The sequence below is a fragment of the Protopterus annectens genome, chromosome 1.part1 (assembly GCF_019279795.1).
Source record: "Protopterus annectens isolate FY-2018-M chromosome 1.part1, PAN1.0, whole genome shotgun sequence".
NCBI classification, from domain to species: Eukaryota; Metazoa; Chordata; order Ceratodontiformes; family Protopteridae; genus Protopterus; species Protopterus annectens.
Genome location: NC_056726.1, coordinates 895,678,440 through 895,750,528, shown reverse-complemented (window position 1 = coordinate 895,750,528; position 72,089 = coordinate 895,678,440).

The following is a 72,089-nucleotide window of genomic DNA, read 5'->3' as shown; positions in this document are numbered from 1 at the left end:
ACTTCTGAATCGTCTCTTTGCTCTTATTTAGTAAGATTACTTCCAGGTAGAGATTCCTGCTCTCTTGAGCATGATGCTGCACGTTTAAATTTGTGCTACCTCATATGCGTGAGTAGACTTATAATTACATCATCCTCCAGGTTGCTCTAAACTGCGAGTTGTTCTGATGCTATATAGATTAAAATGCTTGAGCCAGGAAGATTTCTTTTTCTTCTCAATTTTAGACCTAATGTTCTTTTTTTCTACTTTGTGAAAGACAGATGTAAATCTGCATGAGAATACTTACCAATGTTTGTTCGTGTGTGTGTGTGTGTGTGTGTGTGTTTGTGCGTGTGTGTTTTGTGTGTGTGTATGCATGCATGTGCGTGTGTGTTACACACAAACAGAAAATAATGGATTTGCATCGCCACATAATTTCATATACTGTAGGTATTAGTTTAGGAATTAACTCCAGTACAGTCATACAGTCCTTAGAAACAAAAGAGTTAATTTGTGTAGGCCACAAAGTATTTAATAATATAACTGTATAAGATGACCAATTGAGTTAGCCATGACACTCTAATCAGAGTGGAGATGAGGTGGAGGTTAAAGTAGCAAATGAATGATCAGCACACAGGTTACTGAGAAATGCACTGTTAGATTAATTCTGTATACATTTCTAATTAAACCCCTTATATTGTTAAATTTGTCAAGCATCAAGTTGTCAACAATTGCCATGAAGTATTTCAAGTGCATCCATAAGTAAAAGTAAATATGTGTTGTTTAATTCTAATTGAACTGGAAGGATATCATAACTTCCTTACAATTGCTATATTGTTCTGTACAGCTTGTCCCTTTGAATGGAAGCTAAAAGTGCATTGCTAAGATCAAATTCAAATAAGATTACATAAAACTGCAAGTAGAGAATGTAAGACATAGTGGAACTCAGAAATTGCAAATAAATAGTATAAAAAGACTGAATAAAGTACGCATCCCCAAATAGGCTGTAAGGATTCATAAAAGTGTAACAACTGGAATGAAGTCATGCAGTTCTTCTAGTTTAAATTGCATTGAAGGAAAATACTGATTAGCACAGATAAATTAGTTACAATAAAGTATAAAATTCTGAGTTTTGCTGTTTTCCTGCTTAATAACTGAAAGCATATAGCAAAACTCAATAGAAATTTGTACAGAAGTAGGCACACATCTGTGGCTTGCTAAATAGCAAACAGAAACATGTCAGAAATATTGTAAAGCACATATCTGAAATAGTCAGCCATACTCAGTGAGTTCTCTTTCCAGCAGAACAGGAGATTACCAATAATCAATCACTGAGGGACAAGTGTCTGAAGAGACTTACCAAGGGTTCTTGTGAGTTTGCAAAAAATATTTGCATTTAAAAAAAGTAATAAATATTTTTTTTTTCATTTTTTATTATTTATTCAGTAAGTGCAAATGCAGAAGTAATTCATACACAAAGATAGTACAAGCAGAGTGCTTTTACTACACGACTGCCATACAACCCATATCAGCGAGAAATTTCAAATGTATTATCATTTCTTATGTTACACCAGCATATGTCATTAGTATGAGTAGACTGCACATGTGAAAATTATCACCACTTCAAAGAAATTTACAAATTGTTCCTATGTTTCCAGGACCATTTCACACAATTTTCTTTTATTTGAATAATGTTTTAATAAAAAAAAAAATGTTAATAAGGATTGCAGTGATTTTTGATGTTTTTAATTTCTCCAAGTCTTTTGGGTTTCTAATACCATGATGGGAAAGGACCCTATTCCTAAGTCAAAGTACAATTAAAGTTCATGAAATTAATATTGTTTCACTCTTTGATATCAGCCAAAAGTGCTCCTCGCAGCACCCGCAATGTGCCCAGTAATGACTCCTTCTGCAATTCGTATAGTGTTACATGAATTGGTAACATATCTAAATATGATTGTAAATTCTTTTTTATAAGACCCATTGCTCCTGCTACTATTGGGACTGTCTGGGTATCTTTCTTCCACATGACGTTTGATTCTGCCTGCAGATCCTGATATTTTATGACTTTGTGTTTCTCTGTACGCAAGACACTGTAGTCACTGGGTGTAGACATTTCAATGATCAGTGCTACTTTTGTCTTCTTTTCTTGCACCACTGTATCTGGTTTTCTAGCATCTATCTTTTGAACTGTTGGTAATGGGAGATCCCATGTGATATAAACTTTATGAGTGAATTGATTGTCTTCATTTCATGTTTGCTTATTTTCCTCCCTCTCTCTCTATTTCTTTATTTTAGTTATGTATTCCTTTGTCCTTCTTTATTTTCTTTCTCTCAAATTTCTGTTAATTTTTCCATAGGTCTGGAATCCTTAGGAGCAGCCCAATCATGTTCCTCCCAGGTCAAGAAGCATTCAACCTCTGCCTATCCCCACAGGGTCAGGGAGGTGGCACCAGTCCTGTAGGCACCCTAGCACATGGCAGCCTGGCAGGCCTCATAGACTATGGGCTTCAGGACATGGTTGAGGATGTGATGGAGCAGGTGAGGAGGGATGCCTACAGCCAATCTAGGATGCTGTTCAGTAGGTTGAAGACTCAGTGCGCTGGTCAGTGCTGACCACCATGCTACCACAAGCTCCTGCCCTCTAAACATCAAGGTTCTCCATTACAACACCTTCAGCGATGGAAACATTTGAGGTCCTGTGGACTGCATTCATTCCCAATGACCAAAAACATATGAAATAATAAAAGCACTTGTTTTTATGTAGTACTTTACACATAGTTAAGGATTAACTTCAGCTAATTTCCACTTTTAACACAAACGGATGTTTTTTAACTGCCTTCATAACTACTTATTCAGCATAAATAATTTGCAATTAAATTATTGAATTAGCATACAAGTATACTGTTTCCTTTTTAATGACCACTATGCAAGTACAAAGCATGACATTGTGAACCTCACCCTATGTTTTTGACTATTTTGTTGAATGATATACAAGCTGAGCTGGTTCTCCTTAGTTTTCAAGGCTTCATGATTATTTAATAAAGGCTGTTTATTTGATGGACAAAATAGCAAAAAAGCACTGAAAGTCACTTTTAGCAAACACAGACTAAAGCATTTTTTGTAGTAGGCCAAGCTGCTCTGCACCTGCTGTGTGGTGGAGAGTCCTATCCCCCATAGCTTATACCAACCCTGCGGTCTCACAATACTGGTGACAGTGCAACTTCATATGTTTGCTGAAAGTAGCTTTCAGTAAAAATGTCCTCACTCTATTGTCAATCAGACAAACAGTGATCAAGGAAAACATATTTCCATTTTCTGTCCATTGTACTGCAATGCTTATATATTTATTCATCATCCATTCTCACAGCATTTCAATGCAATGTTTTAGACAAAGTCATAATATGCTGTGATTTACACAAACAAAAAGAAAAACTGTGAGAGACTATTAAATTAGTGTTTTCTAGTGTCTGTTCAGTAAAGTTAATGCACATCATTTAAAAATGCCAAAGTTTTACCAGTATGATGTTGAATTTTTGATATTTTATATTTCATTTTATTAAAGTTTTAAAGGTATGTCATGTCCCCAGTAACTCCCTCTACAAGATTGCAGAGATTTATTTGAAATACTTTTATAAACTCTTTAACCCAAATTGCTCTAAAAGTCTCCATTCTGGTTTAATTTCGCCAAGCCTTTTGGGTTTCTAATACCATGACTTGAATGGACCCCATTCCAAAGCCAAAGTATGATTAATGTTCATGAAATTAATATTTTTTCAATATTTGATGTTAGCAAAAAGTGGTCTTCGCAGCACACACATTGTGCCCAGAACTAACTTATTCTGCACTTCTGCAATTCATGTGGAGTTACATGTATTGGTAGTATATCTAAATATGACTATAAATTATTTTTTATGAGACCCATTGCTCCTACTACTGTTGGAACTGCCTGGGTATCCTTCCAAATTGCCCTCATTTCTCCTTGCAAATCCTGGTGTTTTATGACTTTATGTCTCTGTACATAAGACACTTTAATCACTGGGTATGGCAGTTTCAGCGATCAATGCTACTTGTGTCTTCTTTTCATGGACTACTATATCTGCTTTTCTTACATCTATTTTTTGAGCTGTTGGTAATGCTGATCCCATGTAATATAAGCTTCATTATTTGGCTCATGTTTCCAATGTTTCTTGGCTACTTCAGTATTGTAATGTCTGCATAATCTTCAATGCAACAGTCTTGCCACATTATAATGCCTTTCAGTATATAGGATCTGTGCCATTAGTGTCTCACACCTTGTAACAAGATGTGCTACTGTTCCCAATTCTGTTTTACAAAACCTACATTTATCTGTTTCTCCAACATGTTCAATGGACTTTGTAAACCATCATGTACATAGTCCACTATCCTGGGCTGCCAATATTAACCTTTCATCTTTTGGTTTAACTTCATCCACTCATTCCTTAACCATTCCTGCCTCAGATCCTGATTGATATGAGGTTCTTCCAGGAGTTTTCTGTATTTGGAACTATATTTTTGCTTTTCTGTATTTCTTGCCTTCTCATCTGATCCTTCACTTTATATTATTTCTTTTGTTTATTGGCACATTCAGTTGCTGCCTGATTATTGTTTACTTCTGGTTTGATTTCCCTTCCCGCTTGATGATACATTTCTGCTAAACTAAACAGGGAAGTCATCTTAGACTTGTTCTCCTCATGTTTTAAAACTTTCACTATGTTTGGATCTTGTGAGGTCAGTGGATATGTTTGCAGCCCTATGATTGCGATCTATATGTGTAATTCATTTTAAGGAGGCACATACCTCCTTCATAATGAGGAATGCATACTCTTGGTATACATTGATTTTCATGAATCATTTGATAAGCATGAAGCATTTTTCTTGTTTTCCTGTCCAGCTAATCCAGTAGCTTTTGGGGCCAGTCAATAACCCCAAAAATGTAAGTTAGAACAGGAAGAATAAATTGGTTTATAGACTGGGCATTATTCCTAGATGTCATGGCTGTTTTCAGTATTACTTTTAATCTTCTAAAATATTCCTTACTATGTTTTATTCACATTTATATTTGTTTTATCATCAATCTTTCATCAATTCCAAAATATTTATACACTCCTTCCTGTTCAAGTTCCTTTATATCACATTCCTGTCCTGGACTGATACTTTTTTGGTGCTGCAGCATCCCTGCTTTAAAGGTCTTTAAAGGTTGCTTTTGCACATTAATCAAGACCAAATGACATTCTTATATCATCTCAGAAAGCTTTGACCACTTTCAGTAGTGCTTTCAGTTCCTCATCTATACAGTTTTAAATCATCCACAAAAGGAAGATGAGAAGTCTTTACACATTTTTTTTTTTTTTTTTTTTTTTTTTTTTTTTGGGGGGGGGTGTTGTAACCATGACCTAATCTGTAAAGTAGACAGCTTACTGGGTTAGGGTCAGGACAAAAGGGCAGCAGTGACAAAGAGTCACCCTGGAATATCCCCCTTTGAATTTTTATCCCTGAGATAATAATTTGCTCTTAATCATGCCTTAGCTGCAGAGGGGTTTGCCACTATTTCACTGTAATATAATCACTGTATGGTGTATCTAATACATCTGTAAGCACTCTTTTATCCATGTATGTGGGATACTGTCAAATGCTGTTTTGTTGTCTATCCATGACACACTTAGACTATTCCCCTTTTTACAATTCTCCATTATGACTATTAAACAACAATTGCTCCTTTGTTCCATATGTCTTTCTTTTATGACCCTTTTGTTCTATTGCCATGATTCAGTTTTGTTCTAAATGACTATAAACTCTATTGGCTTTAATTCCAGTATATAATTTATACATAATTTGAAGGGAAATTATAGGTATATAGGTTCATAGGTTCATGGGCAGCCATGGTGGTGCAGCGGTTAGCGTTGCGGCCTCACAGCAAGAGGTTTTCCGGTTCGAGTTTTGGCTGGGATGCCTTCTGTGCAGAGTCTGCATGTCCTCCCTGTGGTCATGTGGGTTTCCTCTGGGTGATCCAGTTTCCTCCCACATCCCAAAGATATGCTGTAGGTGGATTGGACACTCTAAATTGGCCCTAGGTGTGAGTGTGTGCATGTGTGTGCCTTCTGTGGAAGGTTGGGCGCTGGGCTGGAAACTCAACACCGTAAAATTCCACTGCTGATCATGAGCGGACAGGTGATCCACTGTGGTCATCCCTAACCGGGAAAAGCTGAAAGAAGAAGAAGAAGGCTCATAGGTTCATAGGTTGGTACTAGGCTACCGGCCCTAGGGCCTTACAAGCCTAGCCATAACAACTCCCTCTTGTAGGTTCACTCTTAAGTAAGAGAATCATTTTTCTTGTTACTAACCAGGTTGGAGTCTGTTCAGGATATGCATATAAATAGTTTTTACTCAGGACTAAGTCTTCATGTAATGATGCTACTACTTTTATCCAGAAGTTAGGTATTGCATCTGGGCCTGGGGTTTTCCAATTAGGAGCTTTTCTTAATTGTGTTTCAATTTCTTTGGCCGTTACTTCATCCCATTTCATATCCTACACATTTGAAGTTCTTACTGTTTCTTTTACTTCTTTTATCCATTCAGCACCTTTGTTGTACTCCATGGGGTTTTTATAGATACTTCTCCAAAATGTGTCTATTTCTTTTTTTCTTTTTTTGGTGGTACTTCTATTCCTTTTGCTTTGTTTCCATTTTTTCTATAAAACTTTTTTGGTCATTAGTAAATTACTTATTTTGCTCTTTTCCATTATATTTATCTGCATATTTTCTAAGTTATTCTGTCCATGCTAACATCTTTAGTTTGTTATTTACAATAATGCACAATGGATCCTGGTCTTTTCTGATACTGCAGGTTGCTTTTATCACATCTATCTTTCTAAGTGTTTTTGTTGATCTGTTCCCTCACCTGTACTCTTCTAACAGTTAGACTTCTTGTATTAATTGTTTTATAGTTTTCTCTGTTTGATACTTTCATTATAGCATTTGATTTCTTCCTTTCTTTTCCCTTATTGCCCTGTGGTTTTTGTAGTAAGACTTTATCTGTTATTAATATAGATGCACAATAATATATTGTATTTACTTCTGTTATATCACATGAATTTCTGTGAACAGTCTTGATTACTGTGTTCATTTGTTTTATCAAACCCAACATTTGGGGTCTTATTGACTTTTTGTCATTTATTTCCTTAATTGATCTTAATATGTGTATCTTTTTCTATTAAATCAAGCAACTCTTCCCTTAGATCATTTTCTTCTAAACTAAGGGCACATTCTTTGTTGTCCATTTAGTGTAGGCATTCTACAAAAAGTTCCAGAACATCTTCCTGTGACATATTCTATTCAACTTCATCCTGTACCATCCATTGCTCGTTCATATAGGAATTCACTGTCTTATCACTTCACAACATTGAATGCTTTAGAGTTGCCACCATTTCCTACTCCTTGCCTTGTTGTGCAACTCCAACTGAAATTTCAAACTAGTTTCCTACTGAAGGCTCCAAAGTATCTGCACATGCCAACTTATCAGACATTTCCCATTCCACCAGCTTTTCCTTAATTCGGAGACTAATTGTTCCATCATGCTGTGATGTTACAAGAGTTGGATTTTCTACATGAAATCCTTCACTTCACAGGTAATCTACAACTTCAGTTTTTATTTCTTTAACTTATCCATTCATAAGTTCATAGATTAGTATTAAATCTATTTTTCTTTCCCACGTCCATATTTCTTCTTCATATGTCTCCCACTCCTCCTGTTTCTCCATTCTTTGGGGACTCATTGTTCTATCATGGTTTGACATAGCATGTGTTAGACTTTCTTCACTAAATCTTTCACATCACATGTATTCCATAACTTCCGCTTCTATATGCTTAAATTCTAGTTTATTTATGTTCTATGTTGCCCTTTGTGATCTTACTTTTTGTACTGTGAAACTTTCTATATCTGGGTGACTTTGCCTGTATTTATCTTAAAATATCTTCGGAGCTGCTTTTTTATATTGATTAGATTGGCATCAGATCTTTATTTCCCACGTCCATGTTTTTTCTTTTTCATACATTTTAAAAATCTCTAGATTTCATTCTTTATACTTTCTCACTTCCTGATTCACTCCTTTTTCCAAATGGCCAAATGTTTCTTGGTCTATATAATGTTTCTCACAAATCTGTTGTATTAATGATTCAAATTTGCATTTGAAACTTTTAACAGTTTTTCTTCTTCAAGTATTTTTCTTTCCACTAATATCTCTTTTAATCTTTTTGTATATTTTCTATCTGGAATTTCTGGGCTTCTTAAATAATAGCCACAATGTATAATTTCTTTCCTATCCTTAATAATTCACCATATCATCTGTATGGCTCTTTCTTGGCCTGTCAGTTTTTGTGGTTTTTATGGACTACTGCTTCCTTCTACAACATCCACCCACTGAACTTGGCCTAACCTCACTGTAGGAATGTTTCCATGTCTTGAGGATTCTACACTGTCATTTTTTTCCATTTCTGTTACCAGTGTGCCTACCAGCAATGGGCACTTATTATCCTGGGACTTGTGCACCTAGGTGTCTTTTTTATTTTTTACTCTACTTCTGTCCACGACATATGTTATATAAAGTACAGTCTTTATATCAGTGTCGTCATGGTGAGATTTTGTAAAAACAGGGTCTACCCCATGAAGGTACTCACCAAGACTTGTGGATGAATTCATTTCCAGCAATACTACTCTACTTTGAGTACTACTCTACTTTGAGTGACCAAGCCATTTATTCTTTAGGTTCTGCATTAAAGAGGTCCTTAATTTGGAACTTAAGTATTTCTCAGAATGAATGAATGAATGCAATTTGAGGAGAAGATTCTAAGACTGACTTTTGTGAATCTCCTCCTTATTCATTAGACATGTTTTTTTTACTTAAAATTTCATAAGCCTCTATTTCTTACTGAAAGACCATTTGACATAATTGTTAAAGTCTTTGCCTCCAATGCATAAAGGTCTATAGAGGGTTCTTCCCACCTCAAAAAATAATGTTGAGTGTTTCTGTCTCAATCTCACAAAAAAGTAGAGCTTTCGACAGCATCACTGATTCTACCTGGTGCCATATAGGGAAAACATTTGAATAAACTAACCACTTTGGGCATCTACTGTGGTGCGTAATACCCTCATGACAAGCGAACACGTATCACAAACTGCAAACTGTGGAAGTGTTAGCCACTTGACAGTGTACAACATGGCTCTAGGTGATTCAGTTGTGTTGAATAATGTTGCCAAAGGGCATGGGTATTTGCTGGTGATAAGTGGGTTGAGGACTCGGCCTACTCCTATGCCAGCTAAAAGTGGGAGGGGTGTTTATGCCCCTATTGGCCAATGTGTGGCTGCAATAAAGCACAGACCTGAGTCAATAAGTTTTATACTTTTTGTACCACTATTCTCTCTCTATCCCCACTACTAACTTACCTTACCTTCCCTTCCTCTACACATACTCCCATGAGGTTACACTCATACATTTTCCACATCTATTCCTACTATCTCCTCTATCACACCTTATCCTTCTCTACTAATGCTATCCTATGCCTTAACCAATATAATCTGTTACCATATTTCATGACGTCTAGAATTTTAATAATTGTTATGAAGAATACCAAAAGAGCAAAAAAATTAAGATGTACAAAACAGTTGTTCGTCCAGTACTACTGTATGGTCCACCAACCTGGGCAGTAAAGACAGACCAGATGAGAAAGTTAGAGGTATTGGAGATGTGTTGCCTGAGACAGGTGGTAGAATGCACACTGTGGGACAGATGAAGAAATGAGGACATAAGAGCAGAAACCAAAGTAGCTCCAATTGCAGAAAAGGTCAAAGAGAACAGATTATGGCGGCTTGGGAACATGTGTTGAAAAGGAGAAGACAATCTGGTGAAAAAGATTTGAGACAAACAGGAAGAAGGCTAGAGGAAATTAGGGCTTCCAGCTAAGAAGTGGGTGGATTGTGTGAAAGAAGACCTGAGACAGACAGGTGAAGAAAGCAGGTGAGAGGTACTGAATAGAGAGAGATGGTGACAATTGACACCACACCCTGATCCCATGCAGGAAAATAAAAAAAACAGGCGGCTGGTGATGATTATGTTTCTTACTGCATCTTCTCTACCATGCCTCTGTATTTACCTTTACCTGTCTCCTCACTCCTTGATTACCACTAGCTTTCTCCTCATACATTGTTCTTCCTATCTTCTTTCTGCTTTAACCCCCATTCATATTAGACAAACAGTTTTTTGGGGGCTGCCCCGAAAATTTTATTTTGTTTTATCTTTTATATTTTATATTAAGCAATTCCTTTTTAAATGAATCTAATCATTTATGGCTCATAATCTTAGTTTCATTTATAAAGATAAACATGCATTGATTTGAATAGTTCTTTGCTTTGATATTTTCAATGTAAGACTCTCTGTGCTGTAGCTGAAACAGTCTTCCTTGTCAGCAAACTTGAACAGTTAATGATGAAAGATAATGTTCCAATTAAAGATAATGTTCTACTAGTACTAATAATAATGAAAATAAATAAAAGTACTGATGACATGGCTGCCTATAGCATAATGTTGTTCCGCTATGAAACTCTGACTTTTTAAAGATGATGACCCAAAATGCTGAAAATAATGTCTGAAATACAGAAGAGCGAAAACATTTATTTTCATTTTTTTTTTTTTGCAGGGGGAGGGGGGTAGCTCCCTCCCCCAACAAAACTTACACATATCAACTCCATGGTCACTCCAACACAAAAAAGTGAAAAATCTCCCAAACACAAGTGAATCATTGCTGGCACACAATGAGAAATTGCACCAGCATCATGCCTTTAATTTTTTTTCTACGTGCTATTAATGCTCGAGCAATTTTACTTTGGGTAACTGTAGAGAAGCCCAGTAAAGGTTCATAAATGTTCATGTTATAAAAGTTTCATGCTATGTAAAAGTTATACATATATCCCCAGTTAACACTACTTTTACCATATGTAACATCCCCAGTGACACTACTTTTACCATTTGTAACATCAAATGTGTTGCATTATTGTACCTTGTACATATTAGAAGATACATGTGTTTACAGGGTAAACCGAGGAGTACATGTCTTTTGGTCAAGTAAAAAGTCATTAAGCAAATAATATAAAAAAATCAAAAACATTATTCAGTGAAAACACAGTTCATCTGACCTAAAATTCAACAAAGAAAAAATTTCATACACTGACACACTCATGAGCAATCAAATCTACAAACAACTAAACACTACTTTCAAAATCACCCATATATTATGGATAATATTAAAGTATATAATTAAAATAATTAAAGAAATGTTTCCTGTGTTTTTGATTATTCATCTTATATTAAACTGTCAAAAAAGAAATACATTTCCAAAGACATGCATCTGGAGCATTTCTCCCCGGGCCTCCGCTGAAAACAGGCTCTGTGGAACCTAGTCGGACTTTCCCAATCAACAAATAATAAATAAAAAAAAAAAAAAATCTTCCCTTCTATCGTAAAGTTCAGCTGCTAACAAACACCTTCTTATTTTTCTGATGAACCAAATTACAATCTCAGATAGCTAACAGAAGAATCAAAAGTAAATACTTAAATCAATGAAAGACTGCAGCACTTCCATTACTTATATATAATAACTCCATGGTCACACCCACTAACAAAGTCAAATACTCATTTTTGCATTCTTCAGTAAACAAAACTCAGTTACTAAACACATTGACATAATACTGAATAAATGAAAATAACACTTGAAATAAGTTTTCATGAAAGCAAAACTTGGAAAACAACAAGGATGCCATTAGCTATATCCATGGTAAATCCTTAGTTACTTATTTGCAAATATGCAACCCAGTATTAATAAATGTCATGCATTTTGCATCATGGTAAATGACTTGTCCAGCAAAATTATTATTCAAAATAGATGTAAAAAAATCTTAGGCTTGTCATACAACAGTATATTGTTTGTGTCATGCCAATGTGTTGTAACACTCACACTAACAAAATGTATTATGTTAGTTACTAGCTGCTGCATTATAGGGATGGGAAGTGAAGGCTGAGGCAGGCAAACTTGTGTAATTTTATTAAATAAAATGAATTAAAAGCTATGCAGTAGAAAAAGAAACACAAGAAACCAACTGTGAAGCCAAGCCCTCTGGGACATATTTAATAATGTATAATATCTCCAAGAAATAAAATGTATTGAACTGCAGTAGACACCTGATACTCTGTATGTTCTGACCACACATTTCCATTAACAGATACTAACAGGAAGTTTGCTGTTTCTGCCAGAAGCTCCTTAAAACTCACAGATGTGTCATCTACCAAAGTTACAGTTGCGTTGTGGCATGTATTAAAACAGCTGTTTAATTAACTGAAATATTATTCCTCATCCAAAATTATCTAATTAGAATAAAATATTCTTGATTTTGTTCTTTAGACTTATAACGTTTTCTTTAGTATTATCAGGCCTTATATATATTTCAATACAAAGTCATAAGAAGTGGCACATAAATGCTGTATGCTTAATCAGAAAACATTTCCTGAGTAATTGCTTGAGATTCAAGAGAAAGAAAACCTGTGCAGCATGCATGTGCCTTGCAGTGCAGATAAGCATTAAACTGTGCAAAATGTTACACTTCTTTAAAAATAAGCAAACAAATAAGTGCTATTAAATCTAAAGGAGAAAACATTTTATTTTTGAATTACATTATTCATTTTCCTGGAAAATGGGTGATCATTCTCTAGCATTACCTAACACTACAGGATACTGATAAAAGAAACGTGGACGACAGCAGACATTATTCCTATAACACTTTATTACACTGTCAAGAATTCCACAACTGCTTAACAGTGTACAGAAAGAAATCCATGACAGTAGGAGTTTTGTAGTATATATTCTGCTCCAAGCTGTATTATTAAATAATAAAAAATAAGAATATCAGATACGCTTTAAAATAACTTTTATGAACATGATTATCTATAAATTATTATTAGAAATCACTGTTTTTTTGCACATATGATCTATGCCTCTATGTTTTGTACCCATGCATGTCAGGGGAGGATCAATCCCCATACTCCTTATCACTAAATAGAATAGCATAGAGGTTTTGGTACTTTGTAATTACTGGAATTCATAGTTTTGCTGTTGAATTATTTTTTTCTTTAAATTTTAGGTAGCATTATCTATTAGTATACTTAGAAAGCAATGGATAGGATACAACTCTTTTTATTTAGGGGTTAGAGCACAATACCCTGCAAAAAAATGTATATGATACAATATTTAAGGTTTTGTTCAGATAGTGTAATCTTTATATTTCATTTTTTTTATAATTTTCATTTTATTGACTTTACAGTAATAGGCAAAGACAGCTATGCTGTCATCTCTTAAGTATCCTACACAAGCATATTTTTCATACATGTTCAAGTAAGTGCATAAAACAAATTTGAAACTACTAATTTTGTTTTCAGGATTCAAGTTTCTGAATATATCTGCACTTTCTGCATTCATTTTAAACTATAAATGCATCTTGCATTTTTGTTTGCATTCCTGTATAAATAAAGTTAATTACCAACAGATTGCTCACTAGAGTAGTATTACAACAATAAAGCATTGTTCTTTTATCAGCAAGCTCCACCTGTAAAAAGCATAGATGTACAGCAGCAGCATAACCTAGCTGTCTGCTATTATGTATCCAGTGTGACAGGACAGTAGCACACTAATGGATATACTACTGATAATTATTGTTTCTTTGTAGCGATCAGCAAACATAACCATGTATTGGAATCCAGCATACAGGGGTATGTATCAGTCATTGTGGAATACCAAAACACCAAGAAATGGAAGCACTCCTATAAGAAGTTCAGCATTTACTTTTAATCACTAAACGTACATCAAACGTCCTAGTGTAAAAAATACACTAAAATGAAAACACCAAACCAGTTTTGGCCCAATGGCCTTCCTCCGTTTATTATAGAACTAACATAACTTCAGCACAATATATATTCATTAAGAAAGAATAGCTCCACCCTTTTCTTTAATTGATTCAAATGTTTCTTAAAGGTGCTCATTCATTCCAGGGGACCCCCTCCCCCAATTTAATGATCCAAGTTCTTTCTTCTTTGTTTCAAATATCATGCCAACCAGCTTTCAAATTTCTATTACCTAGAACTTTGTCAATAATTAAAAACTTGAAACATGCTGTGGGATGTTTAGTGCTGTGCTTATATAAAGCATTTGACTGACATTTGTTTCTTATGCTACTTAAATGTTCTGATATACATAGTCTGAATGGTCGTGATGTCTGACCTATATAGAAAGCTGAGCATGTACATTTAACTAGATACACAACCAAATCCACACTACAGTTAGCAAAAATATTGATATTAAATATTTTAGGGGTGTTTTTACTGGTAAATTCTTTAGTCTTAATAACATATTTACAAAAAGAACAGTGACTGCATGGAACACAACCCAACAACACATCCACATCTAGTGTCCCCTGAAATGTACTCTTAAACTGTGTTTTGTGTTTGTAGTGATTGAGGAACCCACCTAATGTCTTAACCTCTTCTGAATGAAAAATATCATCTAGGACCCAAAAGATTAAATAGTCTGTCCTCAGCCATTAAAATGTCCCAATATTTTCAAATTAAATCCATAAATCCAAAAATGTTACTACCATAAGTGGTGTTAAATCTAATCATTTTGTTATTCTTGTTGTTTTTTTGTTGATACTGTAACAATTCTGACCTATTAAAAGTTTAGACCAAGTTGCTGGCTTGAGTAACTTGAGACTTACAATACCCTGTATCACAAAATCTGGTGATAAGATTATGTTGTTGCGATGAAAAAAGCATCATCCATAGAACAGATTCTGCAAATCCTCAAAAATTGAGATTTGGGGATGTTACGTATAATGTATCTTGGATGACAGCTGGATGCATGTAGTAAGGAATCTGACCATGGATGTTTTCGAAAAACACTGCTCTCCAGCGTCTCGTCCTGCTGGATTCTTATTTAAACATCTAAGAATGAGATGCATTGGGTGTCATGATGTTGAATCCCCCTTGTTCTCATTCAAATATAAAACAAATTCCCTAAGATAATCAACATCTGACTACAATACGATCCAACAGTCATCCAGATATCTTCTCCAAATATCAGTTTTGTCTAGAAACAAATTACGGTTGCAATGGTAAATAATTTGTTCTAAGCAGCCCATAAATAGGCCAGCATATATTGGTGCAAAAGATGCACCCATAGCCAAATCTTTTAGCTATAAAAAACAGTCACCATGAAAATAAAATAAATTTTTGGTCAGAACATGTTCCGTTAAAAAAATAAGAAAAGTGTTGAAACCAGGACTGTATAAAGGAATACGATCGAGCCAGTATTCCATTGTGGAATACAGAATCATTTACTGAAAGATGGATTTTGCAAAACTGAATAATTTCTAAATAAAGAGAGTGTGGTCATGTTTTGTAAAAGTGCTGACATTATGTTTTTTCAGTTCCATTATTATGTTTCTCAGCATGATCAAGTTATCACTCATTTTATTGTCCTAATTCATTCTGTGGGGTAATGGCAGCAGACGCAGCAGCCCACACCAAATTTCCCTTGCCCTAGGTGAAGATTCCAGGTCATACTGGAGGATTCTACAAACATTCAGACCAGGCAAGACATATAATTCTACTAGATTGTCCTGGGTCATGTCTGCCTCATACTTCCAGAAGTAAATGCCAATGCGGGAGAAACACTGACACCATACCTGCATCTGAATAAATGCTGAAACCACCCCTGCAAGAAGGGGCAGAGTCATTATTATGAGGCTCTTTACATCAATAAGCTATTCACCATGCTAAGGAGAGTAAGCCCATTGACCCTACCTTGAAATCTCATTTCCATTGGTGTTACCCATAATTCCATTTCTTTAGAACTAAGAGCTTTTTATGAGACTTCAGCTCCCCAGTCACAACCACAGAGTAGATTTGTAACTTGGCACTGTATGTGCTACTCAGAATGCTTGTCAATTTAATGCTCCACATTGCCATCATGCATAAAACCAGACATTACGAGATCGAAAAACATTCACAAAAGACATTTGTCTTAATCACACCTGAAAATAGCAGACCTCTCTTTTGCTAGAAAAGTACCATGTCATCAGGTTTGCATATTTTCATTTTCATCTCACTTACTTCACTCTCATAACCAAATGACTTTGTCAGTGTCCAATATAATGTTCAAGTAAAGCCAACAGGGTTATTGTATCACCCCTTGCTCTGAAAATTGGATAGTCTATCATTATCAGATACAAATGTATTCCTTGTGAGGAAAGTTACAAATACGAAAAGTCAGAATCTCCAGAAAAAAAAAAGAAAGAAAGAATAGAAAATACTCAGGATTTCCACTTCTCGCTTACTAAAACATTTCTTCTAAACTGGCGTTTTTATGTCTTACTGGCATGAGTTTATTGCACACTACCCATGAGAAATGCATGTATTATTATCATCTCATCTCACATATCAGTGTGAATACAAATGCATAATGCATTACTTTACTGCATTACTTTAGTCCCATATCTTTGATACTCTGTGCTGCTTAGCAATGTTGCTACATTTTTTCTGATACATTCTTGCTTTAGTAATATTCTGCAATGCACACCAATGTCATATCTTAGAACTTACTATCATGTGATATTTCCTGTTTATTCTGTTTTAATTAATTCCATTATCATTTATGCATTGTCCTTTTTTTAGAGTTGGTTTATACATTATTATATTGTATGTACATTTCTTCCTGGGCATCTGCTGAAAATGGAAATGTAAGCCACTCAGTTACAGTAAACAAAAAAAAAAAACAAACAAACAAGACTGGTAAAAAGTTGCACCTTTGGCAGTTACTGACATTCCCCCTTCAGTGAACCTTACTTAATGTCAACAAAGTGGCCCAACCCTTGCTGTCTTTATATGGGCACTAGATACAAAGCAGTGGTGGCCCTTGTATGTCGTATTCCTCAAGGGTACCCCAAAACACATACCTAACATGGAGCTTTGAAGTTGCAATACAGTGGCTTATTCCTTAAAATGTCAACTTATAGGTTTATAGGTTCATAGGTAGGTACTAGGCTATTGACCCTGGGGCCTATACAAGCCCAGTCAAAAAGGTTCCCTGGCTTTTGCCACCCAAGAAAATTATTTTCCTGTGCCACAGTCGAGCAGAGCCACAGAGGTGATCCCCGGGGTGAATTTCCTATTCCCCATCCAATCATCAAGATTTTTCTTGAAGAGTGCTAATGAGGAGCTTTGTTTGATGTAGCTAGGCAGTTTATTAAAGAGTATGGGAAGTCTCTGGGACAGGAATCTATCCCTCTGGCATGTTCTGTTTATTGTGGTGACAAGGTTTAGGTCCCTAAAGCGTGTAGCTTGGAGTGATTGGAATTTCTTTAAGTGGAGCATGTCCAACAGCTCTGGGTTTGACATAGCTTTGTATGTTAGGCAGAGATCACCTCTGAGTAGGCAATATGCGATGGAGTAAAGCTGGAGTTTTTTGAGATGGTCTACGCATCTGTTTGAGGCTGGTAATCCTCTTTATGAGGTATTTCTGCAGCCTTTCCAGTTGTTGTAGATGTCTTGTGAGGTACATACCAAAAGGGGCGTTGTACTCTATACTGGGTCTAATGAGTGATGAGTAGAGGGGAACAATGACCTCCTTTTTTCTGGATGAGAAACTTTTTGTGATGAGGTGTGCCATGTAGAAGGATTTCCTGACTACTGTGGTGATGTGATTATCAAAGGCGAGACTACTATCCACCTGTGTCCCAAGGTCTCTTATCACACTTTCGATGTTAAGTATACTACCGCCTATGTTGTAGTTCATGGGTACAGAGTTTTTACCAAAGGGGATGACAATGCACTTTTTGGCATTGAGCTTGAGGTCATGGCTTTGACACTAGGCATTTGTCTCAGTGAGGACCTTTTGTTGGATGTCGACATCGTTAGGAGTTTTGATTATGGCTCCTAGTTTGCAGTCATCTGCATTCAGACTCCAGAGTTCAATTCTAATTGTTTTACTCCAAATTCCAGGTATTTTAAACTGTCTGTACATAGGTTCATAGGTTCATAGGTTCATACTAGGCTATCTGCCCTGGGGCATTTATAAGCCTAGCCCGATTGTGTTTGGCTTACGCCACCCCTTGATTTGAGTATACTGTGCCCTTTTTAAAGTTTAGTTTACTGTGCCTCTGTCTAATAGTGACATGGAAGTAATCCCTGGGACAAACCTACGATCCCCCATCCATTCATCAAGATTCTTCTTGAAGAGAGTCAGTGAGGTGCTCTGCCTAACATGAATTGGAATTCTATTCCAGAGCAAAGGGAGCCTCTGGGTTATGAATCTGTCCCTCTAGCATGTTCTATTTATTTCTGTGCTGAGGTTCAAGTCCCTCGAGCGCGTGGCTCTAAGGGATTTAGATTTACTGAGGTGGAGCATGTCCATTAATTCTGTGTTGGACATAGCTTTATATGTCAGACATAGATCGCCTCGAAGTAGGCGGTATGCAACTGAGTAGAGCTGGAGTTTTTTTAACCGAGCAGCATATGGCATCTGTTTGAGTCCCTTGATCCTCCTGGTGAGGTACTTTTGGGGTCTTTCTAATTGCTGCAGGTGTCAGGTAAGGTACATCCCAAGGGGGGCATTGTATTCTATGATAGGCCTGATGAGGGATGAATAAAGGGGCACGATTACCTCTCTTGATCTAGATGTGAATCCTTTCATGATGAGGTGGGATATGTAGAAGGTCTTTCTAACCACTTTGGCAATGTGGTTGTCAAAGGAAAGATTGCTATCAACTTGGGTCCCCAGATCCCTAATTACTTTCTCTGTACTTAATGGGTTACCACCTATGTGGTAATTTGTGGGCACATTGTTTTTGCCAAAGGGTATGACTATACACTTTTTGGCATTTAGCTTTAGACCATGGCTCTGGCACCAGTTATCCGTCTCTATGAGACCTTTTTGAAGGATGTTTGTGTCATCTGGAGAGTCGATTATGGCGCCCAGTTTGCAGTCATCTGCGAACTTGGTGAGCCATAGTCCTCCCACATTGGCCTGTACCTCAGAAAAGTAAATACCAAACAAGAGAGGTCCCAGGACAGAACCTTGTAGGATGCCACTTGTGACCGGTTTCGAGTCTGACATGGCTCCAGCAACTCTGACTCTGTGGGTGCTGTCTTTGAGCCAGTTTGCGACCCATCTTGTGACATAGGGGTTTATATTTAGGCTGGATAGCTTATCTATGATGCCCGAGTGGGGTATTGTGTCAAATGCCTTTGCGAGGTCCAGGTAGGCTGTGTGGACTATCTTCCCTTCATCTATGGCCTTGGTGACTGTTTCGAAGAAGTCGACCAGGTTCAAAAGGCAGGATCTGCCCTTGACAAAGCCAAATTGGGTAGAATCTAGTGTCTGTAGGTCCCCAATGTCTTTGTTTATGAATTCCATGATGATCCCCTCCATAGCCTTGCATACTTGGCTAGTCAGGCTTATGGGGCAATAGTTTCCAGGGTCCGCAGAGGCGCCACCTTTGTGGAGTGGGACCACTGTTGCTGTACGCCATTCTTTGGGCACATATCCTGTAGTGAGGCTGAGATTGTACAGCAGTTTTACTTGAGGGATTAGTTCTTCTTGGAGTTCATGTAGGATGCAACCTGGGATGCCATCTGGTCCCATGGAAGCAGTGTTTTTTGCTTTGGAGAGGGCGGCCTTCACCTGAGCATCAGAGATGTTTGGGAGGCTGCACTCTGCCTGGATAGATACTTGCTATTTGGGGGGGGGGAGTTTGCACTGAACCTGTCTGCCAGGATATTGTCGATGTCTGTGGGGTCAGTGTATTTTTTGTCATTTAAAATCAACTCAGAACAAGTCTGGGAGTTGCATCCCAGGTTCTTAACATAACTGAAAAAAGCCTTATGATTGTCTTTAGTGTCCTGTGCAATTTTTCTCTCGAAGCTGGCCTTGGAGGATTTTATGAGGGATCGTAATTTTTTGCTAGTACTGATCAGAGATGCCTTCCCTTTTAGGGATTTTGCACTATCATGTAGTAGCTTCCTCCTTCTGTTGTACAGTTTATTTATGGCTGGGGTCCACCAGACTGGACGCCTGCCTTTGGATGATTGGGTCTTGATTTTGTTTGGGATAGCATGATCCATGCATTCCTGGAGATGTCCATAGAATGCATTTATATAGGATTCTGCAGTTTGGGCCGTAGTTTCCACTGGTCCTGGGGCCTTGAAGCATTCCACTTCAGTTTTGAGAAGTGTGAACTTCGCTTTTGAGAAGTTTTTCACTGTGGTTTTCTGGGCTGAGGGTGGGGTCGGGATGTGGATATCCAGTGAAATTAATTTATGGTCTGATCTTACCAATGAGGGATATACTTCTGGTATGGAGCATAGAGTCCCCATGTTGGTAATGATCAGGTCTAGTATGTTTTCCCCTCTTGTGGGAGTGGTGACTAGTTGTTCCATAGCATTTGAGTTTATAAATTCCAGGAACCTTTGGGCTAAGGTGCTGGGGCTTGAGTAATACTCCCAGTCTATGTTTGGGTAGTTGAAATCGCCCAATATAATGGTGTTTGGAGAGATCTTAGTGTTCTCCAATGTTTTCAGGAAAGCTGAGTGGGATTCCTGACTTTGAGAGGGTGGTCTGTAGGATGCCATAAACTGAAAAGCAGTCTTGCCCACTGTCAGTTGCACATGGATGGTCTCCGATACTTCGTGCACTGCCACTAACCTGGAGGTGTAGATATCCTTGATAAATATGGAAACTGCCCCTCATTTTGTGGTTCGGTCCGGGTTTTGGGGCCGAAAAGCATGATATGAGGTATAACCTGGTACTGCTGGGGTGCTCTCTGGAGCCTTGAACCAGGTTTCTGTCACTGCACAGATATCGGTGTTCTCCATACTGAGGAGAGCTTCGTGTGCATGCATCTTGAGGTTAAGACTTCTGGCGTTTAGCAGCATTACCCTTAGTTTCTTGTCCCTTGTGCTGTCTATGGAGGTGGGTTTGACTTTTGAGCCTTGCCTAAAAAAGGCACTATGGGGGTGGCAAGAGCCTTTGCCAGTATCCGGAAGCCCAGGGGTGACAGGTGCAAGCCGTCCCTAGCGAAGCAAGGTGGCTTGTCGAGCATGTCATCCCAGGCTGACAGACACTGGATCCCCTTTGAATGACACCAAAATTTTAGCCAATTGTTAAAATCGATCATTTTGTCTTTATACTGTGGCATCATTCTAGGTGAGGGTAAGATGCTGCTCAAGGTCAGGGTCATACCGGCCTGGGCTACATGATCAGAGAGATCCTCTATGTCTCTTTTCATGTAGTCGAGGGAGGTACATCTCAGGTCATTCACGCCAGCATGTACAATGACTGAGTCATATTTGTATTTGCTTTGGAGTGACCTGAGTGCTTGCATTATGTGGCGGATCCTAGCGCCCGACAGGCAGCTCACTGTGACCTTCTCTTTATTCAGCCTGGTGAGCGGGACGTCAGTGTGTCTGACAATAGAGTCACCTATTACAAGGGTATCAGGTGTGTTATTCAGCCTTAAGGGCTGTGACTGCTTGGCACACTGACTTTGTGTGCTATGTGTTGTCGATTTTGTTTTGGGGTAGCGTTTGCTTGGATGACTGCTTTGGAGGTCTCTGTTGCTTAGGTAGATTTTTATTTAGAGCCTCTGAGTATGTTTTTGTGTTTTTATGTGTTTGGTCTGCTGTTGTGGTGGGACTATGTGATACTGGAATTGTGTTGTGTGAGGTTACCTTCTCCTCCTGACTGGTTACACCAGTTTTGAGATGAGAGAGCTCAGCCTCCAGTTTGGCTATATGGTTGCATCTCTCACATATATTTGAACCTGTTTGGAGGAGGAGAGGGTTGTCCGTGTACATGAGACAGTTGTAACATTGCCTCAAAATTCCCAGATTCACCAGCTGGACTGGAGAGGAAACCATTGACTGACCTTTGGACATGCTAGAGTAATATAGGGAACTGAATTAAAATGGACCAATAGCGGACAAGGTAATCATAGAGAGTATAAGAGTAAGTAGTGCTTATGGTTTATTAGTGCTAACTTGTAAGATTACTTATTTGGACCAGTGAGGGGCCTTAGAATGAGAATATGGTGTTTAATTTGAGAGATGGAGCAGTTCTAAGGGAAAAAGTGAAGAGCAGACTTTGTGGAGCCAGGAATAGTTTAAACCCAATTAGGCGGCGCTGCCCGATGTTGCGCTATGTGCAAAAATGGGCAAAACCGCGCAAAAGAGGGTTTTAAGAGAGGGAGATCAAGGAGTTTGGAATTGACCCAAAATGGCCAATAAAACTACAGTTTCAAGGCAGTAACCACTCCCACAGGGGCAGGCAGGCTGCTCAATGTTTATCACTGCCACTGATGAACACAGAGACTTCCCTTTAGCCCAAGCAAACAATGGCCTCCAAGAAACGTACAAACAGTTCAGAACAGCAAACCTGTAACTGAACTTTTTTAAATCTCAGAAAAGTGGGAAAAAGCAAGATTTTTGTTTTTTTGTTTTTTTAAGGAAAGCAGAGGTTCACAAGTATCAACAAGTTAGAACAGTGCAGTAAATGACCCCACACTTGAGTGCTAGGCCAGAGACAGATAAAATGCAAGTTTTAGGAAAAAAACGATTTTAAAAATAAGTGCAGGCAGGAAATTCAGTAATCAGCTCTAGGTTGTGTTCTAAATACAGTTATCAACACAGAAATCAAGTTTAACTAGCCAGAAAATGCTCATAAGTAGGTGGCAATGCAGAAAAACTTAACAAATAATCTGAAGCAAAATACTTAAAATCTCAAAAGTGGCTCCTTTCTTCTCTCAGCATTTTCTCCTCTTGGTGGGTGCTTCACCAACAGCCAACAAGTCCAAAAAATGCCAAAACCACAAGGCAATCAGGTTTTAAGAGAGGGAGATCAAGGAGTTTGGAATTGACCCAAAATGGCCAATAAAACTACAGTTTCAAGGCAGTAACCACTCCCACAGGGGCAGGCAGGCTGCTCAATGTTTATCACTGCCACTGATGAACACAGAGACTTCCCTTTAGCCCAAGCAAACAATGGCCTCCAAGAAACTTACAAACAGTTCAGAACAGCAAATCTGTAACTGAACTTTTTTAAATCTCAGAAAAGTGGGAAAAAAGCAAGATTTTTTGTTTTTGTTTTTTTAAGGAAAGCAGAGGTTCACAAGTATCAACAAGTTAGAACAGTGCAGTAAATGACCCCACACTTGAGTGCTAGGCCAGAGACAGATAAAATGCAAGTTTTAAGAAAAAAAATGATTTTAAAATAAGTGCAGGCAGGAAATTCAGTAATCGGCTCTAGGTTGTGTTCTAAATACAGTTACCAACACAGAAATCAAGTTTAACAAGCCAGAAAATGCTCAAAAGTAGGCGGCAATGCAGAAAAACTTAACAAATAATCTGAAGCAAAATACTTAAAATCTCATTGCACTTCTACTTACCATTATGGCTGAGGTCATGCCTGAAATGAGTCCAAGATGACTGCTAACTTACCCAGTTAACAAATCAATACATTAAAATAAGATCTTGCCTGGGTATCCTGCAGTTTTACAACAGCAGAGAGAGAAAAGAGCGACTTTGAGTGGATTAAGTACCTCTGTCTTACTTTTTATTGCTTATTTTCGCTAACTGCATTGCTTCTACCATTTTGTATTATCTTTGCAACTGTTTTTTGGAAATCTCTTACTGTTTGCACTTTGATAATTTTTAAGTGTATTTCAATTGTTTAACTGTTGTGGGCTACACACTCGAGTGAAATAGCCATTTTTTTTGCATTGAAAGTGTTTATATTACTGCATCTGTTTTAATTTTCACAAAAAAAATAAATAAAAAATAAATCCTATCTCTTTTCTTTACTCATTTCCCACTTTTCTATAACTAGTAGAGTCCAGTTTTCAGATTTTGCTGAATTCTGGGCCATTTTGTAAGTTTCTGTGTTGCCCAGACTTTACTAAGATAGAGGAAAGCTACCCTGTTCATCAGTGAGAGTGGTGAGCTTTGAGCAGCCTATCTGTCACTGGAGGAGTGATTTCAGCTCAGAAATTTAAGTTTTATTGGCCATTTTGGGCTATTTCTATCCCTTTCATCCTTCTGTTTAAAAACCCATGTTTGCGCAGTTTTTGCACTTGTATTACCTCAGCAAGATCCTGCCTGGTTGTCCTACAGAGTTCTACAGCAGCAGAGAGAGAAAAGAGTGACTTTGAGAGGATTAAGTACCTCTGTTTTGCTTTTTATTGCTTATTTTCGCTAACCACACTGCTTCTAGCATTTTTGTTAATTTTGCAACTTATTTGAACTGTTTTTTTTTTAAATCTGTTACTGTTTGCACTTTAACTGATCATTTTAAGTGTATTTCAACTGTTCAACTGTTGTGGGCTATGCACTCAAGTGCGATAGCCGTTTTTCTGCCTTGAAAGTATTTACATTACTGTATCTGTTTTAATTGTCACAAAAAAAAAAAAACAATCCTACCTCTTTACTCATTTCCCAGTTTTCTATAACTAGTAGAGTCTGTTTTTCAGATTTTTTTGAATTCTGGGCTGTTTTGTAAGTTTCTGTGTTGCCCAGAACTTACTAAGATAGTGGGAACCTACTCTGTTCATCAGTGAGAGTGGTGAGCGTTGAGCAGCCTATCTGTCGCTGGAGGAGTGGTTTCAGCTCAGAAATAGTAGTTTTATTGGCCATTTTGGGCTATTTCTATCCCTTTCATCTTTCTGTTTAAAAACCCATGTTTGCGCAGGTTTGCACATCGTGCACTGCCATTTAACTAGGGTTAAACTATTACCAGCACCAGGAAGTCTACTCTTCAAATTTTCCCTTACAACTAGCCAGTTCAGTTTTAAGCACTCACGCCTGTTCCTTGAAGCTCAGCACTTGCTTACAAACCATTGTAAGCACTAGATAGACTATACATTGCTACAGCACTCAACTCTCCTTACTAAGTAAAGAGAAAAACAGTTTTTAGTACTTAAATAAATAAGCACCTATCCAGGCATGTCCAAGGGTCAGCTCCCGGTGTTTTCTCTTGTTCACCTGGTGAATCTGGGCATCCTGGGGAAATGTAGCAATTGCCTCATGTACACAGACAACCTTCTCCTCCTACCACCTAACACTACAACCTGTGAGAGATGCACTTATATAGCCAAACTGGAAGCTAAGCTCTCTCCAGCCAAGACTGGACTAGTCAGACAAGAGGAGAAGGTAAACACTTGCACCACACCATACACAACACATAATCCTTCGAAACCTTCACCCACACATAGTAACACGAAACACACACATACATTTATGGAGGTTTTTAATATAAATCTGCCCAAACAACAGAGACTTTCGAAGCTGAAACACAAACAACCAATACCACCCAACAAAACCCAAGTGACACATAACTCACAAAACCAGTGTGCCACTCAGCATCAGCCCCTAAGGCAAAACAACATGACACTATAGTCAGGCACACTGATGTCCCACTCACCGGGCTAAACAAGGCAAAGACTACAGTTAGCTGCCTGTCAGGTGCCAGGATCTACCACATAACATACACACTCAGGTCACTCCACAACAAGTACAAATATAACTCTGTTATTGTTCATGTTGGAATGAACGACCTGAGACGTACCTCCCTGGACTACATGAAAAGAGACATGGAGGATCTCTTGAATTTTGTAGCTCAGGCAGGTATGACCCTAACCCTGAGTAGCTTCCTGCCATCACCCAGAATGATACCTCAGTACAAGGACAAAATTATTAACTTCAACAATTGGCTAAACTTCTGGTGTCATTGTAAGGGGATCCAGTATCTGTCCACCTGGGATGACATGATTGACAGACCATGATGCTTTGCCAGAGATGGCCTGCACCTGTTGCACCTGGGTTTCTGGATACTGGCTAAGGCTCTTGCCTCCCCTTATAGTGCCTTTTTAGGCAAGGTTCAAATGACAAAATTACCACCGTAACCGGTACAAGCAAGCAAAATCTGTGGGTAATGCTACTCAGTGCTAGAAGCCTAAACCTCAAAATGCACTCACTCGAGGTACTCCTTAAAATGGAGAACATCGTCATCTGTGCAGTGACAGAGGCCTGGCTCAAGGCTCCAGAGAGCACCCCTGCAATACCAGGCTACAATTCATACCGTACCTTTCGACTATCTAACCTGGATAAAAACACCATAGGTGGAGGCATGTCCATACTCACCAAGGATATTCCTAGTCTAGGCTAGTTGCCCAACATAATGCATCTGAAATTCTCCAGGTGCAACTAACACTGTGCAAGACTGCAATCCAAACTGTAGTTTGCTGCAGATCCCCCACCATGCCCCAAAACTCCCATTCCACTTTTCTTAACATATTAGAAATATTAAGGTACAACCCAACACCCTCATACTGGGAGACTTCAACTATCCCGCCATTAATGGGGAAAACTACTCATGTACCAACACATTTGCTCAGCATTTCTTGGAATTCATAAATTCCAGTGCCTTGGATCAACTTTTCCAGGCCCCACCAGGGGCAGCAATATCCTAGACCTGGTCATTACCAACATGGGTGACCAGTTTTCCACACCAGAGGTCAGCCCCTCGTTGGTCAGATCCGACCATAAGCTAATCACCCTAGACATCCACATCTCACTCCAGCCCCCTATTAAGGAAACCACCATAAAAAAACTTCTCCAACTTCATGCTTCTTCAGGCAGAAGTGGATAACCTCACCACGCCCATGCAGACGGAAAGTAGCAGTACAACTGCTGAATCCTACATCAATGCACTGTATGAGCACATACATGAGTGCATGGACCATGCCATCCCAAACAGAACCAAGACACTATACTCCAAAAAAAACAGAAACCAATCTGGTGGTCCCCTGCTATTAACAAACTCTACAACAGAAGGAAGAAACTGTTGCAAAAAGAGTAAAATCCCAAGATTGGAAAAACTCCCTTGTCAGCCTCAGTAAGAAGTTGAGATCCCTTGAGATCCTTCATAAAATCCTCCAAAGCTAGTTACAAGAACAAAATCACCACAGATTCTAAAGACAACCACAAGGTATTCTACAGTTATGTCAAGAATCTCAATGGCAACATTCAGATCTGCTCTGAGTTACAATACAATGTCACTAAACATACAGATCCAGCTGATATTACCAACATCCTGACGGATAGATTCAGTGAAAATTTCACCCCCCCCTCACCCCCTAAAGGGCCCATCTTATAACAGATGAATGCCGAGTCCCTGTAACAGCCACACAGGTCAAAAATGCACTTGCCAAAGCCAAGCATCCATGGGACCTGACAAGATCCCAGGCTGTGTTCTGCACTAACTACAAAATGAACTCGCACCCCACCTAAGTACCATGTTCAATCATAGCCTCACTACAGGCTTTCTGCCTACTGAATGGTGCATAGCTATAGTGATCCCACTCCACAAAGTGGAATCCACCATGGACCCCTCGAACTACTGACCCATCAGTCTGACGAATCTGATCTGGAAGACCATGGAGCGTATCATCATGGAACTTATAAACAAAGACATAGGTAACCTGCAAACTCTGGATCCCACCCAGTTTGGGTTTGTAAAAGGTAGATCATGTCTACTAAACCTAACTGACTTCTGTGAAGCAGGCACCAAAGCTATGGATGAGGGTAAGGCGGTTCACACAGCCTATCTAGACCTCGCCAAGGTCTTCAACACCATCCACGATTCTGGTAAAATTGATAAACTAACGAAACCTGGCATTAACCCCTATGTCATATGATAGGTTGCCAACTGGCTCACTAACAGAACCCACACTGTGAAAGTAGCCAATTCCAAATCTGACTCCAGACCAGTGACAAGTGGAGCACCACAGGGTTCAGTCCTGGGTCCCATCCTGTTCGGCATCTACTTCTCTGAAGTCCAGGCCAACACAGAGGGCTTATGGCTAACAAATTTCGCAGAGGACTGCAAACTGGGAGCCATTATTGAATCCCTTAATGATGTGGATATTCTACAGAAGGGCTTCGCTGAGACATATGCCTGGTGTCAAAGCCACTGCCTCAGACTTAACACTAAAAAATGCATAGTCATCCCCTTTGGGAAAAACCCTATGCCAACAAATTACCACATAGGTGGTAGTCCACTCAACACTGAAAGTTTGATATGAGACCTAGGGACACAGGTTGAAAGTAGTCTCTCCTTTGATAACCACATCGCCACAGTAGTCAGGAAATCTTTCTATGTGGCACAACTCATCACAAAAGGTTTCTCAGCCAGAAAAAAGAGGTCATTGTCCCCCTCTACTCAGCCCTCATTAGACCTATTATAGAGTACAATGCTCCATTTGGGATGTCCCTCACAAGACATTTACAGCAACTGGAAAGACCACAGAAATACCTCACAAAGAGGATCACCTGCCTCAAACAGATGCCCTATGTGGACAATCTTAAGAAACTCCAGATCTGATATTGTTGATCCTCATTCATTCCTTACGCCTGGGTTATTGGTTCAGAACTCGGAACTGAGCCGGCCATCTTCCAAGCTCGCGACAGCCACAAACTCTCGAGCTAAACTCTTACCCACAATTCTCCTCTCCCTGTTACCCCAGATTTTGTTTGCCGTGTCACCATTCAGTCATGTCAAGCCACTTCTCTTGAGCTAATTAAGACTTTCTTTGATAATACCTAATCATATTACAGTTCTTCTCAGTTCAAATCTTGTTAAATAGTTATATCTTACCCTATCGCATATAGCGACTCTATTTTGTTTTTTTCTAGCCCTTCTTTCTTCTTACCATGAGATAACTCCTTTACCATCATTGGTAAAACCTTTCCTTGCTTTACCTTCAGGTATTTCTCGTACCATTGTTGGTACCTTCTTCCTTCCTTTTTCTTTCTTCCTCCTACCTATCATGGCAGAGAAAAAAGGTGGTCCTGGATTTAAAAGATGTGTGGATTGTGGGCATAAATTGCCTATTTTGGATGCACATGCGTTATGTGTTTACTGTTTGGGTGTGCCTCACTTGACTGTTGACCAGACTTGCGGGATTTGTGTGAACTTTTCTAACAGGACTTTGGTGGAAAGGAAAAATAAACTGATCTTAAAGGGACTAATTAAATCTTCCTTTTCAGAAGCTATTTCTGGGTCTGAGGCTTCAACCCCTCCTAGTTCTCATAAGAAAAGAGATGAACACTAGAAGGCCAAGTCTCTTCCATCATCTCCTGTTGGGGACCACCAGGAACCGAGACCTAAAAAGGCCAAACTTTCTAGTTCGGATTTGACTTCCTTGGCCCCAAGGCTTTTGGTGCCTAGATCTTCTTGGGTTCCTATCGAGAAATTGAACGTTAAGAATGCCGAATACCAGAAGGCTGAACTCAGTAGTTCGAAAGTTGAGAATGTCGAAGTCGCGGAAACCCAAATTCTTTCCCAGGGAAAGAATTCAGTTGGCCATTTCTGCGGCTTCGGCATTTTCGGACTGGGTCAAGGTAAGTGAACGAATGGGTAGTGACAACAGACTTTAGGGTTAGGGCGTGGGTCAGGTAAGTGTGCGATAGTGATGGACTTTAGGGTTAGGGTGCGGGTCAGGTAACTGTGCAATAGTGACGGACTTTAGGGTTAGAGTGCGGGTCAGGTAAGTGTGTGGTAGTGATGGACTTTAGGGTTAGGGTACGGGTCAGGTAAGTGTGCGGTAGTGACAGACTTTAGGGTTAGGGCGTGGGTCAGGTAAGTGTGCTGTAGTGACAGACTTTAGGGTTAGGGCTGGGTTAAGGATAGTGGATAGATAGTGGTGTATGTTAGGTTTAGTGTAGGTTTTGAAGGTGTTTGGTGTGATTGTGTTATGTGTGTGTTTTTCGGAACAGCGAATTTTTTCCCTGGCAAAAATTCGTTGTTTTGAAGTTTCAATGTTATCCGAATTCGATCTTTCAAGTTCGAACTTATGGTGTTCGACATTTTGGAAGTTCAGTTTCATGATATAGACCTGATCTTCTGCACCAAAGCCTTCAGCACCATCTGCTACTTCGGCACCAAGTACTATGCCCTACACCTCATTGGAACTGAGGGACCCCCTCGGTTCAGACTTCCTTACCGGCACTGACTTTTTCATCGATGCATACCTTTATGGCATCGATGACTGCTCCGACGCCTTCTCCTGCTTCTGCTCTGACAATTTACATGGCACCGACTATCCTCTCGGTACTGACCACCTCGTTTTCTGCACAGATTCTTTCGGCAACTACCATATTGCCAACTACCACTTTGGCACCGAATTTGTCGGTGCAGACCTTAACTTTGGCACTGATGATCTCCTCGGTGCAGACACCAGTAAGTAAAAGCGTTAACGGCTCTGTTGTTCTCGGTACAGACACCTTTTTTAGTGCCATCCAAGGACCCCTTTGTGGGCATCGAGTTTCCTTCATCCTTAGATAGACCTGACTTCCCTTCAGCTATGTCCATGAGATCCACTAGAAGCCTCTCTGAACATGATGTGGTCTGTCTTGTGGATCAATTGCTTTCAGCCAGAGGTATCCAACCCTCCAAGACCTATTCTTCTTTCGGAGGTGAATACCCTTTTCCAAAAACCCCTACCTATTCTCCTCCTTCATTGCCTTTGAAGCCCCTTGCTGTAGCATAGAATTCCCTCACTTCGGCTCCTTTTATGGACCTCACTAAGGAGCCGCAGTTGCCTTTGTGGCAGGAGAGACTTGTCAGTCCAGTCACTGTTCTGGATGCCAGCTGTGACGTACGTACTCCTGTTTTTCACAGACATCCAGGGACTCTGAGTCGGCGGACTGATTTGCTTGTGTGAGGTGTGACCTCCTCGGGTGGACCAGCCTTCCAATACATGGGGAAGGCTCTTGCATCTGTTGATGATCCTGTGCTATCAGTGTCCCCGTCCTCCTCTGGACTGCAATTTACACAAGCCACCCCTGGCGGACACCGGGCACAAGGGCCTCAGGATACACTCCCACAGGAGGCCCCTTTTGCACTGTCTTCCCCAGATTCTCCCCCTGATGAAGGTAATCACAAGAGTTCATGTAAGAGGAAGCATGTGGACTCCCCAGAGGAGTCCCTCATGGAAGACACAGAATTTGATGATGGGGTAGGGTCCCCTCGGTCACCCTCTCAGGTATGCTTTGGAGATATTCTCAAAATACTTAAACAGAGAGTTGAATGGCGGCCCTCTAACCCGACCTCTGAAGAGTCTGTGTTCCTGCACGCCTTTTGTGCCCGGCCCCCTACCTTCTGGGTTACTCCACCTCCTGACGACCTTGTCCAGCTCGTCGTGCAGTATGCATGGAAGGCACCTGACACAGTTGATGCCATTCCCTGCAGGCCAGATAAAATCTTGTCCCCTCCAGATAGTGATCCTCATTGGTCCAAAGGTCTTCCTGTAGATGCCTTGGTGGTGGTGGTGGCCGCAACAAAAAAGGATCTGGCGGAAGAAAGCCAGACTGTCCACCTGCCCAACAAAGAGTCACAGACGCTGGACAGATTAGTGAAATGTACTGTTGCATCAGCGACCTTTGCAGTCAGGTCCCTGAATTACATGGCACATTTTACCAGGCTTCAAAGAGACTTAATTTCTGAGCTCTCTGAAACTTTGGCCAGAACTGTGTCTGATGAGGTCCGGGACAAAGTGGCCTCACAGTTAGACACCCTTGAATCGATCTCTAACTCCTCCATGCGTCTGATTTCTCATGCATCAGAAGGAGCAGCTAGAGCAGAGGGTGCAGTCATTGTCCTGAGGTGGCATGCCTGGATGAGCATGTATGATTTCATGGAACCCTTCAAGGTTTTCTTTCTGAATGCTCCCATCAAAGCCTCTTTGTTATTTGGACCCAAGGTAAAAGACACACTGGCTAGATATGAACAGGACGGTAAGATCCTTTCTGCCATGGGTGTCTTTTATTATTCCCCTCAACGGGCTTTCTCCAGAAACCAGAGGAGTGGGAAGATGTGGCACAAAAACTGTCAAGGTTCTTTCCGTGACACACGAGCCAAGTTTTCCCCTAGAGGTAGAGGGGGAAACTCATGTGGAAGACGCCCCTTTCAGGGCAGAGAAGGTCTGCATAACCAGGGTTCCAGAGATTCTTTCTATGGCCAGTACTACCAGAACTCCTGAAGAGCAGCCCAACTGCTTTCCTCTGGAAGCGGTTGGGGGTCATTTCTCTTTGTACCCTTCTGCCTGGCTAACCATTACCACCGATTCATGGGTACGAGAGATAATAACCAGAGGTTATCATATTCCCTTCGATCTTTGTTTCAACCCCCTAAGAAACTTACCCAACATCCCACCCAGTCAAAGGGAAGAATCAGCATTAGAGAATTCAAAGCTGCTAAGAAAAAGAGTCATCCAAATAGTCACAGCAGAACAGATAGGATCCGAATTCTACTCAAGATTATTTCTGGTGCCAAAAAAGACCGGAGATTGGAGACTGATTTTGGAGCTCACTGTGCTAAACAAATTTGTAGAGGTACAGAAATTCTGGATGGTCACAATACAGTCTATCCTCCCACTCTTGGAGGCAGGCGATTGGATGTGCTCTATAGATCTTCAAGATGCGTACTACCACATAAAGGTGGACAGACCATCGAGAAGATTCCTTCGCTTCCGTGTGGGAGCCAGTCATTTCCAGTTTCAAGTACTGCCCTTCAGACTCTCTACAGCCCCAAAGTGTTCACAAAGTGCATGGCAGTTGTCACAGCTCACCTGCGACTGCAAGGATTCCGGGTGTTTCCATACCTAGATGACTGGCTCATCACCGCCCCCAGCAGACATCTATTGGAAGAAGCCTTGGCATACTCCCTTCACACCGCAGAATGGCTAGGTGTAACTATAAACTGGCAAAAATCCAACCTATCCCCATCCCAATCCATAGAATTCATTGGGGTCCTGTTGGATACAAAGAACTGCATGGCATCGATTCCAGAGCACAAAATTTTAAGGATAAAACAACAACTCATACCCATCCTCTCAAGGGAAAGATCCACAGCACATTCTGTCCTCCAGCTGTTGGGTTCCATGGCAGCTTCCATCACCATTGTCCCCTTGTGAGATTCCACATGAGGCTTTTACAATGGTTACTACTCACCCAGTGGTACCCTTTTCAGTTTTCTCTAACACCCCAGACGCGGGTGAGTCAGAGATGCAAACAAGACTTGATTTGGTGGATGTCGCAGAATCCGTCACAATCGCCTCGCCCCTTCACAGCCCAACAGCCCAAAGCCACAGTGACCACGGACGCCTCCCTGATGGGGTGGGGGGCTTTTTCAGGGGAAGACAATCCAAGGCACGTGGTTAGAACTAGAGGCCCATCTGCATATAAATGTCCTAGAACTGAGGGCAGTGCTTCAAGCATTGCAAGCATTCCATCCCCTCTTTCCATCAGGGACTATTGCAATACAATTGGACAACATGGCTGTAGTCTTGTACATCGACAAACAAGGCGGAACCAAATCCTACCCACTTTGTTGAGAGGTCATGAGGATATGGCAATGGGTGATGGCTACCAACTGCTTTCTGATAGCAGACAGATTAAGCAGGTGCATCATGCAACCACATGAGTGGTCTCTGAATCCTCTTATAGTGGCAGAGATTTTCAACTGCTGGAGTCTCCCTTGCTGCAACCTCTTTGCATCTACAACCAACTACAAATGCAGCAATTACTTCGCCCTCATTCCCCCTTGGGGACAGTCACCCAGGGAATGCTCTAGTCCACGATTGGCCCTCAGGTCTGCTTTATGCCTTTCCCCCTCTTCCTCTCATTCCCAAGTTCCTGAAGAAATCCCACCGGTTGAAGAGCAAGATAATCCTCATGGCGCCATATTGACCTCTTCAAATTTGGTTCCCCTTCCTATGGCCTCACCTGATAGATCAACCATGGATTCTCAATCCAACTCCGGACGTGATCTCCCATCCGCAGAACCTGATTCACCCCAACCTGATCAGCCTGAAGCTCACAGCTTGGCTCCTGCACTTCCGGTGATTACCAGACAGACTGATCTTTCTTCCCCAGCACGTGACATTCTTATTACATCTCATAAGTCTTCCACCAGAACTACTTATCTCAGCAAGTGGAAAAGGTTTACCATATGGCTGAAGGAAAAATGGATAGACCATTTTTCAGCACCAGTGCCGGTAGTACTGGAATACCTGTCAAGTTTATTCCAATCTGGCCTATCTACTTCTACCATTTGAGTTCATTTCGCCGCAATATCTAATTTTCACAATGGTGTCCATGACTCTTCCCTTATGTCACACAAATTATGCAAGACCTTTCTAAAAGGACTAAACCATTTGAAACCCCCTTTTAGAGAACCTATCCAGCCATGGGACCTGTCATTAGTCCTGCAAGCTTTGACAATGTCTCCTTTTGAACCAGCTTCTTCATGCAACCTCAAGTTTCTTTCATGGAAAACTTTGTTCTTGGTCACCATTACTTCTGCCAGACATATCTCTGAACATCAAGCTCTATGCATCAAACAGTCTTACTTGATCTTTCATAAAGATAGAGTGTCATTGAGAACTATTCCTTCCTTTCTGCCAAAAGTGATCTCTGAAATGCCCATTAACCAAACCATTGAATTGCCAGTTTTCTTTCCCAGTCATTCTAACAGCGGAGAGTATTGTCTACATACCCTAGACATTCACAGGCAAATTTATTTCTATCTGGACAGAACTAAGGCTTCTCGCAAATCAGATCAGCTAATCCTGGCCTATTCTGGGCCTAGATTTGAATGTGCTGTTTCTAAGGTCACATTGACTAAATGGTTAAAAGACTGTGTAACATTTATTCACAAAACTCACTATATCCCTCTGACTACAGCCATAAGGGCTCATTCCACAAGATCAGCAGCAACTTCTGCTGCCTTCCATGCTAGAGCTTCTTTACCTGACATTTGTGCAGCTGCAACTTGGGCTAGACCTCATACCTTCATCAGCCATTACAAATTGGATTTGGCCTCCAAAGGAAGAGCATCCTTTGGTTCAATGATGCTCAAGAATGTCCTTCCATGAGAGCCTCCCAGGAATAAAGGTAGCTGGGGACTCTGTCCCAGGCATAAGGAATGAATGAGGGTAAACAATATCAGATAAAGAAGTTATGTCTTACCATAACGTTCCATCTGTATTGTTGATCCTCGTTCAGTCATTACGACCCTCCCTCCTTCCCCCTCCTGAGGCTTATAGTGGATCTCATTATCCAGTTCCATTAGGTCCTTTGACCAGAGGTAGCCTCTACTTTCTTTGACTTGCAAACTCAATCTGAGGTAACAGGGAAAGGAGAATTGTAGGTAAGAGTTTAGCTCGAGAGTTTGTGGCTGTCGCGAGCTTGGAAGATGGCCGGCTCAGTTACGAGGTCAGAACTGATAACTCAGGCGTAATGACTAAACAAGGAGCAACAATACAGATGGAACATCATGGTAAGACATAACTTCTTTTTCTACTCCATCATATATCACCTACTCAGAGGCGATCTCTGCCTAACATACAAAGCCATGTCAAACCCAGAGCGGTTGGACATGCTACACTTAAAAAAATCCCAATTCCTCCATGCCACATGGTCCAGGGATCTAAACCTTTTCACCACAATAAACAGAACTTGCTGGAGGGATAGGTTCCTGTCCCAGATACTCCCCATACTCTGAAACAAGCTGCCCATTCATGTCAAACAGAGCACCTCATTGGTGCTTTTTAAGAAAAATCTGGACAATTGGATGGGAAGTAGGAAATTTACCCCGGGGGATCACTGCTGTGGCTCTGCTCAACAGGAGTTCAGGAAAATAAAATTTTTGGGTGGTTGATGCCAGGGAATCTTTATGGCTAGGCTTATATAGGCCCTAGAGCTGACAGCCTAGTACCTACCTATGAACCTATATCAAATGTGGAGTGGCTTTGTCAGATCCCATTACAGCTCCCAAAGTTCTGCAAAGCTAATGTGTTTGTACATTCTTGACATCCTGGACAAAATGAATAGGCTTCTTCCTGAACATGTGGTATGACTATCAGATAGGCACTGTTTTTCAGCATTCTGGCATAGGCAACTTAGTGAAACTGAGGAGTATGATCTCTATTTAATTGAAACAACACACCCTGGTCTGTTTTGTAAAAGATAAGGATGACCTTTCCAACTTGAATTTGCAGAAATGCTTCTCTGTTTTCCTTCCATGTTTCTTTTTCCAAAAAAAATGTACAAGCTAGAGTAACTCTGTCCATGGTTCTCAACATATCCAGGTAAATCATAAACAAATGTTGGATGAAAGAGCTACACAGTAGAACAACAGTAATTTCACAAGTGTATCAAAAGAAATAGTGCAACAAACTGAACATATATATATATATATATATATATATATATATATATATATATATATATATATATATATACAGAAACAACAGTTAAAATGCCAATGAACCAATTAAAAGCACTCAATCTTAAAGAAACAATTATTTTGTATAAGTATATATATATATATATATATATAATATATATATATATATCTATATATATATATATATATATATATATATATATATATATATATATATATATATATATATATATATATATATATATATATATATATATATATATATATATATACACACCATCATAATATTAACTTAATCAAGTAATATAATTCATAAAATATTTAAAAAATGTAAAAAATATGATAATATAAAAAAAGCTGAACTGCGATTCACAGAGGCCATTTACACCAATTTGTTTTGTCATCAAATGTAGGTATACAAATGAGCAGATAATAAGCTGGTAATGATAAGTGACTTAAATGCTGTAATGCAAATTAAGCCTATTTTATACCATTTGCAATTCATAGCCAGTTTTTCCTACTTTACAGCACTTGTTGGAGATGCGGTATAAAAAGCAAAGCCTCGCAAAATGTATCTGAGTTGAAATTCTTGAAAATGCTCTCTCTTGTTGTGAGCTTTGCTATTTCTGGATCAGAGTTGACTGTCTTGACTGGGCTAAAACAGCTTGCACCCAACGGCGCTTGTCAATCAAGAAAATGTAAGCAAAGGATTGCACATTATAACGTTGATAATCAAGACATCCTTGATATGTTTAGAGTCAACAGGGACATTATAAGCATCTTAGTGGGTATGTTTGACCCCCATAGGGACACTGGAGGAATGTGTGGATTTCCTGTTCTTGTGGACACTAAAGTATGTATAGCCCTCAATATACTTGCTACAGGGACCATTCAGAAACAGTCTGGGTACACTAGGCTTCTGTTTTGAGGATACTGAAGGAGTTCCTGGATGTAGTCTTGGTATGTATTGATCACTACATCTATTTCCTGTGTCACATCAGGACCATGCTGCGACTATGCTTGCCTTTTATGAGATGACACATAAAATTGAGGGACTCAGTGCAATGGATTGCACCCAAATTGCTATTAGGACCCCTCCTGGTCCACAGGGAGAGCAGTACTTCAATAAGAAGTGCTACCATTCCATCAATTGCCAGGTAGTATGTAATGCATGGGGGTGCATCACCAGTATCTCTGACCAGTATCCTGCACTGCACATGGTTCCCTTATCTGGCACACTAGCTCATTTCACCACATTTTCCTACATGATAGGATGCCCAGTGGTCATCTTGTTAGTAAGCTGATTTTTTTTTATTTTTTATTCCTTTTTTTAAGAAAGTAGTTATTCATGTTAAATTTAATATATATATATTAATCTTTTTTTTTTCAGGCTAGACTAACTCTGTCTCCCTCTTGCTCACCAAGGGAAATACTCCTGCCTAATTTTCAGGCTGTAGACTTCTCTTTATCTCACATGTCTTATTCCTCATACCTCTCTCTTACTCTCAACAGTCACTTTTTCTTCTAAGTTTAGACACTTGTTTACTTTATATTATTACTATACTAAATCTTACTTAATGTTATTTTGATCGTACAATTTAAGGTGTTTCATCTTTGTACCTGTATAGTATACAAGTTTTCACCCTACTTTTAGCTGATGTACAGTTTTAAGTGTTATTATCTTAGTTTTATTTGATATAAAATGTATAGTGTTATTCTTCTGTACATGTGAAATTGTACTTTAATAATCTATGTAATAGGTGATGCTTTTCTCCCCAGGCCTCTGCTGAAAAAGTACTTGTGTCCAGTCAGACTTTCCTAGTAACCAAATATAAAATAAATAAATAATAAATATTTTTTTTAATCATTTATTTTTTATTATTTTTTAGGAAGGGGATGCTGGATATCTGCTGGAGCCATGGCTCATGACTCCAGTGAGAAATCCATCTGAACATGTGGAGAAGAACTATAATACATCCCTGTCCCAAAACAGTATTGTGATTGAGAGGGGGTTTGACCTTCTGAAGAGCCATTTCAGGTGCCTGGATGAGTCTGGGTGTACCCTTCAGTATCACCCAGCTACTGCATGCAAGATGTTCACTGCCTGTTGCATTCTGTATAATGTGATTATGCACGAGTTTAGTGCTGAAGTGACTCTTGCTGTCACTGCAGCTCCCAGTTCTAGCCCCGCTTTGACTGATGACCAGCTGGCAGCATTAGTAAGGGATCTCATGCAAGAGACTCATGCCTGGCATGTGACTGCACATGTTAACAGGCAGCATCTAGTCCAGAACTATGGACCAGAACATTTGGGTTAGTGTTTCCTTTTTTGCAAAAAATTCATAGAGCATAACTGATGCATGCAGTGATACTTGTGGACTATGCTATGTGGTGCATGGTCTACTATTCATCTGACATTCTCTCTCAGCATAAAATATTTTTTTTATTACTAGCTGTTTGCCTGAGTGCTCATTGATTCCCGTGCAGTGTTGCTGAAAGCAGTAAATCAATAAATAAGTCAATATTTGCACATGGTGTGTTTAATAACTGCTTTGTTTAATTATTTATTTAGTATGCAATAGAAAGTGGTACTGTCAGCAGTGAAACATGTAACTTTCATTTGCAACTTCTCTGTAAAGAATTATGTTGCACTGAACATCAGATTTCTTTCTTACTGTCCTTAAAATATTTATGAGCTCAGAATCTTTCTTCATTTGTGCAGCAGTGAAGTTGTACTGGCAGCAGTTAAGTCTGTACGGCTGGAGGATTATTTCAGTGTGTAATTTTTGAATGATGTAATGGACATGGAAATGTTGACTCATTGCTATCGTGGTTTCTTATGTAACTGTAAACATATGAACAGTAATGCATGTAGAATTGCTTTTTGGACCAATGTTATGTGCTTAAAAGATGTACATAGACTTCTCTCATTCCCACAGTAAATTGCATTTAAATGTAAATGTACAAGATTGCAATCACGGAATATGATGAAAGTAATAGCTGAAAATAAAATAACTTTGCATTTATGGCCATGCCAACCCCCGCCCCCACCCCCACCCCCAACTGAACCTTATTTTCATTACACAGATGTATTTTTTAATAAATGTAAAAATCACAGTAGCTCCAGATCAAATGAGGCATACACACCTCCTGGTGACACACCTGGTGATGGTGCAACTGATCTGGACAATGAGCTACCAGGAGAACTGTAAGGTGAGTTAGTGCAATGACGTGATTTAGAGAAGGAAGGTAATCCTCCTGGCAATGACCTGCCAGCACTGTTTGACTGTGAACTTGACCTGGAACATGAGGTTCTCCTATGTGTCAGTGACTGTTGATATGGCCTGTGAGGAATGTGTTGTGATTGCTCACTGTGAGTGCCTTGAGAGCCAGTGTTATTATCATGTGAGTTTCCCCCTTGTGTCCAGACAGTGCCTCATCCCCTTCCCCTGATAAAACTGAGTCCAGCTTGACTCTGGTATGTCTGAATCAGTATATAAATGGTAGCTGCAACTGATGCCTGCTGTGCCACCATGCTACACATCAGTGAAACCAAGGCATTATCCCTTCTCTATGCCAATTTGGAGTGCTGTTTGAAATTTACTAGCATGCCCTGTAAGACTGTAACCATTTCTAGCTGTCTCTCTGGACACTATGTCATGGCACATTTCCTGTTGTGCAGCCATTGCTTTACGTGTTTCCTGTGGTAGTTCAAAATACTTCCTGCACCTAGCACCTCTTTGTAATATTGGCACTGTGACCAATGTGGCGTCAAACTGCCTGCCTTTCCTCAAACTGTTTTTCTGCACGCGGAGGCTCTGGTGTATAAGTGTGAGTGGAATGTCAGCTTGTGTTTGACTTTGTGAGGCAGTGTCCCTTTCTATAGAGTTACTAACGTGTTGTGAGGTGAAACAGTCAGGAATTACACTGGGAGACTGCCTGTCATTTCCCTCAGGTTGCCTCATAAATACAACTACATCATCATCATTTTCATCAGCAGCACCCATTTTACTGCTGACTTCATCCATATTTATTGCTACAGTTGAACTGTTTGTTCTGATGCTGAGTCTGCAAAATAAGTCATTACAACACATTAATAGTAGTACAACAGCATATCATACAGCATGCTTACAAAGGGAGAAATGGGACACTTACCATGAAGTCTGCCTTCATTTTCATTAGCTGCTGATGTGCAAGGCTGACCTAATAATAATGAATTGTGATATGTTTAATTACAGCAGTGTTTATCACCATTCAATGTTAAGCATTTAAGAGGTGTATACTTTAAGCCAACCTTCAAGAGCTGATGAATGCAAATGCTGCTGTAGACTTTGGTTTGATGGAATAGTGTCCATATGCCACCTCTAATTATTCCAGCTGCACTATATTCTGCTTCACAGCATCCCCATGGATGGACAGAATTTATTCATCATCTGGTATTAACTTGATAAGATTCAGAGCCCCCCTTCCCCATAGTAGTACTGGAAATTGCATTCTGCCTGGCCTTGCTTCTAGCATTTCTAGCATGTCCTACCATATAATGTGTCCTTTTTTGCACTTTACTGGAGATCTGCTTCTGTCTACAACTGCTTTGATTTCAAAACTACTTGGCTCCATGATTTGCTCCTCTCAGTTTGTCTGGGACCTCTTTACCAAATAGACGTTTGCCATATGTCCTACGTGCTGCCACGATGACATGATTTTCCTCATGGATAAAGTTATCATGTCTATGCTGGATCCTTTATTCTTCATCTGTACTAACAGGAAAAATAAATAAAAGGACTATGATCAGACACTTGGCACAGTACTGTCTGCATGACATCAGCAGTTTAACTATGATGATTGCCTTCTGTCCATCAATGGGGATACTATGATGCTATGGCTTTACTGGAAAAGCTCACCCAGACTCTACCACAGCTTGCTGTGAGAGAAAGGTTAGTTTGCTTTTGTTTTCTTGTATTCTGTATTATTTTTGTTGCCTTTTTCTATTTTGTATACTGTGATTTGTTTTCTTTACACTGTGTTTTACTTGTATTCTGCTTTTAATCACATATTAAAACTTGAAAAAAGACCACAGCTCTGTCTCTTGTGAGTCAGACAGAAATTAGAACAGGTCAATAAAGGAGTCATACAGAAGTTCAAACAGGTCAGTTAAGGTTAATCATCTGTGAACTGAGGAGGTGGAGCTAGGTACTAAACCTTCTATTTAAGGGGTAAAATAAAACATTTCAAAGCTTTGCTGCAAAAGCTCACCCAGACTCTGCCACAGCTTGCTGTGAGAGAAAGGTTGGTTTGCTCTTGATTTATTGTACTTTGTATTACTTTACTGCCTTTTTCTACTTTGTGTTCTGTGAATTGTTTTCTTTACCCTGTGTTTTACTTGTATTCTGCTTTTAATAGCATTTTAAAACTTGAAAGACACCACAGCTCTGTCTCTTGTAAGTCAGACAAACTTTTCCCCACCCTCTGACCCTGTTACTGTTGTCTTCTTAAACACCACTGCCTCGGATTCACGAATCCTCCATGTAAGACTAAATAAGTCTTACTCGGAGGCTGCAGTTGAATGGTATGACATCAGCATGTCATGAATATTCATGAGGGCACGCTGACCCAACTGCAAGTCTAACATGGACCGTGCAGGAAAGCAGGGGGCGTGTCCGACTGCTGAGCAGTCTAAATGTCCACGCCTCTGCAAGTGTCCGAATTGCAAAATGTAAACACACAAGAGCGAGTCCGCTCAAATGTCCATGTACTCAACACCACACACCCTGACATTGTAAACCCCCAGCATAGTTATAAAAATTAAAACATAATTTTTTTTTTCTAATTCCCGAAATAGCTGCCCGTATGTGGCGGGTGTGCCCATTGCTTAGCTGCAGTTAGCAATCCCGTCATGGAAGAGCATAAGAAGGAATGTTTATGCAAATTATGCTAAATAGCAATAGTGTAATGGTAGGGCATTCACAGTTCGAGTCCCACCACTCCCCTTCCTATTTATGTTTTAAATCAGTTATATGAAATAATACCCGACATATATGATTACAATTTTACTAAAAAGCAGTGAAATGGCCTATGTATCAGTGAACAAAATATATATTTATAAAGGATCCTGATATATAATTGCCCGCAGTTAAGCAGCGCTTTACCCAGTGCAATGTAGTTGCCCATAGCTAAATAGCGCTTTACCCAGTGCAATTGCTTTGCGCGGAGGTGCGCGCTGCGCAAACCAGCATACCATAGGGCAATGTGTAGCAACGTAGAGCAAAGTTGCTTAAACACAGCCACACCCCCTAGCCTGTCTGGACAGTAGTAAAATAAAATGCAATGATAAGGTTCGAACCCAAGACTCTGTGCACCATAATCAAAGTATTGAACCACTAAGCCATGACAGCTTGGGATAAATAGCCACTGTTAACATACATATACTCATAAATGGTAGATTAACCATTACTAAGCAGGTCTGCAGTCAGCCGAGAATTTTCAAAAATGGCTAATCACAAAAAAGTACGGGAAATGAGGCATATTTAAGCCCCATAGGCGGGAATACTCACCATAACTGATTGTAGCTCACATCTGCAGTTAGAATGGCTGGTGCTGGAGAGGGTACACACTTCCGAGCACAACGTTGGGGCATCAAGGAGTTGAAATACATGGTTTGGCTCCTTGTCCACCGTCATGAGTCAAGACTCCTACAGGGCCAGTTCCAAGGGATGGAGTACAAGGCAGAGGCTTGGAACCGGTTAGCTCATGACCTCACCAGTGTCACAGGCATTCCTCGGACTGGTGAGCAGGTCCATCACTACCATGCAGACCTGAAGAGATGGAAGCAGGACCTACTGAACCAATGGATACAGGAGGCCCGTGGGATGCAAGATGCCCCACAACTGAGTAAGTAGCCATGGAATGCAGTATGTAAGAAATGATAATTGATTCTGTATAATGGATAGATATGTCTCAATATCACTTCATTTATTTCACAGCTGCAGGTGACTGTGCTGTGAATCAGCAAGCCTATGCAGATAGGCTGCTAAGTCTGTGCCACCAGGCAGGTTAGTGATTATTCTGCATGCATTGTTATATAAAATAGGGGAAAGAGCATGAACGAAAGTGTTGTAGTCCAATAATACAGCCATAAAATGCCCTGAATAAGTCCTCTGCATGTACTGTTATATGAAATAAGTCAGAGAGCCAGAAAAAAAGCATAGTAACCCATTAAGAAAGGTAAAATATGTCCGGAATAATATCTCTGCAGGTACTGTCATATAAAATAAGTGAGCGAGCCTGAAAAAGAGTGTTCTAACCTATTAATAAAGGTATAATATGTCTTGAATATGTCTTCCATATGCACTGTAATATCAAATAAAGGAGTGAGCCTGTGGAAAAGTGTGTAATGTAATTAATAAAGGTATAAAACCTGGAGTGTGTCTGTGTCACTTACTTTGAAATGTTGTTGTACCCTTGCATTATATAAATAGTACTGCATTTAATAAGTGCTGGCAACACACAGTTGGGCAGTCCCATCTAAAGTGGGTGATGGAAGTGCTAGTAGCTGTGAAGCATATATACAGTCCTCAACAGTCAGTTACTGGCTGGCATGCATACGTAAATCTGGCACATGAGTAGCTTGTTCATCTGTTCCCCAGAAATGTGAGTGTGCTACGAGAAATGCAGGGTTCTGTACAAATTGAACTGAAAATGTCATGTGAACACATCCAGATATGTAGATAAAGAAATATAACTACAACAAAAATATGTAGCAGTAACATCTGCATCCTTGACAGTTAGTATGTCAGATATAGGTCAGGTATATAATGAACTAGCCAAACCCATTACACAACCTAATGCATGTTGCCAAGTGTAATAATACATGTAGGGGATATACATCTGCAGTCAATAGAAATGTAGTGTAGACTAAAAGTACTTATAAGATGTTAATTGAGGTTTCTTTCTACATCCTCCTGTATGTGCATAAACAATCAATTCCACAACTTAATGGGTATGTGTAATCTCAAAACATTTGTTGGAACATATGCCCTATTGTTCTATAAATATCTGCATTCAATTTGATGCATGTGCCCTGTTCAAACACCACAATCATGGTGGACTGTTGCTACCATTCATCGCTACATGCTGTTGGAATGTTCACTGTTGTTCAATTTATGCATGTGTTATGCTTGCTGTTCAACTGTTGGAACCTTGGTGTGTTGGGTTAATGGGAATATTACTGCATGCTGTTACAACTAATTTGGAACGCTGTTGTTTATGTTGTTGTAATTAAGCACACCTACTCACAGAACGTATGGGAAGGCCGGTCCCAGTGGACCCACCTGTCCCTCCTCAGCTGGCGAGTGCACCTGGCACCAGCAGGTCCGGTGCCCAGCCCGGGCTCCCCTCCTCCATTGGTCCTGTGCCACCTTTGGGTGGAAGCACTGCAGGGGATGGGGCTCATCCCCCCTGTGCAAGCGTGGGCAGAGAAGGGCCACCTGTCACCCTTTGAAGGGTCCGGGCTGTGGTGCATAGGGAGATCCAGTGTTCATTCTCTGAGCCCCTCGGGGCTGTGAAGGTGCAGTGGTGACTGCCCATGGGTGGGGATCTCAGTTCCACTGTTACCATCTGTGGGCTCATGGGCTTGCGATTTCCAAACATCCATCCCCGTCAATTGTGTTCACCCACCTCATGTGTCATACACTGCCCATGTATGCGTCTTGTCTGTCTTGTCTGTTTACCTCCCAAACCTACCTCCACAAATATACCTACTTCCTCAACCTCACTTTCCACTCTCACCTGAAAAAAAAAAAAAAAGGGCAATCTGTACCCACAAAAAAATTACGCCCCATACATAGCTGCCCATTTTGCACACATGTCTGCTGGACATGTAAACTGACAATTATAATTGGCAGTACAACATACTTTGTTGTCCTCACCCCTCTCCCAGGGGTGGAAGGTTTCAAATTTCACTCCAAATTTCTTGCATATGCACAGCTGTTGCTGGTAAAGAAATGGGCAGCTATGGACCTTCCCTACACCCATCCTGCACATCCCGAGCTTGTTTTCCTACTGTCTTTCCCTTTTTGTGCCCCCTTTTTCACCACTTTCCTATCACTCCATTTTCTTTTCTTTCAAAGAAATTTGCGTGGGGGTTAGCGGGAGTAAGCACTTTTAAGCAGTAGTAAGTGGGTTTAAGTGAGTGTGCACATGTGTGCACTTAGCTAAGCATCGCTAAGTGTCACACAAACCTGCTTACAACTGCTTAAAAGTGCCTTACTCACTCTATGTCAGGCCCTTGTTCTGCTCAGCAGCAAAATAAAATACCTCTGCCAGTTTCGAACCCTAGACCATTGGTACAATAGACTGCATAAATTACCACTAAGCCACAGCAGATATACAATAACATGGTGCTCAAATAAATATATCATGCATTTCCATGGCAGAATGTAAAGGATAAATAGGAAGGCCACAACACAAAGCTTGTTTTGTGGATCTTTACCAGCAATTGTTGTGAAATGCATTACATGAATGTGATATGAGAAGCAACCATTCTAGCAGCAAATAAAGTTTAAGAGGCACTTTACAACCCCCACACAGTATCATAGCAGGACAAACAGTGGCAAATCTGATTAGGGCAGAGGCCATACTACCCAACTGTGACTACTTAACAGGGATGTCCCCGATTGTGAAACATATTGAAGCTGTGTCCCTCTGAATCCCTCTGAAAAGTACTGACATCAGTCAGAAAGGTGGGGTATTATACAATGAATACTGACAATAATAACAGTAGACACTGCTTGTACTTCATAAAAGGAGTATGTATCCATATGCACTGCTTCACACAAGTCTAGACTTTTACTGTCTCTATGCTGTGTAAGGTGTACTTCACATTTAACTACCTATCCCTGACTCCATGCAAAGATGTATCTGAGTGTTTCATAGGCCTGGCAGAGGCACAAACACATAGGCATAGCAGCTATCCTGCTGTTACACACACTGCAAATAGCTGTGGTAGGACTTCCACAATCATACCCTTATGTAGGAGTACAACACAGAAATACCAAAGGATGTAGCCATGTACTGGTAGCAACTGACTGTACCAATGCCATTGTACTAGTGATGGAAACACCTGTGGGTTGCGCAGACAAAGAATAATAGTGTAACATTTGACTACCATCTGGATAGGTTGACAGTTGGGAACTATGCAGACAGACCACCTGCCTTGATAAACCAACAGGTACACACCAGTCCTTTAAGTCCAGTAAGATAATATTCACACAATAATACATAATGCTCTCTGTATGTCAGCAACCCCCCCCCCCACACACACACACACTTTAAATACACTTGTGTGTTTAGGGTCTACCAAGGATGTAGGTAGGCATACACAGTACTGGAATTGTCCAGTTGTCCTGTGAACCCTGTGCTAATGTCAACAATAAAACCACAAACCCTGCAGAAGTGGCTACATTAATATTCACAGTATGACAGTTAAAAAACAGTTCATGTGCCAACGTTTGTATGGCAGTTAATTATATGAGTGGAAAAGAAACTACATAGTCACATAAATGTTGTGTAAGCATTTGTAGGGGTGAGTTAAACTCTACACTGATAGTTCTGTACTGCAAGTGGCAATAGTCAGGCCTGAGTACAACATGTACATCACTGTCTACACCTCTAGCTTCAGATATAAGAAGTATACCAACCTTCTGACTTACACAACACTGTCCACAGCAAACAAACATGGGCCCCACTCTGGAAATCTGAAAGGGCTATGCCTACATACCTTAGCAATTTATAGCATTGGGTTGATATGACAGTGAGTACTGCAATTACCACATAACAGGCTGTATGCATTTACCAAATGCTGGGCACCAATTGGTGCAGAGGGCATCACATGCACATGCCCAGATAACTATAAAAGCAGATTGTACTTGCTATCCCCACATGCAATCATTACATTGCACGTGTCAGCAACTACTGACAAACTTCCTTACTGAATAAAGAAGCCTTACTTAAGTAAATATTATATTTACTTCTTTAAAAACTAAATATATTAATTAAGAAAAAAAAACTTAATTAATAACCAATAATAACTAATAAGTAAAAAACTTTACTTAATAAAACAAAAAAATAACTTGAAAAACATACACAGATGGACCTGCCAGTGAATAACAGATATGCAACAGAGTTGTAGTTACTGGCAAGTAGTAGATGTTTATGAATAGTACTGTACATACTCAGAAACATGCATAAGTGGCAGCAGTAGGTATGTATGCTGTGATGCCATGCATAACTACTGCCATGGACAAATTAGTGTGTAGCTGTGTGCAGTGGGACATAACTGTAACATATGTATCTCAGCATTATATGTCGAACATATGAACATGTTATCTATGGTCTGTACAGTACTGCGTATAATGGCAGTTTGGGGGAGTAGTGCAAACACCTATATAAACTTGGATGTGACAGAGTAAGACATGCATAATAGTAACATAATTTGTAGCTCAGCATTGGCAACTGCTGTAGCAAGCTAGTATAGTAGTGTTATCATTTGCAGCTATATATACTCCCTGTACTATTACTGTATACACACATGTGACAACCGTCCATGTTGTAGCAAGGCCCAACAGGTCATCCGTGAGGTGTATGGACTTACAACAGTGTGGACCCTGTGTGTGTATGGTACACACATATGGAGAGATATGTATGTGTCTGATAAATTAGCATCTGAACATGTGCATAGAGTAAGGGACATACTGCAACTGTTTATAAAGGGTGGACAATTATATGTTGTTGCAGGTTGTTATGTGCATTTTTATATGTAGGTGGTAGTGTGTGGCAAACAAAACAGCATACTGTGCTGGCATATGACATGTGGCGTTTAAACGCCATGGGTATGATTCCTCAGGTTTTAGTCTTCCAGATAGGGGGTCCTGCTAAAGGTACATGGGCTGAGACTATCTTCCATGCATTCTGCATAAGACTGTGCAATATCATTACATAACTGCATCCCTCTCAACCTTTGCATAATTGGTATTCCCACCATGAAAGATGGACTGTATATGTGACTATATGTATATCTATATGTACACCAATGGATGTTCATATGTACGCCCAAGCTCAATGTTGTAAATGTATTACCATCACTCATGTTAAAAGCCCTGTACCCATGAACTACCACATAGGTGGTAGTCTACTCAACACCGAAAGTGTGATGAGAGACTATGGGACAAAGGTGAACAGTAGTGTCCCTATTGATAATCACAGTGCCACACTAGTCATGTAAACTGAGTAAGGTCCACATGTCAACAGAAAAGGTGTGTCATCCATGGAATAAGAGGTCAGTGTTCCACTGTACTCATCAGTCATAACACCCATCATAGAGTACATTGGCCCTGTCGGTATGCACCTCAGAAGATATCCACAGCGACAGTATATGCCAGACACACACCTCACAAAGAGTATTACCAGACTCAAACAGATGCCCTATGCAGACTGTCCTACAAAACCACAGCTACACTGTGTCACATACCGCCTACCCAGAAGCAACCACTGCCTAACATACAAAGCTATGCCAAACCCACAGGTGTTGGACATGCTCCATATATACATATTACACTCCATACAAGCTACACACTGTACTGATCTAAACCCTGTAACTTGAAAAAGCAGAACATGCTGGAGTGGTACATTATCATCTCAGACACATACCATACTCTGGAACTAACCACCTATCAATAGCAAATGAAGGTCCTCATTAGCAGTTGTCATGAATAATCATGATGAGTGGGTGTGAGATAGGAAACACTACCCGGGAGTCACCACTGTGGCTCTGGATGACAGGGGCACATGAACCTGCATTACATGGGTGTGGAAGGGCAGGGTACCATATGGCTATACCTAGGACCCGATACACACATGCATGTACTTGTTGCATTACTTACTATGTGAGGTTGACTGGGTGTGATGGTGAATGTGTAGGTGAATGTGTCAAAGTTATATATATATATATATATATATATATATATATATATATATATATATATATGATAGCCTAGTGTGAAACCATGTATATCATGGTATGTAGTGTTGTAGCTCAAATCCCAGCAAAGGATATGTATGCTATTGCTAGGCAGGAAAAGCAGTAAGGCATATGGTGTGACATAGTCCCATGGTGTTGACCAGAGTGTGCCATTGTAGGCTTAAGCAGTACATGTATGCTTATTGATTGGTAACACTAGTGAATACAAATCCTGTATGAACAGTAGTACTACCTGAAGCTGTAGGCCTACACAGCACAGTATGGTTTACATCCACATTGCTTGGACACACTCTTTTGTTTGTTACCTGTAGTCCTCACACATTAGAAACCTCAGGCATGAGGTTTTGTAGGTGCTGACGTACAGTACTGTATGTTACACAGGTAAAACTGATCTGGGTTGCCATACCTATGTGTCCTGTAGGTATGTCTGATGTGTGTGTGGGTATGCCTGTAACATTGCCTTGGTGATATGTGTGTCACAGGATATATGTGCATATCTAGCAACATGTGTAGTGTATTACAGCAGTATGCCACCTATAGTGATGAATGTGCACATTTGTTACTGAGGGGTTTGCTATCAACAAGTAGCGTGGTGTACTGATAGTACTTAAACTGTACTTAACATTCATTACAATGGATGACAAATGTCTGCATGCATTAGCTTCATACACACCCCCTGTGGCTAGGTGGTGCATTATGTCACATAGAGTGTGTCATGTACTGTTGTATAGTCTTATATACTGGTTCCACTTTGTTGCTGTGCAGAACATGGTTTGGAATATAGTATGTGCCAGGCACTGTCAGGCAGTTGTGGGCTGAGCAGTCCTATGTGGTATGAAAGATGTGTATCTACTGACAGCCAATAGGTTGCTATATATGGCATTTCATTGATGTCTGTACTTTAGCATAAGTGTGCCACATGACATGCTCACAATGACTGTTTTATTGTCTTACAGGAATATGTCTCACAACAGGAAGCCTGCCTATTCCCCTGAGGAGGAGGAGGTCATCTAACTTGCTGTTTTCCAGATCTAGCCAGGACCAGCATACTGTGGCAGGATGTTGTCCATCGGGTGAATGATGTAGGCATGCATAACCGGACTTATGAGCAGGTACGCCATCACTGCAGTGATTTAATCAGACATGTCCAGCAGCATGCCTCCGATGTCCACAGACAACAGCTTGCCACAGGTGCTGGTGCATCAACACATCCCCCCTCACCAGAATGGAAGAGCTGCTCCTCAGTGTGGTGGCTCCTGGACAAGCAGTACAACAGACATGCATCGTCATGGAGGCCAGAGTCACCCAAAACATAGATACAGAGCATGCAGGTAACATGGCATATCTGTAGACTACTGTTAGATCAATTGTTAGAACATGCATTTACCAGCTGTGTACTGTGTATTCAGAAGATGCGGAGACTGGTGTTATGCAATACTGATAATTTGGAACATAATTTGTTTGCCTGTGACTGTCACCTCTTGTACTACTGTGGAATTGCAAACACACAGCAGCAATACCATAGTTGTTGACACTGACAAACTGTCTCATATCCTTGTAGGTCCCTCTGGTGTGATAGCAGGACAGCACACCCATGCTGGTGAGTGTTCTACATTTAATATAGCATATAACATGTGCATGTCATAGGAGACCTGTAGGCCATATGCACATGTAAAACACCTACACATAATGCATGCTCTGCATGTTCTCTGTGGGACTATGCACATCTCAGTAACATGAGTATCCGCCTCAAACACATGCAATACACAGAGCATCCCAACCAATTGTGGTACACTGTAGTGGACATTGTATAGGCAGTGTCAGTACACATGCACACAACATACACCACTTTGTCATATGCAGTTAGTGTTAATTTGATACACATGGCATATGTTGACACCTGCTGTAAGGTCATTCTCCAGTATCCCTAATGTCAACAAAACAGCACACATGCTATACCTGTGGGTAGAGGACTATCACAGGGTGGTGTGACATGCTTCAACACACAACACATTCATGTGAGGCAATGCTCCCTATTGAACACCTTACATACCCATGTAACAACTGGCTGTGAAATGGTTAATGTAGCCAAAGTGGTGCAGGTCAGGTACAGCAAGATAGTTGCCAGTGTGACATACATTAGTGGCCTTGGTTGACCACATGATGCTGCCTGATGATGGCTCATGGTACTACACTACATCCAGTTACAGTAACTACAGTACTACACATAGCATTCATTGCTATACACCTGACAGTTGTGTGCATCCAGCCATGGTATGTATACCTATGAGTGATGGTGCACAGGACATTGGAAAGCATTCCAGACTTGCACAGCAATGTTGTGTCCATGTACACGTTGTGTTCCATGGTGAGGCCAATCATTGAACAACACACATACATCAAAGACATGTATACTGTTATCAACAAGGACTCTCCACACTCACACTGCATGCTGTTGAGCAACACACATCCTGCATGCTGACACCTGTGATAGGACTCTTTGGCTTGTGATACTGTACTGCACCATCAACCACTAATGGATATGTTCCGTATTGCTGTTGGTGTGTGTGTGTGTGTGTGTGTGTGTGTGTGTCTCAACTTGACTGACTAGTGTATGTGTGCATGTGTGCATGTGTTCATGTGTTCATGTGTTCTTGTGTGCATGTGTTCATGTGTTCATGTGTTCATGTGTGCATGTGTTCATGTGTTCATGTGTTCATATGTGCATGTGTTCATGTGTTCATGTGTGCATGTGTGCATGTGTTCATGTGTGCATGTGCGCTAACATCCTGTACAGATTGTGAAGTGTGTTTCCTGTCTTCCTCTCACAGGTGCTGAGGAATTGGATGAGTGCAGCAGGGAACCTGAGGTCACTGACACAAATAGTGGGCATGATGACAGGTGTAGTGGCACAGGCAGGTTTGTCAGGGTCTGTCGTTGGTCCGCCAGTCAACAGTACACAGCTGTCCAGCCCATCTATGCGCACATTCATACTGCCGATACATCCCTCAACACCAATGGCCTTAGCGGAGGAACAGCATACAGCAGGCACTGACCAGGATAGTGTAGTATCTATGGCAAATGCAGCCCCACACAGCAGCCATACTCAGACACCTGGAATAGTACCACATAGGCATATGTCCAGGGGTACTCGTGGGAGCACTGCTGGTCATAATGCCCCTGGCAGACGTGCTCCCACAGGTCTCACAACCTCAGCCATGTTCCGGTCTGTAATGCAGGCACAGGCACATATGGAATGGTACACCAGTCAGGGAGTAAGGGCGCAGAGGGCTCACAACACCGCTATCAATGACAGTATCCGTGACCTTGCCGATGCCATCCGTAATTACACCGAGGTCATTGATAGATGTTAGGGGGAGACACTAGATGTCCTCCGCAATGTTATGTCCATGTGCCAGGACAGTGCAGGAAGGCTGAGATGTTGACGTGAACGTATGCCAGCAACATCATCAGCTGGCACTCATCGTGGACGACACACAAGTCCTAGCCGCTCCCGTAGTGGCAGTACCAGCCCCAGCAATGTTGGGGCTGGGCTGTCATTAGACCGTCTTAGACGACCACGTGCACGTGGCTCTGGCCAGTCCCATCAGAGACGTGGTTCCAGTCAACATCCCTTTGCCTCTGACGATAATACCCAGTCTGGCTTGGTACCTGATATTGTCCATGGCACCCCTGGCAGGCACAGGCACTGTGTCTGTGGCTGGAGACAGTGAGCTGTACAGCCTGACAGGTACAGTCCGTGGCTGTCCCACAATCACCCGTATGTGGCAGCCACAAGGTGGAACTGTGTGCATGCAGACATGCACAGATACACCACACACTTAGGGCTAACACATACACACACACATTACACCAACATTGACCCATACTGTACTGTTGTCCCTCACACACACACACACACACACACACACACACACACACACACACACACACACACACACACACACACACACACACACATACATGTCAATTGGATGGCTCATTGTCAGGCTCTGGCAAACCAATAACACACCCTGTGCATATGATGAAACTGTGCCACCTCCTGTCATCTGTGACAATGATGCAGGAACAGGCTTACATGGTGCTGATGCACAGGGTGACCTAATAGCAGTGTAGCAATGTTAGCATGTTGTCAACAGAAAGGTGTACTGCTATCCTTGTAGGTATATCTGAGCAGGCATGATGCATGAAAGCTATGATTATCAATGTAGTATTGTTTACACCAGTGTTAATTCCAATACTGTATTGTCCGCCCATGTGCCACTTGGCTGATGTGTACAGTACTGGCAACATGTGTTGGTGAGTGGATGGTACGTGTGTGATGTGTGCAGTACAGATTTGCAGGTGTACATTTGTGAACATAGTGGAGGTGCACCATCTGCATGTATGTGCATACTGGACACATGGGAAGGGTGACATGCCTTGTATTACACAGTGTTAACACTTAATATTTCCTATTGGTGGCTAGTATGCATTTTACTACACATATGTTACGACTTGGGTACACATGTGTGTATGACATGGTTTGCCACTATGCTGTGGGTGATACTGTTTATATCGGTCATTGTTTTGCATACTGGTAGTATACATAACCTCAACAGCCTGACTTTACCCAATCGTTAGCTGATGTCTTGACAACTGACACACAGATGTAGGATACACAGTAGCATTTGAGTCCTTCTGGTACTATACTATACCAGTAACCAGAGGTATTGGCCGCCACCCATTCCTGGGACCACCCCTGTTTGGCATGTAGACATCCCAGGTACAAGCAAACACACTAGGGATATCTCCGTCCATATCTGGTAATGCATGCAGTGGCCTACAATGCATTCTCCAGATGAGACACTTATCCTCCACAAGGGTATCATACAGACAGATATCTGTTGACCAGCACATGCTGTAAAGCTATAAGCCAACTATAGCATAGTCATCCACATTTACAGTACATAGTATCCTGACAGTACCACATTGTTAGTAGTCCACAACATGTAGCAGGGGTATCAATGTGTACAAATAGCCACATGTTATGTCATCTGTCCTTTGGTATTCACATTTCCAAAGGTATGCTGATGTCTCTCAGTGAATCACATAAGCATGAAGGGGTCTGTATGCATATCCACGGAGATGTTGTACACCTGTAATGAATGGCCATTATTGACAGACTGTGTTGTGTTTGAACATGTCTGACATATACCCCAGGCATGAACCCCCACTCACACTATTCTATAGAAACTGTCATGGGTGTGTGTGACACAGATGATCTAGGCCACAGATCACTACAGTGGCTGGCCTTGACACATACATACATATGTGAAATAAGGTCTGAGAAGCAGCAGCACAGACTGTCAATGGTAACAGATGTATTCGTGTAGAAAGCAGGCTTCACACCTATGAACTCATCAAGGTCACATGTACATATATGTATTTGCCACACAGTTAACAATTGAGGTCACGTGTACATATATGTATGTGCCACACAGATACCGGAAGTGTGCAATGCACATACTGTTGTTTTACTGATATGTCATACAGTTGTAAAAGCAAAACCCACAACACATTAACCAACAGTGTCACACACACTCAGCAATTGCAGGATTCAAACCCCTACCTAACTATGTTATGATACTAGAGAGAGCCACAGTAAAATGATGTGCTATATGCTTTACTGAAAGCTTTTATTTCCACTGCTGTATTTCTGGGATACTGACATCATCAGACATGCCAAAGAGCACCCCCCCCCCTTTTCTCTCACACACTCAGCGATTGCAGGATTCAAACCCACACCTAACTATGTTAAGATACTACAGAGATATGCATTAACATGATGCACTATATGCTTTATTGGGTGTTTTAGTTTCTCCTGCTATATTCCTAGGATGCTGATATCATCAGACTTGCCAAAGAAGAATCTACCTCTATTCATGTGTTTTCCTAGTCTCCAAAAAGGGAACTCCTCTCACAAGAGATCACACCCAGAGCAATCACAGGATTCAAAGCCCTATTTAACTATGTTATGCTGCTACTGAGATGTACATTAACACAACAAGCTATATGTTTTACTAGGTGTTTTCATTTCTCCTGCTATATTTCTAGGATGCTGACATCATCAGACTTGCCAAATAAGAATCTACCTCTTTTCAGGTGTGTACCTAGTCTCCAAAAAGAGCACTCCTCTTACCGGAGATCACACACACAGAGAAATTGCAAGATTCAAACCCCTACTTAACTATATTATGATGCTACAGAGGTATGCATTAACATGACGCGCTATATGTTTTACTGGGTGCTTTTTTTTTTCTCCTGCTATATTTGTAGGATGCTGACATCATCAGACTGGACATGGTAATGTGTGTGCACTTTGTTTTATGCAATCCCAGGAATGAACCATGTGGGTCAGCTGGTGTTAACAGCTTGAACAGGAATCCACAATTCTTAGCTTGTGTGATCTCTCTGTGGACAAATGTCCATTCCTTCATATGACAATACATATTTATGCACAGGTTGTTGAATTTGTGGATACAACATGTGTCTGTGATGTTAATAAAGGGCTACTCAGAGTCTATGTGGGACGTGTGTATCTCCTTTCAGTGATGTGTGTCCTGGGTGGCTGCCTTGCAAACAGTCTAGCAGGTCTGGGAACCATGATCTGCCCAGGATCATACCACAGTTGTTAGGGCTGTGTGTTTGTCAGCTTCCAATAGCTCTGTTTATGACTTCAATCATGATGGACTCAATGGCCTTGCAGATCAGACGTCATAGGCTTATAGGACTATAGTTCCCATGGTCTGTTGTGCACCAACACTTGTGGGGTGTGCCATATGTTGCTGTAACACATTCAACAGATTCAGATCCTGTAGAGAGGGTGTGGTTCAACAGACTGTTCAGGTGCAGGGTCTGTTTGTTCTGTAGTTCACTTATGACACATATCAGGAAACAATGTCATCCAATTGAGGCCATGTTTTCAGCTTTGGAAGGAGCTGTTTACCCATTCTACATGTGATATCTCCTGGTATGATGATAGGGACATTTGTCAGTGGGTGGTGGGTATGTATGTATGGGCCTGTCTGACAGGATGTCGGCATTGTCAGTCAGGTACAGTTGGCCCTGACTCAGGACATATATGTGTGTACAGTGCTGTGTATGACATAGCTGAAGGAAGTGTCATGGTTCTGTCTGGACTCCTTCGCAGATAATCTTTCAAAACACCAACATACCTGAGCACTAAACCCCTGTAATACTCTTTTACACACTTAATGCCCTATTGATCCCTTTTGATCAGTCAACAGAGGGTATGCCATCATAATGTCCTGGCATGTCCAATGGTTGGTTTTGCATGTACTCTCCAGTCCAGCTGGTGGATATGGGACTTTTGAGGCAATGTTACAACTGCCTTATGTACACAGATGACCCTCACCTCCTCCCAACAAACTCAGATATATGTGGGAGATGCAACTATATGGACAAACGGGAGGCTGAGCTCTCTCGACTCATGACCGGCACAGTCTATCAGGTGGTGATGGTAACTACACACACCACAACTCCGTCACACATAGACCTATAGCGACTGCAAACAAACTACATTTCCACACAATTACATACTCAGAGGCTCTACATAATATCTGCCTAAACAGCAGAGACCTCCTAAGCAGACACCCAGACAACTGCTACCCCACGACATTACCCACATATCACATGGTTCACAAAGTCAGTGTGCCACACAGTCACTGCCCTTAGGGGTATAAACACACCTAATACACTTGTAATAGATGACTCTATTGTCAGACACACTGATGTCACACTCACCAGGCTGAACAAGGAGAAGAACACTTTGCGCTGTCTGTCTGATGGCAGGTTCTGCCACATTAAACATGCACTCAGGTCACTCCAAAGCAAGTACAAATATTGCTCCATCATTGTCCATGCTGGTGTGACTTACCTCAGACGTTCCTCCCTGGACTACATGACAAGGGACATAGAGGAGCTCTGTGATCATGTAACCCAGGCCAGTATGACCCTGACCTTGTGTAGCATCTTACCCTCACCAAGAATGATGGCACAGTATACAGACAAGCTGATCAATTGTAACAGTTGGCTAACATATTGGTGTCATTCAAAGGGGATCCAGTGTCTGTCAGCCTGGGATGACATGCTTGACATGCCACGTAGCTTCGCTATGGACAGCTTGCACCTGTCACCCCTGGACTTTCGAATACTGGCTAAGGCTGTTGCCACCCCCACAGTGCCTTTTTTGTGCAAGGCTCAAATGACAAACCCACCTCCATGGACAATACACGGTAAAAGAAAGTACGGGTAATGCTGCTTGACACCAGATGTGTAGACCACAGAATGCATGCACTCAAGACTCTCCTCAGTATGGTGAATGTCGATATCTGTGCAGTAACAGATACCTGGTTCAGGCTCCCAAATGCACACCAGTACTACCAGGGTATACTTCATACCATGCTTTTCGGCCACAAGACTCGGACCAATCAACAACATTAGGGGGAGTATCCGTATACATCCAGATACACACACCTCCAGGTTAGTAGCACTGCAGGAAGCATCAGAGACCATACATGTGCAACTAACAGTGGGCAAAACTGCCTTTCAGTGTGTAGCCTGCTACATACCACCCTGCCGAACTCAGGAACCCCACTCAGCTTTCATGGGAACACTGGAGGATATGACGGTCTCTACAAACACCATTATATGGGGTGACTTCAACTACAGAAACATTGACTGGGAATACTGCTCAAGCCACAACACCCTCACCCAACGGTTGCTAGAATTACTAAACACAAATGCTATGTCACAACTGGTCACCACACCCACATGAGGGGAAAACATATTGGACCTGATCATCACCAACATGGGGACTCCATGTTCCACACCAGAGGTATGTTCTTCATTGTTAAGGTCAGACTATACATTTCTCTCCCTGGACATCCATATCCCGTCCCCATCCCCATCCTAGGTTCTCTCAGTGAAGTACTTACCAACAGCAAACGTCACACTTCTGTAAACCAAGGTGGTATCCTTCAAAGACCTTGAGACAGAGGTAAGTATGGCTCAGACCGCTGAATCCTTTACAAACACATTCTATTGACACCTACTGGAATGCATGGATCGTGCTATCCCAAATAAGAACAAGAACCACTCCTCCAAAGGCAGGGGAACTGTCTGGTGGACCACAGCCATAAATAAGCCATACAACAAAAGGAGGGGGCTACTACATGATAGAGCACAATCCCAATAAGGGAAGGCATCTCTGATCAGTACTAGCAAGAAGCTACATTCACTCATGAATTCATCTAAGACCCACTTCGAAAGGCAAATTGCACCACACACTGAGAACAATCACAAGGCCTTCTTTAGTTATGTCATGAACCTGGGTGCCAACTCCCAGATATGCTGTGTGTTACTGCAAAATGACAATACATACACTGAACCCACAGACATTGCCATCATCCTGGCAAACAGGTTCAGTGCAAATGTTACCCCCCATCCCCCCTATTGAGCAAATGTCCATCCCAACAGAGTGTAGCCTCCCTGACATCACAGATGATCAGGTGAGTGCTGCCCTCTCCAAAGCAGACAACACAGCATCAATGGAACCAGACGGTGTCCCAGCCTGCATCTTACACAAGCTTCATGATGAACGTAACCCTCACATGAAGTCACTGTTCAATATCAGACTTACTACAGGATATGTACCCAAGGAATGGCATACAGCAACAGTGGTCCCACTCCACAAAGGTGGTGCCACAACAGACCCCGGACACTATCGCCCTATAAGCCTATCTAGCCTGGTCTGCAAAGCTATGGAGCATATCATCATGGTACTCATACACACAGACATCGGGAACCTACAGGCACTGGATCCTACACAATTCAGCTTTGTTGTGGGCAGATCTTGCCTCTTGAACATGGTCAACCTCTTTAAACAGTTACCAGGTCCATAGATGTAGGGAAGGTAGTCCACACAGCCTACCTGGACCTCGCATACACCTTCACAACAATACCCCACTCGGGCATCATACATAAGCTCACCAGCTTAGGTATCCACACATATGTCACAAGATGGATTGCTAAGTGGATCAGGGATAGCACCCACATGGTATGTATTCCAGGTGCCATGTCTGACTCTACACCAGTTACACATGGCATCCCACAAGGCTCAGTCCTGGGACCTGTCTTGTTCAGTATATATTCCTCTGACGTACAGGCTAACACAGGAGGAATATGGCTGACCATGTTCACATATGACTGCAAACTGGGTGCCATATTTGACTCTCAAGCTGCCACAAGCATCCTCCAAAAGGGTCTCACAGAGATGGATAACTGGTGCCAGAGCCATGGCCTACAGCTGAATGCCATTAAATGCATAGTCATCCCCTTTGGGAATCACATAGTGCCCACACATTACCACATAGGTGTTAATACATTAAGTATGGTAGAAGTTCTTAGGGATATGGGGACATGAGTAGTTTGTAATCTTGCCTTTGACAATCACATTGCCATAGTGGTTAGACAGACATTCTATATAGCACTCCCTATCCCAACAGGTTTCACATCTAGATCAAGTAAAGTCATTGTGCCCATATACTCATGAGGCCCATGATTGGATACAATGCCCCATTTGGGATGTATCTTTCCCGACACCTGCAGCAACTGTATTGGCCACAAAAGTACCTCACCAAGTGGATCTAAGGACTCAAACAGATTCCCTGTGCAGTTCGGCTAATGTAACTCCTGCTCTACTCAGTCGCTTACCACCTACTCGGATGCGATCTGTGCCTGTTGTTTACAGCCATGTCCAACACAGAATTAATGGACATGCTCCACCTCAGGATATCCAGATCCCTTAGAGCTACACGCTCCAGGAACTTACACCTCGGCACAGATATTTATAGGACATACAGGAGGGACACATTTCTATCCCAGATGCTCCCCTCACTCTAGAATGGGATCCCAGTCCCGCATAGGCTGAGCCCCCCACTGAACCCCTACAGGAGACATATTGACGAGTGGATGGGTGATCGTATGTTTACCCCTGGAATCTCTTCTGGGTCCCTGCTGGACAGAGGCACAATAAAGCAAATGTAAAGGGCTTATTTTGTGTGACCTACTATTCACAGGCACAGTCTACTAATCTAACAGGGCTGCGACAGCCAAACACACTCTGGCTAGGCTTATACATGCCCTAGGGCAGATAGGCTAGTATCAACCTATGCACCTATGGTAATGTTCAGGCTGCACATTGTTTATTGTTGATACTGGTTGCAGGTTTTTTCTCTTCTTTGCTTTCACACTTTCTATGAAGAACCTAAGTATCTGCAGAACATATTTTATTATGACAGGGTTCCAATATATGATATATGTGTCTGTTGTCATATAACTGTGTGCACATGGCAGATTGGTGAATACTGAGAGGTTCCTGTGTTAACACATGCAACTGCTGGATATGTGTGGCCCACTGCTATACTCAGACATGGCCTATGTGTGTGAGCATGCCCAGTCTGTCCTTTCAGTGTTTTGTTGCCTGACATTTGTATCATTTGTTCGTGTATGAGCATGCCCAGTGTGACCTTTCAGTTTGTTGTTGTCTGAAGTCCACTACATTTGTTGATGTGTGTGAACATGACCAATATTAACAATTATACTATATGTATGTTGAAAATCAGGTTCTATTCATACTGCAGGGCTCACCTTTGTGTCATAGCTCGACAGGGATTATGCTGTGCCTGCAGGGTTTCCATGAGATACATTGCATAGACTTAACATGTCTTCATACAGGCTGACCAGTGCAATGCTGTCATGGTTTAGAGGTTCAGTAGTATGATTGCAGTGCACAGTATCCTGGGTTCAAGGCCTGTCACTGCTTTATATTTTCATACTGAGCAGACCAGACTGCTTAAGGGCCAGTAGAGCAAATATGAGCATGTTGGCTTTTGTTCAGCTATGCCCAACATAGACCAGGCTTGTCCAACATTGCTCAGCGTTAACCAACATTACAGAACATTGCCCAATATTGCTCAACATTGACCACAGTTGTGCTAGTGTTAGTGTGTGCAATTGCTTTATGTATACTACATGGTGGTGAAAGCTGTTAAGCATGGCTTTATTTTGCTTAACACATGGCAATCATGCTTCAGGTGGTGCTGCAGGGCTGCCTATGTCAGATGCACATACTGCACTCCCTATACATGTTTGGAAACAGGTAGTGTCAAGTTAGGCATCCGTTTTACTATTTGTGCGAGTCAGAGAGAGGTATCATTTCCAGGGTTCCTACTGAGCCAGTGCATGTGCTATGTGTTGCCTCTTTGCCAAGGCCAAAGCATACTGGGCACGCCTCCTTCTGCCTGCTGGGGCAGGCTCAGGTTGTTCCTCCTCCAAGTCACGCTCTGCCTGTGATGGCCTTGGCAATGGTGGGGGGTTGTTTGGCCCAGGCCTATGCTGTTCCTGCTGCAGCTGTTTTTGCAGGATCATATTATGTAGCATGGCACATACCATGACAATTTGGGTACATGTAGTTGGTAAGTACTCCAAGGCTCCACCAGAAGTGTCCAGGCACTGGAACCGTGACTTGAGCAGGCCAAACACATGCTCGATTACATTTCGTGATTGTGCGTGTGCCTCATTATGGCTTTCCTGTTCAGGTGTGTGTGCATTTCTAATGGGTGTCATCAGCCACGGCTCCAGTGCATAGCCAGCATCCCCCACTAGGTGACCATGAGGGATGTCCCCATTGGCAAACATCTGTTACAGCTGCGTCAGATGCCAGATATGGGAATCATGGTAGCTTCCAGGGCAGCCAGCACACACATTCAGTATTATGCCCTAGGCATCACACATGACCTGGCAGTTGATGGAGGGGAGTCCCTTTGCATTGAAGTAGTCCCTACCCCACTCACCGTCTGGTGCTTTGATGCGTATGTGCGTGCAGTCTATTGCACCCACTAGCTCAGGGTATTCCGCTATTTGCTGGAAGAGACACATATTGCTGGCCAATACCTCATGGGAATTGGGGAAATATACATGATCACCATGTGCTGACATGGCATCCAGGAACTGGTGCAGTACCCTGGATGCTGATGCCTGTGATATCCCCATCATATCACCAGTTGGTCTCTGGAAGGTACCTGTTGCTAATATTCTTAGGCCAACATATACCTTGGTTTCCACTGGGATGGGTTCGCCTCTGTTGGTTCTGTGTGTGAGGCGTGGCCTGCACAGTGCAACAATTTACTGCAAGAGGTCTCTGTCCACTCTATAGCACTCCACTATCTCCAGCTCATGTAGCCCTTGGTAGGTTACCCTGGGGCTGTACACTCGTCAACGTCTCCTCACTGTGGGTTGTCCAGCAGCATTCACATTGTCACCACCCTCAGCATGTTGCATATGTCGCCTTATAACAGCAATGGCAGCCCCTAACATTTCTTTGTCTCAGTAAAGCTTTTTCAATTTTCACTTCTATTAGCTTACTGCAGTGTTGCTGTGTCTCTTGAGAGAAACATAGTGGAATGTTGTTTGCAGAGTTTTAAGTGCTGGGCTGGGCTAGTGTACTGCCTGTGTAATTGCCTGATTCTGATTGTTTTCACCTGCTAGCTCTGCTAGTACTCCCTGGTTAACTTCCTACTATTTGTTGTGCTTCCTTTTCCCTTTCTGTTTCCTCAGGGGGGCAGCGCCATGCACAAAAGCGCAAACACACTCACACCAGCTCACATGTGCGCACACATGCTTACACTGACTAAAACATGCTTATTCTTGCTAAAATGTGTGCACACCGGTGCAAACGCACTTACACAACTTTAAACAACCTTAGACATGTTTACTCTGGCTTAAACACGCACACACAGGTGTACACGAGCGCATACAGTCTTACTCGGATATACAGGCGCGCACCCACGTGCAAACACATTGCAAGCACTTATACAAGAAACTTTAGTGTTATCCATGGCATACACCTTCAATTTCTTGCCTTTACCTAGCCTACCTGTTGACACACCTCTTCCACTGATGTGTAAATGAGAGCTGACACATGCCACTCTGCTCCAATGAGCTTCACTTCTTTCATACATACCCCCCTCGTGATGTCACCTATCTTCAACTCTGTTACTCCCCTTCTCCTACTCCTACACTCCACTGACTGTGCTCATTTGCTATGTAAACTTGTGATTCACTATCCTAACCCTCATTTGCATAGGATTGCCTACTAATGCTTGGTTACATCTCTTAGACTGAGCTTCCCCCCTTAGCAACCTCTACTCGGTAGCCATGTTGTCTTCAGCCTGCCATTCCCTTGCATTGTAAATGAAGAATTACAATAAAATCCACATTTGTGGATTTTAATTATTGGTTTTCTGGTTTTTAGAGCACAGCGCATTTGCGCGGCACTGCTCTATGCTTAAACACCGGAGATCGGGATAAAAAAAAATGATTTTATTTTTATTTTGCTTTAGTGAACATTGCCAATGGCCGTATTTTTGGCCATTGGCATGCTTCCTCAACTGGATGCATCCTTTTTTTGGAGCTGTCACGGCTCCATTTTGCTATTTGCAGAACTGTACTCAGTTGTCAACTGAGTACATTTCTACAAATAACACTACTCTTACTCGGACTGGTTCAGGTTTCCTGGATCGCAAATTTACTTCATTTGCATAGCTTTCACCTGCAATTGAGGTAATTTGCATATCCAAGCCCTGTCCATGTAGGACTCGTTTTGGGAGCTCTGTTGCACGTCCCTACCAGCTGTTCCTGGATCGCTCGGTGGACATGTTGGCTGCATGGAGTCTTACTCTACTCTTAGACTCCGTGCAAGCCTTAGTGAATCCAGCCCACTGTCTTTCTAGATGCCTGCCCCTATGTTAATTTGACCATATATCTCCTTCCCTCTCTTCTTTCATTGGCTGGTGTAGGTAAGCACACAATTATCATTTTGTGAAAACATTCCCTTCAAGTATTTAAATTTATTGGCCATCCCACTGTATTCCAAAGTACAATAATACAAAAGTGCCCCCCTTTCAATCTATCTTGATCTTTTAAAAGTAGTGGCTTTCCACTTAGACAGCTACCCTCTTTCACATCTAACTGCTTAGTGCACACTGCAGTGTTTAGGATTAACCATTTTTTTCATATTACCTTTAAACATCTATTGCAAGACCACCAGTTACTGGAGAGCCCACATTCTGCCTCTCAGTAATCATCTTAGAATTAGTGCTTCTGTTTTCTCCTGGTGAGAGAAGGCATACAGAGACATTATTTCCTGGAGACTGCTGATCACCAGAAAGCCTAACTGCTTTATAGGTGACAGCTTGGAATCTGTGCTTATATTCAGGTCCTGGTGAGAGAAGGAGCAGAGTGCATTGATTCCTGACTGTTTCTGGTTGGAGAATATGTGCCTGTGCTCAACATTCCTGATTGGTCTGGTTGCTATTCAAGGCATCTACCAGAAAAAGGCTATAAGCCTACAGACCCTTGCATCATCTGGGACAAGACTGTGGATCACAAAACAGGCTGTGGTCTGCTTCTCTTCTTGGGATCAGTGCTAACATTTTGCTTCTGGTAAGAGAAGAAGCAAAGGAGCATGGTATCCCAACAGAGTGAAGCTGTGGTGAGACCAGCATTAGTAGTAGCCAGACAGTAGCCATTCATGTGACTCCCCTCTTTTCATCATTCTTGATAAGCTAATTCTTTGTTTTCAGTAAGTACAGCTGGATTTGTTTCTAACCTCAGAATATCCACCTAAATACTTCATCCTTAAATTTTCATTGTCTATGTATTAATTTTCCCTCAAGTGTTTGGCAGTGCTGTGTACAGACTCAGACATCTTGAGTGAAAATTTTCATGTAAAAGCACAGTTGAAATTTCTCCAATACCTAGTTGCACACATGACAACTAGTTTGCAGTGGCAAGCACTATCCACATAGTTGCAAACTGTATACTTCCAACAGTGATTGCTATTATCACTCCAAATATCTGATCAATAAAAAAAGGGTCTGTTGCCATGGATATGAACTTTCCTACTGCCTCTATTACCAGCTTGGGTGGATATGGGCATCCTGAGGCAATGTAGAAATTGCCTCATGTTTACTGACAACCAGTTATTTCTCAAACAAACTGATATGGTATGTGAGAGATGTATTTACACAGTCACTGGAGGCAAAGCTCTCACATAAATGTACTCCTAATGTCAATAAGGTTTTCAGTAGTACACATGCTGCAGCCATCACACACAGTTCAGGACAGGCATACCGATCCACATATGCTGAGGCACTTACATGTAACATTCCTAAAACACAAAGACCTCCTAGATGAAGTACACATAACAAATACCCTCAGCAGCCCTAAATGCACTCTTTCAAAACACCCACATCAACACATAGAGCTACATCTCATGGAGCCTCTACCTCTAAGCCCATAAGGCAAGCCACCACACAACCCAACATTCTAGTCATTGGAGACTCCATCATGAGACACACTGATGTCCCTCTCACCAGGCTGAATGAAGACAAAATTACAGTCAGTTTTTTATCATGGGCTAGGATCCACCACATTACACATGTACTCAGGTCATTGGACCACATTTACCAATATGACTCAGTCATAGTTCATGTGGAAGTAAATGACTTGAGATGTACCCCCCCTAGACTATATGAAGAGAGACATCATGATGCTGTTGGAATATGCGTCTCAGGCTGGTATGAACCAAGCATTGAGCAGCATTTTACTTTCTCTAAGGATGATGCCACAATATGAACAAAAGATGATTAACTTTAACAATTGGCTTAGTTTCTGGTGTCATTCTAAGGAGGTGCAATATTTGTCAGCATGGAAAGAGATGATCAACACAGACCACACTGCTTTGCCAGGGACTGTCTGCACCTCTCCCCTCTAGGCTTTCAAATATTAGCTAAAACATTGTCTTTCCCCACAGTGCCTTTTTTAGGCAATGCCAAACTGAAAGTACTTCCAACATAGCAAATCAAAACCAAGAAAATCTAAAGGTATTACTGCTCAGTGCTAGGAGTCTAAACAAAAAGTTCCACACCCTAAAAGCTTTCTTTATCCTAGAGAATGCTGACATCTGTGTGGTCACGAGACATGGTTTAAAGCCACAGATAGCACACCAACAGTGCAAGGTTATAATGCCTTCCATGCTTTTAGGCCAGCTACTTCACAGGCAAGGAATAAAGGTGGAGGTGTCTCTATTTACATCAAAAATAAATATACTTCAAGGCTGGTCAAACAGGACAATGCACCTGAGCTGCTCCATGTTCAAATTACCATAGGTAAAATCCAATACCACTTCCTTGCAAGCTATAGGTCCCCCTCTATCACACAGGAAACCCATACCATGTATTTAAACACTAATCCAACCCAATACCATATTATATCTACAAATATACATATGTACCACTCAAAATCAGGACTCTTCAGCAACAAAACAACTCAAAACAGCCACTAAACAATACCTACAATCTAAATGGATATGTCAGTGTAACCATCCCCATAACCTGTCTCCCCAAGCTTCTAACTCTCCTCTAGCTCCATCTCATATTCCTCTTTTAACTGTGTTCCACTTCCCATTTCAATAGTTACCAAAACTAATCACATGTAAATATGATGTTATTATTTCTTTAACTTCATTGTATTACGATTTTAGGCTTTTTGTATTGTGTAGACTTTTTGTTACTTGTCCATTTATTAGTACTATGGATGTTAGTCATGCAAGCTATATTGGAGCTTTTCTCCTTGGGCCTCCACTGAAAAAGGGCTACTTAGCTCAGAAGGACATTCCCGGTCATCAAATGTAAAATAAATTAATAAAATTAATGGGTGACTTTAATTACCCTGCTATTAACTGGGAGTCCTATAAAACACCAAATGTACTTGCACAGAGATTCCTGAATTTTGTAAACTCAAACTCCCTGGACCAGTTAGTCAATACACCAACCAGGGGTGTAACTATAGTGGATCTTGTCCTCATTAATATGGGAGACTGCTGCACACCTCCTAATGTAATAATTTCCCTGGTAAGGTCTGATCACAAACTGGTCTCCTTTGAAGTAAAAATAAAACATGGAAACCCAGCTAAATCTGGAATATTCAGAAACTATTCTAAGGATAACCTCCTGCTATTAAATGAGAACCTGGCAAAATGTCAAGCTCCCATAAACCCTGAGAACACTGCTGCCTATGCAGAACTGTTTACAGAAACCCTATACAGGCATGTTAATAGCTGCATAGAGGCAAAGTTCTACCCACCAGGAAGAAGTACAGAACTAACTCTAAAAACAAGCCATACTGGTGGAATCACAAAATCCATCAGCTCTATAACAGGAGGAAGAAAATCATGGCAACAATTAGGAGCTGCAGCACCCAGCAGGATAAACACTCTCATCAAATGAAACAAACAACTCAGAGGACATATAAGGCCAGGCCAAGGATAACCACAACACATTTTTAGCTATGTGTGCAACCTCAAAGTCAGTGCACAATTGTGTGCAGAGCTCATTGTAAATGGAGCCACCTGTACTGAGCCAGAAGATATAGCAAACCTCCTGGATGATAAATTCAGCTTCAACTTTATCCCTCTCTCCCCCTCAACCTTCCGTCAGGAAATATCATGAAATATAGCTCCCTCTGCTTACTATCACTAGGGAACAGGTCATTAATGCTCTCTCTAAGAGCAAAAACACTGCATCAGTGGGCACAGGCAATATCCCAGGATTCCTTTTAAATAGCATGAAGCATGACCTATCAGGTCTTTTGGAATTACTATTTAACTGTAGCCTCTAAACAGGCTTCATGCCTCATGAATGGAGAAAGGCACAGTCATACATCTGCACAAAGATGGGCCATCTACAGACCCTGGAAACTACAGACCCATAAGTCTCATTAGTCTTATATGTAAAGCCATGGAAAGAAGTACAATGGAGATGATCAACAGAGATATAGTAAACCTCCAGACACTGGACCCAACTCAGTTTGGTTTCGTCAAGGGCAGATTATGCCTGCTCAACCTGGTGGACTTCTTTGAAAAGGTCACCAAAGCAAAGGATGATGGCAAAATCATTCACACTGCCTACCTTGACCTGGCCAAGGCATTTGACACAATACCCCCCTCAGGCATTGTTGACAAAGTCAAGAGATTAGGTATAAACCCAAATTTCACCCAGTGGATAGCCAACTGGCTCACAGACAGGACCCAGGAAGTTAGAATTGGGGAGTCCACCTCTACAAAGAGGCCAGTCACAAGTGTAATCCCTCAGGGATCAGTCCTTGGACCGCTCCTTTTTGGCATTTACTTCTCAGAAGTCAAGGCCAATGTCAGTGGTCTCTGGCTGACTAAATTTGCAGCCTTTGACCATCATGTGTTTAAACAGTGGTGAGGAAATCATTCTGTGTTGCACAACCTATAAATAAAGGTATGGCATCTAAGTCCACAGAAGTCATTGTTCCACTGTATTCGGCATTCATCAGACCTATCATTGAGTACAAAGCCCACTTTGGTATGTACCTAACCAGGCATATCCAACAATCGGAATGTCTGCAGAGATTCCTCATGAAAAGAATACAGGGCTTAAGTAAAATGTCCTTTGCAAACCTCCTCAAGACCCTAGCCTGTATTCTGTCCCCTACAGGCTTTTGAGGGGAGATCTATGCCTAGCATACAGGGCACTCTCAGACCCCACTCAAATGGACCTCCTGCATATCCACAAATCAAACAGTGCCAGAATTACCCATTGTAAAGACTTAAACCTTGCCTGTGATATAAATAGGACCTGCTGGAGAGATAGTTTCATAGGTATATAGGTCCATAAGTGCTTTCTAGACTTACAAACACAAGGGCCTTTTTAAGCCTAGCCATTCATCCCAAATCTCTGACACATTCTGATACCTTTGATAAGTGTAAGCATTGGCTTGGGAGAAGAACCATTTACAGGTTGCCTGTGTCCATTAGAGACACATGTGCCAGACTGTCTATGGAACAGGCTCCCCATCCATGTGAAGCTGAGTTCCTCCCTAACCCATTCAAGTGCAATTTGGACAACTGGATGGGAAATGAGAAATTTATCCCTAGTCTGGCACCTGTGTCTCTAATGGACACAGGCAACCTGCAAATGGTTCTTCTCCCAGGCCAATGCTCACACTTATCAAAGGTATCAGGACGTGTCAGAGATTTGGGATGAATGGCTAGGCTTAAAAAGGCCCTTGTGGTTGTTAGTCTAGTAAGCACTTATGGACCTATATACCTATGAACCACTGCCCTGCTATTCTATTCCTGCCACCAATACAAATTCATAAATGAATAAACAGAAATGTGATTTCAAAAATGTAACACAACTTCAGCTTATTCAATACAAAGGTATTCTACCCTCAATGACAGGAGTAAAACAACACTTTCACTACACATCCATATTTCTGTCTTCTGCACAGCACATATTTGCAACTGCAATAACCAGTTCTCAGATGTATGGACAATACCAAAGTTCTGTAATGATGTATTGTTAACTTATACAATTTTCAGTGAACAGTACCACAGGTCAAGCAACTTGCAAGCACTTCTCATAATTAACCAGTCATATAATATTATGTTTAAATGCACAATACAGTTCAAAATGCATTGCAATTGACATTTAAGACATTTTAATAGTAACTGTTAATTGGCCTGTTAATAACTATTACTGAATTTATAAACTTTTTCTTACTTTTTCATGTCCAAGTTATCTTAAGTAATTTGCCTCCTGTCTTGGCTATTCATAAATCAATATGGTACAGCTCATACTTGAGACATAAATTCAGGCTAGTTTACATATTTAGTATGTAAATTAGGCTAATGTATATGCATGACAAAGAATCATAGTATAATGCAAACATATTTTGAAGTAGATTGCTGTATTCTGGATTTTGGCTGATTGTGAACAGGTGTGACACACTACAAGAACAAATCTGAAAAGCTGTGGATGTTTATGAATGCTGAAGCAGTTCACAGTAATACAAAGCTGTTCACTGACCAAAACTAGCTAATATAAGGTATGACATCTGGATAATACCCCACCAGATTGCCGACCATAATGTGACATCCCTTACTATCCTGGGCCAGTAAGTAAGAAGCCTGAATCCTCATTACTAAATCCAGTGTGAGACCGTCACTTAAACAGGAGAAATATTTCACAATTTTCCCTAAGACCACAACAGGACTATGCTTTGTAATCTGGGACTTCTGTCCACACCTAATGTAACCCCTTATTACAAACTTAAACAGGAGTAATATTTCACCATTTCCCCTAAGATCACAATAGGAGCATGGTCTATAACCTGGGACTTCTGTCCACCCCTAATGAAACTCCTTATTACACACTTCAGAGCAGTGTGTCCCAGTTTAAGACCTCTGATACACTCACACTTAAATAAATTAAATATCACACATCCAAACACTTCTGGAAAAGCCTGACACATATTTCCAGCTGTGCCCCTTCCCCAAAAGAATACAGTATCGTGCTGCCATCAATCAGAGACCCTAAATGCCTTTTTAAAGGGTGGTCCAGTTATGAAAATTAGATATTAAAACAAATGACAGCAAATGACCTAAATCAGCCAGGCTTTCAGAGTGGCCCGGGAAGTTATCAAAGCAAGTATAAGCACTCTCAAATCACTAAATAAAAACACTGATTGGCCAGCTATGAATTAAGTTAATAAAAATACATAATACTCAGCAAAATTATTAAAAAATATAAAACAGTAATTTCCAATAAACAAACAGAACTCAATCACCAGTAAAATGCAATCAATACTGAAGGATATAAATCAAACATTTAGAAAAACTCTGATTAATTATAATTTCTTATCTGACTGAAGAACACTGTCCCTGATCTAAACAACATTATTACACCAGAGCAAAGGCAGGCTTACAGTTCTTGGTGAGTCCTTTTGGGTATCCACTGCACATTACAACTGGCAACTGACAAATGTAACTGGCTAACTGACAGCAACTATAACTAATGTCAACTGTCTTCAGCAGGCTGTTTTATAGATTAGCCGTCACAACTGTTCCAGTTCTAATTTTCAATTCATATTTTGAAAATCAACCTACAGCTATTTATTAAAATTCCTTCCTGTCTTTCAGCCTCTGACAGTAACACACAGCAACTGTCAACATTCTGATGACATAATCTGCAGATCAGCTGATTCTAAAACAGTCTGCATTTAGAATCTTCTTCACAAATTTGCAGAGTTTGAGTTTGAAATTTAAAAGAATACTTTTTAAGTCTTGAAAACATTCTGTACAGATTATAAATCAACATGTAAGAGCTTATTTACAATATTATAGCTAGTCACCCTAGCATATAATGCACAGGTTAATCTGCAATTGTGCACAAATTGTCAGCCTACATGCTAGTACAGATGACAGTGTCTAATTTCTTCACATTTCTCCACCCCTTATGACTCAAGCATAGTTTTCAAGTGATGCTGGAAAAACAACACTTGAGAAAAATGGGTCTGTCTGGGAATATCAACCCACTCCTCTACTGGGCAATCCATTTGCATTGGCATTATTAAACACACTGTGGTGTTCTTCTCCTTCTGAGGAAACCAGGCTAAGTTCAACCACCAACCCATAATTTGAAGCATCTACT